This window comes from Mustela nigripes, chromosome 16, assembly GCF_022355385.1.
Source record: "Mustela nigripes isolate SB6536 chromosome 16, MUSNIG.SB6536, whole genome shotgun sequence".
Lineage (NCBI taxonomy): Eukaryota > Metazoa > Chordata > Mammalia > Carnivora > Mustelidae > Mustela > Mustela nigripes.
In genome coordinates this window covers 6,797,168-6,868,733 of record NC_081572.1, presented here as the reverse complement: position 1 = coordinate 6,868,733, position 71,566 = coordinate 6,797,168, and positions in this window count along the sequence as shown.

Below are 71,566 nucleotides of genomic sequence, written 5' to 3'. Positions count from 1 at the left end.
TCTCCATTTCTTTATTACAGAAATGACAAAAACATGTTGGGGAAATTATTGTTATGATTACGGGATGTGTCATTTCTCTCAGTGGTATGTTATAGCTTTATGACTAGAGGACTCACAGAAATTTTGATGTTAAGCCTTGTTATAGACTGAATTATGTCCCCCCAAAAACTTCAAATGCTGAAGCTCCTAACTCCATGTAAATATATCTGGAGATAGGGTTTTTAGGAGGTAATCAAGGTTAAGTGAGGTCAAAAGGGTGGGTTCACCAGTGAAATCTGATAGGATTTGTCTTATAAGAAGATAAAGAAAAAGTTCTCTCTCCTTCTTTCTCTCTACCTCCATGCACCAAGGAAAGGCCCTGTGAAGGCATATCAAGAAACTGGCCATTTACAAGCCAGGAAGAGAGCTCTCACTAGAACCCAACCTTCTGGCACCCCGATCTTAGACTCTTCACCTCCAAGACTAGTAGCAAATAAATGTGTGTTATAGAAGCTGCTCTTCCATCACACTTTGTCATGGTGGCCCAAGCAGACTAATAAAATTCCTGTTTTGTATGTTCCAATATACTTCAAATGACCATTTTCAAAGTAATTTTTAAATTGTTTTTGCTAATACCTAAAAATACAATTGACTTTCGTTTATTGACCTGGTGACCTGCAGTCCTGCTAAACTCAGTAGGTTGGATATCTCTGTGGTTAATCCTCAGAATTTTCTACAGAAACAAGTACATTATCTACAAATAAAAAGAATTTTACTTCTTCCTTTCCAACCATATGCCTTCTGTTTCTTTTGCTTGCCTTATTGCTTTGGCCATAATTTCTAGTACAATGTGAACTAGAATTAGTAAGAGCAAATATCCTTGCCTTGGTTCCAGTATTAAGGGGAAATTAACTCAGTGTCTCATCATTAAGCCTGATGATAGCTTTAGTTTTCCATCATGCCCTTCATCATACAGAGGAATTACCTTCCAGTTTTATTTGCTGAGAGTTTTAAATCCCCCACCCCCAGTTTTATTGAGATATAACTGACACAGAACATTGTATCAGTCTCAGGTGCACAACCCTAATGCTCTGATACATGTGTATATTGGGAAAGGATCACCATGATAAGTCTATAAGTCTGGTTAATACCAATCACCTTCATAGGCAGCCTTTTTTTTTTCCCCCTTGTGATGAGAACATTTAAGATCTACTCTCTTGGCTACTTTCCAATATACATACATACAAACTTAAAATTGTAAACGGCATTACACTTTTTCAAATGCTTTTTCAGTATTGAGCACCTTTTCTGAACCTCCTATATTCTGCTAATATGGTGGATTGCCATGAATTAATTTTGGAATGTGAAACCTTTGTTGCATTCCTGGAATGAACTCCCTTGGTTATGATGTATTAGTCTTTTTATTCATTGCTAGATTCAATTGGCTAATATATCATGAAGGATTTTTGCATCCACATCCACGAGGAACATCTGTCTGTGTTGTTCTTTTCCTATGCTATCTTTGTCAAGTTTTGGTAGCACTGTTATTCTGGCCTCACAAAATGAGTTGCAACATTTTCGTTCTCCCTCTATTATGAAAGACACATTTATCAGCTTCCTCTCTTTATAAAGAAAACAGGGTATGTGAAACTGGGATGGGTATTTGATAGAATTAGCCAGTGAAATCATCTGGGTCTGGTGTTCCCTTGTGTGAAGGTTTTTGATAACAAATTCAATTTCTCGGAAACTCAGATGTCTTATTTTACCTTGTAAACAGTTTGCATTCAGTTGTGTTTTTTCAAGGAATTGGATCATTTCATCCAATTTGTTAAATAGTTTAGAATAAAGTTGCTTACAATAGCCCTTAGTAACACTTACATGTCTGTTAATGCAATAGTGACTGGCCCTTTCTCATTCCTGATATGGGCGAAGTGTCTTTTCCCTTCTTTTTCTTTTTCTTTTTTTTTTCTTTCTAAGTCTTGCTAGAGGTTTCACAACTTTATTTATCTTTTCAAAGGACCAGCTTCTGACTTTATTTATTTTTTTAGCTTGTTTTCTCCTTCCGTGGTGTGACTGTCTCCCTCCTACTTACTGTGGGTTTAATTTGCTTGTCTTTTTCTAGCTGCTTCATGTGGAACTTTAAGACTCTTATTTTAAACTTTTCTCCCTTAGTAATATAACCACTTACGGCTACAAATTTTTCTATACACCTTGAGTTGGCTGCGCTTCTCAACTTTCGATATGTTGTATTTCTATCATCTTTCAGCTCAAATGGTTTCTAATTTTCTTGTGGTGTTGTTGCTATAACCCATGGGTTCCTTAGAAGGATTGTTTTATTTTCAAAATATGCTGGCTTTTTTTGTGTGTGTGTGCTTAACTTCTAATTTAATTCCATTGTGCAGAGAATAAATTCTGTAATACTTCAGTCTTTTAAAATGATTGAGAGCTGGTTTATGGCCTCCCATATGTCTTGCCACTGGTTTATGTACTTTGGGAAAGAATGTATTCCGCACTTGTTCAGCTCAGAGCTCTATAAATATCATTAGGGTGACGTAATTGATATTCTTTTCGATATCTTATTTTCTTACGGATTTATTTTTAATTAATTGTTTTATCAAGTGGTGAGACAAGGGTGCTAACATCTCCGACTGAGATTGTGGATTTATCTCATTCCCCCATAAGTTCTGACAGTTTTGCAGTGTGATTTTTGTGCCTTTCTTTCCAGGTTCATCCATATTTTAGGTTGTGGTATCTTCGTGTTTGGGCCCTTTTACCATTATGAAATGTCCTGCTTATCTCTAGTGATACGCTTTTATCAGAGAACCTGATCTGTCGGATGTGAATATGGTCTTTCCAGCTTTTCTACGTTAGCATTTTCAAGGTATTTCATTAAGCATTGTTTTCCTCCTCACCTAGTTATGTCCTTACATTTAAAATCCATCTCTTGGGGCACCTGGATAGCTTTCTGGGTTAAGCGTCTGACTCTTGATTTGAGCTCAGATCATGATCTCAGGCTTGTAGGATCAAGCCCCAGGTCAGGCTCCCCACTGAGCATGGAGTCTGCTTAAGATTCTCTCTCTCTCCCTCTGCTCCTCTCCTGGCTCATACATTAGCTCTAAATAAAATATGTACATACATACATACATACATACAATCTTTAAAATCCATCTCTTATAAATCTATAGTGTATCTTACCTTTTTGTCCAGTCTGGAAATCCATGCTTTTTAGAAGATTTTGTTTTAGTCTATTTCGTCTTAGTGAAGTTATTGGTATGATTGGATTTACTTTTATTCACTTTTACTTTCTATCAATCTCATCTGCTTTCATCCTTTTACCCTACCATCCTGTCTTTTTGTGTGTAATTATATTTTCGTATTCTGCTTTGATTCCAATGATGGCTTTTCCACATTACCTTCTATTACACTCACCTTCTGACTCAGCACGGTGTACTTAGATTCCATATTTTACCACATCACATCAATGATAGAAGCTTTGTGACTGTATAGTTCTGCTTCCTGCCCCTCTATCCTTTGCAGTATTCTTTCCTTTTATATTCCTTCTACCTATGTTTAAAATTACCCACAATGCGGTATTATAAATTTTATTTTAAACAGATATGTATATTTTTAATTAAGAGAATATATATATATATTCTCTTATATTTTACCTATATATTCACTAATTTATTCTTTTGTTCTTTCCTGTTGATTCAAGTGAGGATCTGGTGTCATTTCATTTCATCCCAAAGAATGTCTCTTAGTGTTTCTTATAGTCCAGGTCTGCTAGTAATTAATTCTTAGGTTTTGGTGCTTTTTTTGTTTGTTTGTTTTTAGTTAGTTTGTTTGTTTATTTTTAGTTTTTTGTTAATTTTCAAACATTTTTATTTTGTCTTTATTTTTTGAGAGATAATTTGGCTAGGTATAGAATTCTGAGTAATAGGTGTTTGTTTTGCTTTGTTTTGTTTTGTTTTTCCTCACAGCATTTTAAAGTATATTTCCTTACTGTTCAGTAATCTCTATGACCAATGTGGGGCTCAAACTCACAACCTCTAGATCAAGAGTCCCATGCTTTTCTGACTGAGCCAACTGGGCGCCCCTCCTTACAGCATTTTAAAGTCATTGCTTGCTGTCTTCTACCCTCCCGTGTCTTTGACAAGTCAGCCATCATTAGTATCTCTTAATAGAATATGTTGGTTTTCTCTACTTTCAAGATTTTCTTTTTATCTTTGGATTTCAACCATTTGATTGAGATGTGCCTAAGTATGGATCTCCTTGTGGGTATCCTATTCAGGATTCATTGAGCTTGTTGAATCTGTGAATTGATGTCTTTCACTACATTTGGGGAGTTTTCAGTCAATACTTCTAAAAATATGTCTCTGCCCCCATGTTACCTCCTCCCTTGCTACTACTCCAGTCACATATAAGTCTTCCTGACATCATCCCACATGTTTATGAGGCTCTGTTAATTTTGCTGCTTTATTTTTCTCTCTGTTCTTTTCACTGGATAATTTCTATCACCTATGTTAAAATTCACTGACTTTCTCCTTCCATCCCCAATCTACTACTGAGTGACTCAAGGAATTTTTTTTTGTTTCACTTATGTACCTTTTGTGCATAGAACTGCAAAGCCCAATAACAGTGGTCACTACGTGTTTTATTCGATCAACTTAAACTTTAAGAAAAGTTAAAATTCCCTTCCTCTGTCCATGTTTCTAGTGCTCAATAGCCTCATTTGACTAGTGGATACAGTGTTGGACTGTGCACATACAGAACATTTCCATCACTGAAAAAAATAGCTCTGTTGGACAGATCTGCTCTAGAATTCCCACTTGGCTCAATTTTATAGTTTATATTTCTATACTGGCATTGCCTTTCTTTCATAACATATATCTTTTCCTTCAAGTCCCTGAACATATTTATGACAAATGCTTTAAATTCCTTTGTACTAATTGCAATATCTGGTCATCTTGTGGTCACTTTCTATTGATTGTTTTTTTTTTTATGTGTGCAAATATGAGTAACATTTTCTTTTTTTCTTCACCTGTCTAGAGATTTTTTTGACTGGACACTGGACACTTTGAATGAAACATTGTAGTCTTTGGGGTCTGTTTTGTTCTCTATCATTTTATTCTAGCAGACAATTAAGTTGATTAGACTCGCTTTCCAAAGTTCATCACAGCAGCAACTTCTGTTGCTGAATCTCCACTCAGTTCCTTCAACTTCCAGATACTACTGTTTTTCTACTGGCCCCACTGGATATTCCCCGGATATACATATCTTAGAGGTGATGAGAATGTGGAGAGATCTTATATATAGATTTGAGGGCTCACCTCCTCTGTGGGCACCCTTCCTTTAAGGATTCTCTCCTTCCCTTTGGGACTTTCTTCCAGCCCCAAATTCTGGCACCTCAGGCCAGTACAGGTATGGTTTCCTAACACTTCAATTTATGGACAGATTTGGGAGTTCCAGGCAAAAAGCCTGAGATGTATAAGTACCACTCATGCAGTTCATCTTTCAAGGGTAGATTTCCCTTCCGGTGCCTGCCTACTTTTGATTGCCTTTTCTATGCCTTCTTATATTTTGAGTTGGTTTCATAATTACTATTTATGGAGGGGTCACTCTGATCAAGTTAATATCCTACAGCCAGAATCCAGGAGCTTCCATCACGCATTTTTTTTTTTTTTTATCAACAGTATAATGTTCACCCAGTTTGTGCTGCTAAGAACTATTAGCATTGGGGCATATGGCCTCAAGAGGAGACATTTCCATTCTTTGTTCCTGGAGGAAACTCGAAGGCTAGTCTCACACTATTAGCCATCAGGGTTCAAAGTGATCAATACCTCTGTGTTAGAGTTGTTAGTGTTCTCCGAAGAATGTAGAATATCCAAGAGGAAACCAGCACAATTCCATCAGAACCCAATCCTTCTGGAAACCCAAAACAAACTTTATTGTTTTCCTCTAAGAAAAGGAAGACAGTGCTTGAACATCTAATCAGCATTATTATCATCATCCACTTAAAAAAAATCCCCTAAACCATCTACATATACCTATAGGTTATACTTATACAGAAGCTGAACTGTCCAGGAACAATTGGACAACAGATGTACATGTGAATGTTGAGAAGTCATATTGCATAGTGGGGGAAGCATGAAATCAAAGTCCAGTCCCATCATTTATTTATTTATTTATTTTTACTATATGGCCTTGGGAAATTTTGTTGACCTCTCTAAGCCATAGTCTCCTCATCTGTAAAGCTGGGAAAATAATATCTATCTTCTAGGGTTGCTATGAAAGTTAAATGCTAAAGCATGAAAAGTACTTACCATTATGTCATGACAGAAGACTCTCCCCTTTTTTTAGATCTATTAATAGTGCATTTGAGGTATCTGCAATCAGCCACTTGAGATTCCAGTTGAGGAAAAGGTTTTACCAGAGATGAGAGCTTCCCCAAATTTATCCACAGCTAATCATGGATGATGTTCCTCTAAATGCTTGTAAGTTACCTAGAGACTGGAAGCATGGGCTTTCTGAGGGCTCCTTCAGCTCCCTACCATCTCACGGGAACTCTGCTTTCTACAACTCCCAGTGTGGGACCTTTCAGTGAATTCCTCCAATTTATGGGATCCCCTAAGGAGTAAGTCCCTTTGAATCCTCTGGTATCTAGATGAGAGAGGAAAACTATGATGTCATGATTTCTGATGCCACACCTTGGGCTGAAACATCAGGGCTGCTGGTATTCATCCTTCTTAAAATGAAATTCATGGAATCCTGCCTGCATTGCCCCCAAAACTAGACAAAAGCTTCTAACTTTCCTGGAGCTTATCATTCCTTTCAAGCATCTTTTCCATAAAAAGCAACCGTTGTTCAACCACTTGAGTGCCCACCGAGAAAAGGTCTTCCTTGGTGTTGGATCTACCAGTGAGCATTTTCTTCCCAGAATGTCAAGCAGTTATTGACTTCTTGGTTTGTGCTAGCACCTTGCAGTGTTCTGTTTCTTATACCAGCGCTTTGCCTGGCGTGTCAGAGCTGTGCTTATCCACTAAACGCGCAAGGTGGCCCTGAGGCTCCAATTACTCACCACTCGAGAACAATGTCATCGCAGGAAGGAACAATGCAGACTGACAAAGAGCCCTTGGTGTGTCTACACGAGAGTCAAGTTGTTCCAGAACTATCTGTGCCGGGCTGTCTCTACAAACCATACCTGCCAAAAGACTCCTGGGGGATTTATTTCTAATGATGAGCCACCCTCCCCCATGAAGGAGACTGGTGTTCAGTGTTCAACACTAAAAATCAAGTGTTTACCGAATGTGAGTATGTAGAGCCAAATCGTGCCCCGAACTACCTTTCTGCTCATTGCAGATCAGGTTGTGCCTGCCATGTTATCACCCGGATGCATTCCTTCACTCAATGTATATTTGAGTGTCTAGCTCTGGAAAGACAGCAGAGAAAAGCCTCGGGTGGCTTACATTTCAGCAGGGTGACACAAATGATAAATGAATGAATAAATATGTCATGGAGTAATAAATGCAAAGGAAGAAAATAAGAAAGCCAGATCAGAGGATGGAGAATGATGGCATCAAGGTTTTATTTATTACAGAGGGCTTGGAAAAGCCTTTTCCGATAAGATGGCATCTGAGGGGAGACCTGGAGGCCAGACAGATACCTGAGGGAAGGGTCGGGTGGATGTGGCAGCAGGAGCATGTGTCCGCAGCCTGGAATCCCTTAGAGGGTCTGAGTCTCTGTTGTCTCATTTGTAGGATAGCTATTATTTATAGTACCCGCGTCCTACACATGTAGGACTAGCAGAGCTACTGCATACAAAACACGTAGTCAGTGCATGTCAGCTCAGGCTGCTACAACAAAATACCACAAACCCGAGGCTTAAACAACAGACACGTATTTCTCACAGTTCTAGAGACCAGAAGTCCAAGATCAAGGTGCTAGCAAAGTCATGTTCAGGTGACAGCTGTCTTCTCCGCTTATAGATGGCCTCCTTCTCTCTCTGTGTCCTTCCACAGCAGAAAGAGGAGGTTCTATTCTCTTCCCTTTCTGGTAAGAACACAAATCCCATATTGATGGTCCCCCCCACCCCTGCCATGAGCTCACCTGAACTTAATTACCTGCCCAAGGCTCCATCTCTAAATACCACCACATTGGGAGTCAGAGTTTCAACATCTGAATTTTGGAGGGATACATATTCAACCTTCAACTGGGGCATATTAAGAGCTCCATAAATATTAGCTACGCTTGCAAGACATACCAAGGTTGTACGAAAGCCTTCTTCCAGTCCACCTTGCTGGTCCAAGACTACCACGCTGCAGGGCAAGACGTGAGCTGCATGGCGGAGGGCATGGTGGTCATTCTTTACCAGGATTTGCCTTTGTTTTGCATTTGCATGGAGAACTAGATTCTGGGAGGTTAGCCCCACCATGCTTTGCAGCCCTAGAGGATGTTTCTTTTAAGGAACTGCTCCTTCTTTCCTTACCTCTTTTCCTGCTGTTTATCTGGACGTTCAGCTCTTTAGCCGTTGCGGTCCTCTCTGGCCTGGCGCATTTCCTCTTCACCACGTACACCCCAAACCTCAGAGCCCTGGCTCCTCTGAGCCTGTCAGCAGCCCGGGTTGATTTTATCACCACCATAACTCTCTAGAATAGCTGCCGGTGCATTACAGCTACTCGTGCAAAGCCGGTACTTTTGTGTCGACTGCAGTGTATTCATAAATTTGTACAGGCATTTATTGAGCGCCTACTGTGTGTGTCCCATGGAATGCCTACTGAGCCTCCCACCCCCACCGCCACCACTGCCAACACGCCTCATTATCATCCTTTTCAATCTGGCCCCACAGTTTCAGAGGAGAGGGACCCCTCCTTCCCAGCCGAGCCCCCGCTGCCTCTCCAGCAGTCGTCCCCCAGCCCCTAAAGCATTATTAGCTCCCTGGTCCCAAGCCTTGGTTAGCAGACCTACCTCCATCCTCTTTGTCTTCAGGCCCCTGAAGCCCTGCAGCCACCATCAACACACCCTGCCTTATCCTCACTTTCAGTTTTGTAAACATTCAGCATGGTTATCCCCATCCCCGGGGGAGCAGGTATTCTGTATTTCTGAGCATTTTCTTTCTCCATCACCCACTTCCCTTCAGCCCTCCATCCATGCATCCATCCCTCCCTCCCTGCCACGGCCCATCCCTCAGTCTCCTGAACAAGTGTTCCCATACCCCAACTCCAGGTCTCCCTGGACCAGACAGATGGCCTTGAACCCCAGGTTCACAGGTACATCACCGATGGGTATCTGCTCCAGCCTGAGCCCTGGGACCTGCAAATGGAGAAGGAATTTCACATCAGGGCTCCACTATTGATTAGTATCGCATCTCCACTGTGGAAGCGGCCACGGGTCTGGTCTGGGCGCCCAGACAGTGAACCATGGTTCTCCAGCAATTTCCACCGAGCTGGTTTCAAGTGAATATACATTTTGTCTTCACTATTGCCAAGACACCATGGGGCTCAGGGCATACACAACTGGTGTGCAGGCGTGCTTCTGCACACGTGGGTGCCTGCAACAACCACCCCCGCCCCCACCATTTTTCCCAGACTTATTTTTCCCTGGTATTAAAGAACCACAAAGAATTTCTAAGTCAGTCATATTCTTTGTTGTTATCACTAGCTGTAGTGCATTGAAAGGGACAAACAATGCAGCTTATTCTTGGCCTCTCTATAACCAGAGATTTATTTTCTAGATTTTTTTTTCGGTCATTGTGTTGAAAGAACTCAAGAAAGACTAATTACTCTCCTTTCTTTTTCAAAAAAAAGGGAGAGCTGGATATGAGGGTAAGCCTGGGTGATCCACTCTGGGGTGGTGGTTTTGTGTTTCTCAGCTTGGAAATGAGTGTGTAATCTTCTGGGTCTTTGTGTCTGTCTTTGGAAAACTGTGAGTATCACCCCTAGCATTTGTGCCCAGGGTGGCCACCAAGACCCTCTTCATGCCCCCTGGGACGGAGACACTGCCGATGATTTGTCACAGTGATGCTGCGGTCCTGCCCTGCTCCCCGTGTTAGGGAAATAGACAGGCTTCTGCCACCCTCCCCACATCCCTTTGGCCCACAGATTATTCCTGTAAGCACAGAAATAGCACAATATATTCCTAATGCCTCTCGGAGTTCTGTATGAACCATTCTTTTCATTTCTGCTTCAGTCCCTCTGCCCCAGCACTGAGAGGTCAGGAGCCTTAGGGAGAAGCCTAGAAAACCAGCCTCCACATGCAGATGGCCCAGACCCCAACCCTGGTTCCCAACCCAGTCTCCTCCGCCCCTGTCCCTCCCAGGAGCCATCCAGCTAAGTGGTCTGTTCACTCAGTGGCTCCTCTCCTCGGCCGCCCATCATGTGACATACTCACCAGTGCCCCGGGGCCCTCAGCTTACAAGTACCCAATCCTTGTCTAAGAGTCCCTGGGAGAATTTCTGAGCAGGATGAATCCTTAAAGGTCAAGCCTGGAAAGTTCTTAGATGGAAGCACAGAGAATTCTTAGAGCCTTGATTGTGTTAGTGGTTTTACACAGTTTGATCTGATTTGAGCCCTGGAAGTATTCCCCAGGAGGAGGGCAGCCCCACCCACCCTTCCTGGATCCCTCCAGCCAGGCCTAGAACTGGAGCCCAGTGCTAGATGAAGAGGGGGTGGGGAGGAAAGGGGGGGCTGGGGGGTTAGGAGACCTAGCATTCCAGCCCCAGCTCTTTCCTGAGAAAGCTGTGCAAATGTGGGCCAGCTTATCCCTCTCTGAGCCTCAGTTTCCTCATTTGCAAAAGGAGGGGGTTGCACGGGATTCCCTTCATAGTCCCTTCCAGCTGCGTGATCTTATAAAGGTGTGAAAAAAATCCTTCACTTTGAAGAGCTCTGAGACATGACAAAAAGGCATTTCCAAGGGAAACAGTTGAGTTTCCTCTAGGAATGTTTTAGGAACAGGGAAAGAGTCCATCAGTAGGAAAGGAGCGGCAGGTGGCATCGTAAGGAGATGGGGGCAAGGGCATGACCTGAGGGTCAGTGTGCAACCTGGCCCCCCGCCAGATAATCTCCCTGCAACCTTGAACTAAGATCAGACATTTTCTACAAAAACAGGCCACTGAGTGGCATCTGGGGACCCAGGGAGTTGGTCACTGCTTGTGCTGATGCCCTGCGATGGGGACCCAAGGGCAGTCTCCCAGCTGGTGTTCTGCTGCTCTGGGAGTGGAAAGGCTATGCTCCACCCACCTCTGGGAAGAACCAGTAGATTAAAAACCACAGGATCCATCACCAGGGCCCAGCGGCCAAGTCTAGCCCACAAATATCGACGCTGGAACATGCAAAGAAGTCCATCCAGGAAGGCCAGGGAATGGGAAAGCGCACAGCCGGACCCCAGGGCTGCTCGGAGCCACAGGCATGGGACCAGCTCGGCTAATGCGGCTTTTTCTAATGGATGTGGGCTTCCAACCCCCCTTTCTGGGCCTCTCCCAGGCCCGTCTGCTAGCTAAACGGCTCAGGAAGAGGTCTTAAGTGTCAAAACCAGTTCTTCCATGGCTTTCCTGCCCTGAAAGCTTCGGAAATAAGAGGTGGGGAAGAGAACCAGCTGGCCCGGCACAGCACTCTTTTCCTCCGCTCAGGCTCTCAAGAGAGGGGTCAGCTGGCAGTCAGTGGAGGAGAGACACGACCACTTTCCCGCCTTCCTGCCTCCCTGCAGAGGCCAGAACCAATAGGGCACCTCCACTGCCCCAACCTGCCAGGTCAAATCCCGCCCCACACCCCAAGCTACAGGGTCCTAGGCTTTCCCAGGACGACCTCGGTCCATCTTGGCTACTGAAAACTAAGAGGGGTCTCAGGGATCAATCCAGCTCGTTTCTCTTATGGTAGGCAAATAAAGGGGTTCAGAAATGGTAAGAGGTGCCCCAAAGGCATATTGGGGGGAGGGGAGGAAGCAGCACGAAGCGGGATCTGCAGAGGCTAAAATGCGCAGAGCTTGCTCCCCAGAGACCCAGCGGGGTTGTTCTGCTAATGCATCTGCTAACTGGGGGTTACACCTGTTGGACAGAAGCAACAGTTTGGCTTCTCCCTAAGTCCTGTTCTCTCTGTGCTCTGGCTGTGCAGATGTGACCTTGGTTTTCTGCATCTGTGAAAGGACCTCGATTTCAAAGAGAAGGCATGATAATAAAGAAGTTAATTACAATGCAGGAAGGAAAGAAGGAAGGAAGCAAAGAAGGAAGGAGGGAAGGAAGGAAGGAAGGAAGGAAGGAAGGAAGGAAAAGTCTTTAGCTCGCAGGAAGGAAAATAAGCTGGCTGGGGGCCAGGCACACTCGGGAACAAACACCGCAGCTTGGCCTGACTGTCCCACTCTGATGTCAATACTCCAGGGGAGGCAGCTAATTACGGGCTCCTGGCTGCAGCGCCTTTTGAAACAGAAGGCTTCTTTTGAGATGTGACTAATTACCCCCTACCTGACTTTAAGACTAGGTTTTTCTGTCTGAGGCTTTCTCAAAATGAGCCTCACCAGTGCCGCTACGTGCCCAAGTGGACAAAGACAGCCGGGCGGTGGAGGAGGGAGGGAAGGGCAGGGGTCCAACAGGAAAACGGGACGCGGAAAATCCACCCACCTCTGAACCTCCGGCCCTCCAAACCTCCGGCCGGAATTGCTAAGGAGTAAAAGGAAAACAGAAACACCCTCTTCCTTCCGCACCAAGCTCTGGTGGAAGCTTTGAGGAGGGCCTGGTGGGATGGACCCATGGAAGGGAGCGGAGGACACAAGGGTGTCCAGGCCGGGGGGAATGAGAGGGAAATGTCACTGTCCCTGGGGCCGGAGGAAGACGGGGAGGATGGGGGAGGAGGAGAGAGAGCTAGGAAGGGGGCACATAGGGGACAAAATGCCATTGAGAAGCAGGTCGTCTCCCTGAGGGGCCTTCCGCTGAGAAGCAGAGAGCCCTTCTCCAGCAAGAGAGCCCTGGAAGGCACAGACCTGTGAATGAAGGGCGAGAGAGAGGAGAGAGAGAGAGAGATGGGGCGTGGAGAGGCAGTCGGAGGTGGGGAACCGCCGGGAGTGGGGAGAGAGGCCAGAGAGACATCAAGCCCTGAGGGGTCCCCAACAGGTGGGACCGATGGATGGATGGATGGATGGATGGATGGATGGATGGATGGATGGATGGGTGGATGGGTGGATGATCCAAATTTGGCCTGAGCCCTTCGGGAGCTGCCCAGGATTTCTTCCAGTTCCCCAGGGAGTGGGCATGGTTGGGCAGCCCCCAGTCTATCTGTTGGCAGATACCCACTCCTACCTACAGGCTCCTGCGAGAGGCTGGGTGGCATGTCCTCCTCCAGGAGGCCCATCTTCACCGTCCTGAGACAAAGGCCTGCTGGCAGGTATTCCTGGCTGGACAGATTCCTCCTGCCTCTTGGGTTGGGAAGTAGAAATTGGATGAGCCTCATTGGACTTGCTCCCTGGCCATGCTGGGAAATTGCAAAGCTATTTATTCTCCTCTCCCTGAACTCTGGATGCACAGCGATAAGCCCACTTTAAGAGACATCGCCAAAGTCAAGAGGCCTCCTCTATGACCCTAGTCACAAGGCTCGAGGACCAAACCAGGCTTCAGACAGGAGCCACAGCAGCTACAGGGCGGTCTGGGAATCACCCGTGGGGAACAGGTGACACCGTCCCTGATAAGACCCCAAGGGATGGCAGATCTCGTGGACCCTTCCTGCGTAAGGGGTGGGGGTGGCTCTCTGGGGGAGAAAAAGGGAGACAGACACAAAGGATGTTTGATGAGAAGGGAGAGACCCCTTCCCCTGCTTGGCAGCCTCTCTCTCACCATGGCAGAGCCCACGGACCAATCATTCCATCAAGTGAGATACTAGAGAATCCAACTTCATTAGAATCTGAAATGTGAATCATGGAAAGCCTGCTCTTCTGCGGGAGACTTTTTCTGGGAAGGAAAAAAAAAACACCACACTTTCATTTTCCTTTGAGGTTAATAGGAGGCTAATTTGAAAGCACTCGGTTAATGAGAAAGCTAAAAATACCTCTTGTAGGCTCCCATGCCTCTGTCCTGGCCTCGGCAATGCCAGCACCTCTGGAGCACGAAGCCCGCTTCGGGAGGGCAAAGTGGCTCCGCGCACAAAGGACCAGCATCCCTCACCCCACGCGGGTCCCCAGGTGGGGCAGGGGAGGTCTGTGCCATGGCGTATCAGTGCAGGGGACAGAAGGGTCAGGGAAGGAGAGCCCTTCACACCCAGCAGGTGCCACTGTGAGGAGATCTCATGGCTGCCAGGGCTTCAGGGAACTCGGTGGCTTCCATCACACCCAACCCTGCCCTGACATGCCCACCAGGGGCTTGCCTTGGTGGAGGACAGGGCTGTCCCCCAGCTTAAGGGCTTGGACAGTAACACTTGGAGGGAGTCTCAGCAGCTCCCCAGGTGACTCAAGACCAAGAGCAAGAAAGATGTGGCCGGGGTCAAATGAGGAGAGCGCCCGATTTGAGCCTTTTGGACTCTGAGTGTGTGTGTGTACGTGTGTGTGCATGTGCGTGAGGGCACGCTGGCACACACATGAGAGAGCTGTTTACAAGGGGAGAGGAAGGTCCTATGTGTCCAAGAATAGGATAGGGGTCCAGCAGGGAAGCCACTAGGCACTCCCTTCCAGCCTCCACATGCCAGGGGTCCAGGCTGAGGGGTGTGGGGTTTAAAGCTGGCAGGGTGGGGGTGGGGGCTCCCTCCCCCTGCAGCCCCAGAGCTGGGGCTGCAGACATTCTGTGGGCTCCAGAGCAGGCCTCGGTGTTCATGAGATGCTATGGTTCTCTCTTCTCTGTAGCTCAAGCTTTCCAGGAAACAGAAGAGAACGGAATAGGGAAAGAGCGGGGCAGCCAAAGGAGGGAGGGGCTTGTGTTCTGCCTCCCACCCCAGCCTCTGCACACATTGTGCCAGGAGCAGGCTGCGCTGAGGGCCTGGGCCTTGGGAGTGGGTGGCCCCCTTCCTCGCTGGTGCAGCCAGCACTCCCCCGGAGGCCCCCCCACCCCGTGCAGCTGCCACCCCGCTGCTGATAGACGCCTCCCCTCTGTCCCCTCCAGCCTTTGTCAGTGACACATATATTTCTGCCATTTCACGAACGCCAGCAGCAGCTGCTCTGCGTAGCAGAAACACATGCCAGACTCCTCCCCTGCTTCCATGTCCCCTGTTCGGGCCCCGGTGGAGAGAAAGAGAGGGCAAGTGTAGCCGCAGCAGGCGAAGGCGGACGTGGACAGCGGTCCTGTGATGTCCTCTCCTCTGGGCTCCAAGGTCAAGGAACCAAGACCCGTTCATTAATCCACGAGACCAGCCTTTATTAAAGGCCTGCCGTGCACCGACAAGGAATGTCACAGCCAGGAAGGAAAGCGCACGGGGGCTCATTCGCGTGGAAGATAAATATTAAACAAACAAATACACTGAGCCCACGTACTGAGGAGTCTCCACTTGTTAGAGACACTTGTGAAATGGCTTTATGCGTTCCTATAACTCCCTCTAACTGCCTTCTGTCGAGTCCCCCTCACCTGCTCCCTTAAAGACATTTGGCCAAATTATATACATTCTAGCCATGCCCAGTTATTAGAACTGTCTCATCCCAGCACTGACACGGAGCCATTGTCAAACTCCGGGCTCTGTGAAATGCAGAGCTCAGGTTGTCCTTTCCCATCACCGTCCTTAGCACCGCACACGTGGCCCTGGCGTGCGGGTCTGGAGCTGGGGCCCGAGGTCCGCTCGTCCCGTCCTCCCCCTCACTTCCCCTGCTAGAGGCTGCGGGGGACCTTCAAGTCTGACCTCCATCCCTGGTCCCTGCTGTTAGGGAGCGAGCACACAGACCCTCCCAGACCCTCATTCATCTATCTGGGAGGCCCAGCTCCTACTTCTTCCTGCCCCTGCCCCCATTCTCCCAATTCTCACCCAGTGGGAAACTTTCTTGGCTAGGGTATCTGCAAGAAGGCTGAAGCCCAGGTCTCTTCCATGGGGCTCCCTGGCTGTCCCTGGGGGACCCAGCTTCTTGAACGAGCCCTGTCCCCATCCTGCTCAGGAGCTGGAAGAGGCCACCAGAACTTCGGTGGGGTACACTAATGGCCGATTGGGGAGCCACTCACCCTGCTCCTCCGGGAAGGTAGGGAACAGCCTTCTCTTGCAAACTGTGCACTTGAGCAAGACCAGCTTTCTCCATTCTTCAGCCAGTTTGGGGTGGCTATGATGCTAATCGCTAACGGTGACAAGAGGCTAACTTGCTCCATGGAGCAACCATGGAGCCTATTTTCTGAGCTTGTGCACACACTCATCTAACTTCACATCGACCTGGGACATGGGTGTTACTGAGGTCTTTGTTTTAGAGGGGAGCGAACTGAGGCACAGAGAGATGATGCAGCACATCCAAGGTCACAGGAGGAGTGCCAGAGCCTGGATCCAGGACCTCCCAGGTGCATTGTGGGGGGTGGGGGTCGGCTCTCTGAATACAAAAGCAGGTGTATTGAGCGCCTTTCCACCTCTTTCAGGGGGCAGGTTCATCCTAGAAGCAAGGGGGCACTGCCAGGAAGGTTTTCAAGCAGAGTTAGGGCAGATCCTGCAGACTGGGTCTGAGGAGAAGTAGCTCGCCAGGTCACAGAGCCACTCACAGGCTCACAAGCTACCTGGGCTCTGCAGCCCACCCAAACTCACTTCTTTTAGGTAGTAGTGGGGGAGGCTGGAGGGGGCAGGCAGGACAGGTGGGCTTGCCTCAGTGTTTGGGGGACCCTCGTAGGCCGGCTGGGAATACCCATGCAGCAACCTCCAGCCCAGCAAAGGAAAGGCAGCCACGTGTCCCCGCCTCGTCCTGTCCTGCGGAATCCCATCCGTCTGGGGAATACATCGCGCTATGGAACATAACTCTGTAATGTGGGGCTAATGTTCTGTGGACAGTTACACAGCAGACTTCGCCACCGAGAGCCATCGCCACCCCCTCCTGCCGCCTGGCCCGCGCCCGCAGACACGGCGTCCTGCCCACTGTACTGGGACCTCCAGGGAAATGAGAAAGGGGGTTGGGGTGCCAGTCGTGGGGCAGCTGGGCAGAACCAGTCATCCCCAGGAGCCCAGGCCTGGAGACCAGCGGGTCTCAGATGAGGCAGCAAGCCCAGTGGTTGCTGCGGACTCCTGGGTGTAATCCTGAGCCCACTTCTAATACCTCCCATTTCCTAACTGCCTTGCAGATGTCACCCAGTTTAACCTTCAGAATAACCCAGTGGGGAAGGCGTTTGTCCCCCTAATATGACTGAAGGAACAGGCCCCTACCAGTGCTCCCACCTCAGAACCGGAATTCAAACTGCTCTGATGAATTCCCTCTGCGCCCAACCCCTCTGCCAGGATGCCGGGCAAATCACTCAGGCTCTCTGCTCCCCCATTTCCTCATCTGCAAAAAGGCGGCATTAACTCCCCCTTTCCCCAGCTCCGAGAAGGCTTAGTGTTGACAGAGGGCCTGGCACAAGGCTTGCATGTGATTGCATTAGTTTGGGGTTTTCCAGAAAAACAGAACCAACAGATGTGAATATATTTAGAGAGAGGGGGAGAGGGGGAGAGGGAAGGATGGAGGAAGAGAGGGAGAGAGAGAGAGAGAGATTTATTTTAAGGAATTGGTTCATGTGTTGTGGAGGCTTGGGGAGCCCATCTGATAGGGTAAGCCTGGCAGACTGGAGACTCGGGAAATAAATGAGTTTGAGTCCAATGGCCATCTGTTGGCAGAATTCCCTCTTTCTTGGGGGAGGTCAGTCTTTGTTCTTTTCAGGCCATCCACTGATTGGGTGAGGCCCACCCACACCAAGGAGAACCATTGGCTTTACCCAAAGTCCACCCATTTGAATGTTAATCTCATCCAAAAAAACACCTTCACGGACACATCCAGAGTGACTGACCAAATATCTGGGTACTGTGGACTCGCCAAGCAGACACGTAAAATCAAACGTCCCTGCACGGCAGCCGTTCCGGGCAGCGTTGATGCCCCCTGCTGTCAGCATCCACGGGTCTTTGCCGTGGAAGAATGTCACACCCGCGGCTGGTGTCTGTATGTACGTGGTGCACCCACGGGAATGCGGGGTGATCGTGAGTGAACACGTGGGCTGTAGAGGCATAGGATATCCCTGAGAGGCTGAGCTAAGTTGTGCCCAGACCTTGGGACCACAGGGGACACTTCACTGACCCATTAGGACCAGGGGGACAGCCGTAGGAAGAGGGAGGGAGCCAGCATGAGGTACAAATCCTGGCTCCTGGCCATGACCCTGGGTGGAGCAGTGCGCCTCCCTGCGATGCAGTTCAGCGTCAACCAAGCGAGGATAATGAAGCCAGAAGGATCCGGCTGCGGGGGGACGCAGTGTGCACTAATGGGTGTAAAGCACCTAGCCGGCCCGGCCAGCCACACGGTAAATGTAAGCTTCTTCCCTCCCCATCCTTGCCGAAGAGAAGAGCACGTCCAAGGCAGAGCAGAAACTTAATTAGGATTGGAAAAATGTGAATTCCAAGGCTTATTAAATTCATGATATTTTTACTTACCATGTACCCAGAAATATATTTAGCAAAGCAATTTACACCATCATTGGCTGATGGATGGTGGTTTTCCAAGCTGAGTTTGAGGATGTAAATGGGCTCCAATCAGGGCTTTGCCGGGAGACGAGTCTCCCCTCCAGACCGCCCCGGTCCTTTGGGCTCCAGCCTCACTGAGGGAGGCCTCCCAGGGGGGATTGATGGCCCTATGCCCCCCACCCTCCGCCGGAGGCTCTGGGGGGTCGCCTCTGCTGGCAGGGAGAGGAACAGGGCGGGGAGCAGAGAGGCAACCTGATTAACAGTGAGAACAGGCATTTATCAAGCACTCCCCAGCTGCCGGAGGTGGAGTGCTTACCCTGGTGACTCATTACCCCTCCCAGCAATCCTGCAAGATAAAGAGCACCCAGGCACCTCTTCTTCCCAGCTACGCGACCTTGGGCAAGTTGTTTAACCTGCCCCTGCCCATGCCTCAGTTTCCTCATCTGCAAAGCAGAGATAATAAAATCTATCCACGATGAGCCCTAAGAACACTGTCTGGACTTCATAAACACTCAAACCCGTTATCAGTGTGGCCATAAAAGGGTAGCTTACTTGCTCAAGGTCAAGTGGCTAGCCAGCAGTCTAGGCAAGACTCCAAATCGGGTGTGTAGACTCAGAACTCTTCACCGCAGGTGAGGATGGACCAGGCCTCCCTCCTCATCTGCCTTTTATGTCCAGGTGTAAGTGGCGGGGGGGGGGGGGGGGCGGTCAGGGAGGGGGTGACCGGCAAAGTTTGGCTGGGTCTTCCCCTTGACACTTGCATCCAGGAAGCCCAGGCAGGAATCAGGATTTTGTGACCTGCTGATGCCAAGAGAGAGGGAGGCTCTGTCCCCAAGGTCCAGGCGACCCAGGACAGACCAGCCACAGCATCCCAGCCCTACCTCTTGTGTCTCCAGTTTGTCACCTTCCTCCCTTCTGGACTGCCCTTGCCCCAAACAAAGGCTGGTTGGAGTAGGATAAGCCGCTGGCTTTGACATTTTATTTACCAAAATAATTTGCGTACGAAGCAGATTGCTAATGCAAAGCTGAATCTCACCCCTACTCAGATTAAATCCTCACCAGTTCCAAATGAATTGGTCTGATTGTGCACACAAAGCTGGACGGAGGAAGGCTGGCGATCCTCCTGCCTGGGTGGAGAGCTCTTTCCCAGGAGAGGAGCTGTGTGGAAATATCGCTGGGAAGCCGGATAGCCTGGCAGGTGGGAAACTGATGCCCTCCAGCAGGGGCTGCCTTGCCTTGCCCAAGAGAATCCTGTGAGCTCTCTCTCTTTCCGAGGGCTTGTTTCCAGAACTGTATGTGAATGCATCCAGTCTCCCTCTCTTACTTCCTTCTGTGCTGACCCCCGGGTGAGCTGGAAATCTTCCTTGTGCTTCAAAATGACCCTTCCACCCTGAAGCTCCCTTGCAGTTTTCCCAAGTCGAGTTGCCCCTTCCTTCCCAAAACTTCTGTTTATGTCCCCTCTGCATTTGTGGGTTTACGATAATGACAAACTTACCTGTGGCTCCTTGAGCCTGAAAACTGAAAGCTCGTTAAAGCCAGACCCCCTTATCTTTTATCATCTCCGAGAACTTGCCCCCAGATCTGCCCGGTGCTTAGCACATTTACTGTATATGGTGGCTACTGAAGAAATATCTGTTGACTCGAATTGAGACGTCTTCTAGAAAGATGTCTTTTAAATTATTTTGAGCAGAAAGAAACTCCCAATTAAAAATAGCCATATAAGTAGAATTAGTTTGTAGGAGGGAAGAACTCTGGCTAAGTGGGGGCAGTGCCCAAGGGCACAGCACACACAACTGGGCTTCCCCACCCTCCCCACCAGACCCCTTGGCACCCGTATAACCTCAGGCACCCACCACATAAAACCAGCGACCAGCAGTCCGACAGGGACCTAGAAAGCCATCTTTCTGGAGAGGGAAACCAGCTGAAGAAGCAATGTTCCTGCCTCACTCCTCCTCCCAAAGACCTCGATGCCGAGCCCAAAGCACCTGGTGGAGAAGGACTGAGCCCCTCGAACTGTCTCTGTATCTCTTCCCCTGCCCCTCCGAGAACCCCCTGGTGGTGTCCTTTGCTAACACTTCTGACAGTCAGTGGGGTCTCACTTAAAAAACCGAAGGACTCAGAAGTGCCCTAAAAATCTGACTTGCAAATCCACTCCAATAAGTGGAGTGTGTAACAGGTCACACCATTAAGAAGTGCATTCCCAACAGTGCAAACGGGCCATTACCCTCCCTTGATCTTGTGGGATTTGTCTCTAATGAGCATGGGCTCTTCTTCGGAGTAGCTGGCTTTTTCCACTGCAGGTGGCCACAGGGGAGTGGTGGAGACCTAGGGGGAGGGGAGGCAAGCAGCAGCCTTGTTGGGGGCTGGAGGCGTAGGGTGGGGCTGCCTCCCCAGATGTAGAGGCTGCACCCATTTACAAGGGTTTTAGAAGCCCCAGAGATGAGCAGAGACTGTGAGGGTGCAACAGGGGCCCCCTCTTGCTTCTGGGGGATCACAGGAACTCAAACCCCAGTGAGGGCTGGCTTTGCCTCATCCCATGCCAGGGTCAGCTGTCCCCATGTTGCCATGACCCTCCGCAGCATGACGTTGCTCCTCTTAGCCTTTTCATGCAGTAAATAATCATAGCAATAACACAAAATAAAGAACACTGAATATGGTTTTTTATTTTCCGTCTATGAGGATAATACATACGATTGCAGAAAACCTGAATGGTATACAGAGACATTGGAACAAAACTAAAATCCCGTAATCCACCAGGAGGGTATATATGGCTAATATTAGATACATTTGTATATTGATACATTTGTATCAATATGATACAAATATGATGCAACGATACATCTCTATTGATACATTTGTATTAAGATTGAGAAGTTCAGGGGCACCTGGGTGGCTCAGTGGATTAAAGCCCCTGCCTTCGGCTCAGGTCATGATCCCGGGGTCCTAGGATCGAGCCCCGCATCTGGCTCTCTGCTCTGAGCCTGCTTCCTCCTCTTTCTCTGCCTGCCTTTCTGCCTACATGTGATCTCTGTCTGCCAAATAAATAAAATCTTTAAAAAAAAAAAATGATTGAGAAGTTCATCTCACGAGACGGAAAGGCCTCTGGTCTCCCTCCGACGGCTGCTCTATCTCTTCTACTTCTGTGTCGGTCACCGACGGGGTGGGGAAGGTCTGGCTGCCCCCATCCCTGGCCAGGAAAGGACACCCAGCCCAGGAGGGATAGGAAGACAATGGCACACATTAGGCGCATTAGCTGATGGAGTCAACGACTTATAAAGTTAAACATTTAAAAGGCAAAGAGATTCAGAGTTAATCAAATAGTCGATTAGTCAGAAGGTTGAAGGAGATAAAAACAACAGCTTCCATGCTAGGCTTTAAATATTTAACAAGTGAAGTCACCTCCTGTGTCCTACGCACAAATCCCACCTCTCTCTAGAGTTAGACATCCTACAGTTTTGACTGTCACGCCGCCCCCCCCCCCGACCCTGCTTGGACTGCTCACCCCCATGCCAGGTCCCTTTACCCTTTACCACATAGTTTCGCCCATCAGCCCCTAACCAGGTCGTCAGGGTGGTCAGGTGGAAGGGGAGAGCCCAGAGGCTAATACGGAATGGAACAACGCAAGGTCAAGGGCTGGGGGCCAGTACACAGCTTTTGTAGCCTAGCCTTGAATTCAAAACAACAGCAACAAAACCACTTACCATTTCTGTTTTTCTTTTTCTCCGTTCTGAGCCAGGGTGATCTTGGCCCCTAAGGCTACGTTAGGAGAGGTGTGCAGGAGCAATGATATTTTGGCTGTGATGGTGAAGGAAGGATGGGCTACTGGGCTACTGGTGTCCGGTGAGGGGAGGCGAGGGATGCCATAAAACCATCATCCCGGGCACAGGACGACCTCCCGCCCACCGCGGCCACCCCGCCGCAGCCACAGGAGGAGCAACCTCCAAATGGCAACAATAAGGAGACTGAAGAACTTGCTTTCTTTTCTTTTGTCCCCGTAATGTGCACTTAGACATTCCAAATTCACAGAGGCAAATTCTCCCTGCATCCCAAAGGCAAACCTGTTTTGGGGACCGAAGTCCAAAAACATAAGTGGACAAAGACCCGAGGAGCCAGAACAGTGGATGTGGGTGGAACCGTGCAAACTCGGTGTAAAGGAATTCACAAATTCTCCCCAAGTTCCCAAGACCCTTGGATGGTCACCTTGGAAACTGCAAACATGGTCCTGCCCTTCTCGGGCTGAGCAAGACCTATTCTGCCTACAAAAGGGTAGGACATGGTCTGGGGAGCAAGTTGCACTTTGACAATTTTGTGGGTTGTAAAGAGGAGGGGACAGGTGGCAGGGTCTGGCAGGGTACAGTCTTTGAACATTAAAGAGATTTGTTCTTCCTGGGGTTCTCTGTCCGCCACCCCAAACTCTTGAGAGGAGGGATGCTTACAAAATGGCCACGTGCTCATGCACACCTCTTGAATGGATGTTGGGTTCATTGATGGTGTTTGGAGAGCTCTGCTGTCAAGGCCATACCCTGCATGAGGGACAAGATCACCATTGTCAACTGTCCCAGAAGACAGTGTGTCCTCAGACTAGACACTGGAGTTTTGAGATGAGCCACTGGCCTTCATCTCCTGGTTTAGCCCCAAGGAAGGTGGTTGTCTGGATGATGGCTCCTGAGACTAGACGCAGAGACGATGCCCATACGGCTCATCCTGGGAACAAGGAGAAAGAGATTAGAGAAGAAATTTCACCTTTTTCATGGATTAGCAGGATAGGATTTAGGAAGAAACAGCAAATCTGGGATCAACCTGCTGACCCCACTTACTGATAGAACATCCCTTTTATAGCAGAGATGCGGGATGGAACAGGAGAACAGGGAAATATGGATACCCCAAATATCTTTGTCATCCTCCCTCTTTTTTCAAGAGTTCTGGTATCTCCTAGAAGCTTCTGGAAAAGGCCTAGCATCAGTGTGAGTTTAATCAGCAGACATTCATCTATTTCATGAGCATTTCCCGAGCCCCTGCTGCATACAAACCACTGTGCCCCATGGCAAGCACAGTGCCTGGCAAAACAGTAGGCACTTAAAAATTGTTTGCTTGGGATATACTGGTGATTGAGAGATTGTCCCTGTGACCGAGGGGTTTATAATCCAGTGAGGAAGACAGACATGCCAGCTAGAATGAAATAAGTACATCACCTCCCCCTTTTTCTGCATCCACTCTCTTAGCTAAAAGCGAAGCGCAGCTGCTGGGGCCCAGAGGACTTAGAACATTTCTTCCTTGAGTGGACCCCCAAAATTAATTGGGAGATTTTTCCCAAAAGACACAGGTTCACCCTTCCCTTTTCCCTTCTTCAGAGCTGAGTCTGTGAGCGGCACAGTGACACCATCGATTTTCTGTTCTTTCGTTCATCGAGACAGCGCCCTCTGCTGGCAATGGGAGTAGTCTTGGCTTTGGGCCCCCCGTTGACTGTGGAGACCCCATACCAGAGGGGGTACACTGGTACTGAGCCTTGGTTCACTCACCTGGAAAGGGGGCTTTTTTTGTCTTCTATGGAGGGTGTTGTGAGAACTATGGGTGCAAAGCGGTGGTCCCCACGTGGTGCTGGGCACCCAGGACACACGGGTGTGTCTCCTTCCTGGGATGGGCTGTGATTTTCATAGATCACATGGGTTAAGGCTCCCAGGGCCCAGGGTCTTCATCTTCTACATCTGCCCGCATCTCCCCAGTGTGGGGTGCAGCGCTGGCCCAGGTAGGTGTTAAATAAGGGCCTATCCATTGAACATTTAACACCACGTGCCTGTTGTTGCAAAGACATTTTCAAAGCCAAAAACTGTGACATGCCTAACAATGACAAGCACATCCAAGGCAGGGACAGATCCAACACTTTCAAGAAGGCCAATCCTCAGAGGTCAGGCTCTCCAGGTCTCAGGATCGGCACCGACCTACCAGCGTGTCTGACTTCCCCATTACTTTCCAGAAGCGCTATTTTTCAGGGGGAGAATGATGAGGTCCCAAGAGAAATTAAGTGACTTGAGCGAGGTCACAAAAAATGTACTATCCCAAGAATCACTAGCTGCCAACTTTGTCCTTCAATACTTCCCTCTCTTCTTCTTAAAAAGTGCAAGTAAGGTAGGAGAAAATCTACTCAGAAGGGAAGGAACTTTCCCATGACATTCAGATTGCCCTGGGGACACGATGGGGCGTGGGGGCAGAGGGGTCATCTGGGCAGGAGAGCAGCATCAGCAAACATTCTCTGCCAAGGGCCAGATGGTCAATATTTTCCACTTTGCAGGCCCAACAGTCTTTGTACCAGTATTCCGGAATGTTCCACCCTGGTCATGGGAAAGTGGGCCTAAACACATAAAGGGGTGAGCACAGCTGTGTTTCTAATAAAACTTTATTTGTGGACACTGACACTTGAATTTGATTTCATTTTCACACACCATGGAATATTATTCTTTTGACTTTTTCAGGCATTTGAAAAAGTAAAAAATAATCATTCTTACGTTGCAGGACATCAGGCTGGATCTTTGCCAGAGTTCACTGACACTCGGTCTAGAGGCTTGGAGATGTCGGCAAAGAACTTTGCCTCCTCCACTTCGTACCCTCATCTTCCTCTTTGGAGGAAGGGAAATGTCTGTTTCCTTGGAAAAAAAGGCTTAGAGGTACAAATAAGGCACAGCCTTCTATACAAAGTGGCTAGATCAGGGTTCCTGGGTGGCTCAGTGGGTTAAAGCCTTTGCCTTTGGCTCGGGTCCTAATCCCAGGGTCCTGGGATCGAGCCCCGCATCAGGCTGTCTGCTCAGCAAGGAGCCTGCTTCCCTTCCCCTCTCTCTGCCTGCTTCTCTGTCTACTTGTGAGCTCTGTCAAATAAATAAAAAATTTTTTTAAAGGCGGCCAGATCGACTTACCACCTGCGAAGCTGAATATCTATTTGTTTTGCCACTAAAAGAGGGGGACAGCCAGATATCAAACTGGAAATTTGTGTTCTGGACACTCTAGCTACCTGTCCACAGGCACCAGGGTATGGTACCCCCCCCACCCCACACACACACACCCAGCTTGAGGATAACTTGTAAGAAATGGGTGAACTCCAACAGTCAAGCCGTGACTCTCTCTTCCCAGAGTCCAGGAGACCAGATGTTGGAGGGCTCCCTGCTAAACACAGTCTCAGGGATTCTGGTACATCGCTTTGAATTTGTCCTTTGTAAATTGAACTCAGGGGAGCCTTGAAGGTTTATCTGTCATACTGTGGCAGAAATAAATGAGGAGCAGGGACTCTAGGAACTAAGACCAAAAAAAAAAAAAAAGTCTTAAGTCCACTGCGGAGTATAAAAGAATGATAGGGAAGCCTAAGGCTTGTAAAAAGTAAAAATATCTGAAAAGTATGCATGGGCAGAGAACATCGTTATCTGCTCCCCTGACTGTTTTAATATGCTGGTTATAGAAGCCTGCGAAATCATCAGAGGCCTTAGGGCCTGGAGAAGATTTGGCTGGACTGAAAGAAGTCAGACCGTGGGGAAGACAACTTTAGAATAACCTGAAAACATAGAGACATGTGTTCACAGACAGACACTTTCATTCATTCATCAAATATTTATTCCCTGCTTATTATGTTTCAAGCGCTGAGCTAAGGTACTGCAAGAAGCAAGCTGAGTTAGACCGAGCACCTGCCTTCGAGGGGCCCGGGAGGGTGGGGTGGGGGAGGCTGGCAGCTCCAGGCTGGAAAGCCCCAAAGTGGTGGGGGCCCCAGCGCAGGGGAGCTCCGCGGGGGTGCAGCCCGCAGGGCAGTGCCCCCTTGCGGAAGCCCGGCTACCTGCAGCCTTCGGAGTCCGGAGCGGCACCTGGGCAGTAGGTCTGCGGAGCGATGCTCAGTGGGTCCCGTGGGACCGCCGCATCTCAGCACCACCTCGGCTCCGGGGGCGCGGCAGCCCCGAGCCAATCAGACGGAGGAGACAGCTCAAGTCCATCTACGGGACTGCCCTCCGCTTCTCTTCATGCTCAGAAAATCGGCCCGGCTCCGCTCTGCAAAGGGAGCTGCCCCCGGAAGCGGACGGCGCGGGGCGCGGGGAGGCAGCGTCTGCGGGCTGGTGCGCGGAGCAGGGCTGGTGCACGGAGCAGGCCGGCGGAAAGCAAATCAAAGGCTCTGCCTCCGCGCCCCGTCGTGCTTCCTCCCGCGCGGTCAGCACCCTGTCTCTGGCGTTGATGGTTTCATTTTTCCGAAGAGGAAAAGAACAAACGCAGTAGATAATTGTAGTGGAACGGCCGATAAGTAACGTTTGGTCTCCTTTTTACAACCATTCCCTAGGGCCCCATTATGGTAATTTTTCTTCTATAACTGGCAAATTGTATAACGAGTCAGATGATAAACCAGCAAGCAAGGCAGAAATTTGCATTTTAATACAACTGCCTGGATCCACCTCCCTTCCCCGATCCGGGAGGTCAAGGCATCTTGATCCCGGGTCCCTGCTCCCTGCCCTCCCTGCTCGCTTCTCGGCCTCCTGAGTGGGTGATTTTGGAGCCCGCAATAAACGCAGCGTTCTACTCTCTACAGACATGACTGTGGCGTAGAGATTAAGACCCAGGACCCGGGGACCGACTCCAGCTCCCCCACTTAGCAGATGGAAACAGAGGCCTACACTGTGCCTCAGCTTCCTTTTCTGTAAAATGGGATAATTACACCACCTACACGATCGGATTTTTTAGTGGATGCCAGATGCATCACAAATGCTCAATGAATGGTATTAGCGATGATGATGGGTTTTAGGAAAGCCCCTGGGTTCTTAGGACAAGACTGTAGTTATCGAGTCAGCCCTGATCCCTTTGCCCCTTATATGTGCTCTTCCACACCAATTTTGCTACCACCTTCTCGGGCCATGGCTCTGCCTTGATATTCAGAGTCCAGGAGTCCTTGAGAAGTTCTGCAGTGAAGGTGCCAAGAAACCAGGTCACAGGGTCTGGAAGATCTCCCTCTGTCTGTCTCTCTCTTTCTCCCTTACACATACACACACACACACACACACAGCATCACCACCAGGCTTCACCCACACCACACTGCCATACTGGTCACACCCTCGGTGAGCCTGATTTCAGGAATTCTGGAATCATCCCCCCTTACCGCCCCCCACCCCCCCACTCATCACCTCCAGCTGTGCTGCTCTGGAAAAGGAAGTCCCTTCCCCCATCTGTACAGCTCAGGCTACAACATTTCTTGATGGGGGGACTGCAGGGGTTAACAGATGGCCATGCCTGGCCCCCAACAAACACCAGTTGAATACACCAATTAGTTGACTCCAAAAGGCGCTAGCAACCTCGGCCAGCTTTTTGGCATGGTGGGTACATTTGGCAGGGACGGCCAGTCCTTTCATGCTCAAGCGAAGCCAAGCGGTATCCAGAAAATCCTGCCAAAACCCCGGGATTATTATTTTAGCTCCATAAGTGAGGCCTCTGGGGACTTGGCATGCCCTATTGTTTGAATTTATAGACATGGGCTCCTCTGGCAGCCAGGAAGGAGAAAAGGGTTGTGTGATGGCAGCAGATTTCTTGAAGGTTATTTTTAGAATCATAAACAACCTCTTGAGACCATTGGAGATTCCAGACCAGACCTGGACGCTGAGTCTATTCCTGTATCATGATGAGGCTTTCATCTACCCCACCTGGGTGTAGGTAGGGGGGCTGCTCTCTGTAGGCAAAATGAGTCCCAGACCAGGATAAAGACTTGGGCGACCGAGTCACCACTGAGAGCGTTCACTCACTCGCGTGCATTCCGCACATGTTCACGGACCTCCCGTCACGTTCCAGGTCAAGTCCAAGTGCTTGAGATCCATCCGGCAGCAACGCAGGCAGCGTGTCCTCCCTTCGTGGAGCGTACATTCTAGTGCAGGGAGACACACTCCGCCAGTAAACGTGGTATGTAGGTGATTAAACTGTCGTCTGTAAGAGGTAAGTGCTCCTGGAAGATCAAGTTGAATGTTTCACACAATGGGTACATGGAAGGAATTATAGGTCCCAGTGTTCCACTCCCGTCTTCTAGCAGAATCCTGAATCCTGGCTCTCTGCGGGTGACCCAGCCGTGCCCTACCACTGCCCAATCCAGGACAGGTGAGGACAGTTCCCTGCCCCCCCCCCCCCCCCCCCCCCCCCCCCCCCCCCCCCCCGCGCCCGGGGGGGGCCGCCCCCCCCCCCCCCCCCCCCCCCGCCACTGAGCTGACCTTGGCCATGGGACTGTTTTAGGCCATTCGCAGGTCAGCTGCCTCAGTGTTGCACAGGTGTTGCCTGTGCTCCCAAGCTCCGGTGTGGCCTCTGTGTTTCTGCCTGTGCTGTGAGAAGAACACGCCCCCAGGGAAAGGAAGATGCGAGAAGAAGACTTAGATTTTCAGGGAAGCCTGGGGGCCAGCCTGGCTCAGCCGCACCCAGGCTGGATGAACGCAATCACGGACCTACAGAACCCCCCCAACGTGAAAAGAAATGCTGTGGGCGAGGCTCTGCGTTTGCTTTCATTCGCAGCCACAGCGGACCGTGCCAGACTCAGCCGCTTAAGACAACGCACGTGCATGATCCCACGGTTCAGGAGTCCAGGCAGGCTCTGGTGCTTAGAAGGACAACATGTAGGTGTCAGCCAGCGGGGTTTGTCGTGGCAGGCTCCCGGAAGAATGAGCTGCCAAGCTCATTCCTAGCATTGGCCGAATTCAGTTTCTAGAAGGTTAGAAGACCAAGGCCTGTTTCCTTGCTGGACACCAGCTGGAGCTCTTGTTATCATCTAGAAGCTTCTCTCGGGTCCCCGCCTCTCAGAACCGGCAATGGCACGTAGAAGACTTCTCACCCCTGGACTCTCTGACTTCCTCTCTGCCACATCATCCTTCACCCTCTTCTGTTGCACTGCTCTGACTTTTCTGCCTTCTTTTTGATTTTAAGGACTCATGTAATGACATTGGGTCCACCCAGATAGTCCAGGATAACCTCCCCATCTGAAGATCATCTAATTAGTCACCTTCATTACATCGGCAAAGTCCCTTCACAGCAGTGCCCAGAGTCGTGTTCAATTGACTAGCCATGGGAGGGGAATCTTTTTTTTTTTTTTAAAGACTTATTTAGTTATTTATTTATTTGAGGCCGGGAAGAGGCAGAGGGAGAGAGAGAATCAGAGAATCTCAAGCAGACTCCTGCTGAGCGAGGAGCCTGACACGGGGCTCGATCTCATGACTCAGAGATCCAGAGTCAGACACTCAACCAACTGAGCCACCGAGGAGCCCCATGGCATCTCCATGGACCATCTTTAGAATGCCGTCTGCCATAGCCTGTAATTTCGGATCGTTGGGTACATAGTACCATCGCAGCAGAAACCCAACAATGAGAATGTTCAAGATGGGCCTCATTGAGGAGGTAACACACCCATGCAAAGACCATCTCCAAGCTGTCCTTCCTCGCCCTCCAGCTTGAGCCTACATCAAGCCATTGTTAGTCACGTCGGTGACAAAAATACCCAGGGATGGACAGAACCACGCCCAGGATGGCGGGTACCAGAGAAGTGTGCTTTCTTCCGTACCCACTTCGCTGTCAGATCTCCCACTTTGGCTTGACCATAGAAGTTCACAAGGACAACAGACACTGTGACGGGAAGCCATATGCAGAGGATGGACAGAGAGAGTGACAACTGAGTGACAGAGCAAAGAAACGAGTCACATTAAAGACACTCAAAGCCGAGAAGAAGAGCAGGTTGGGGAGAGTCTGAAAGTAGAGTTGGAGGAGATACCGTGAGAACCACAAAAGCTCTTCCAGGGGGCCATGGCTGGACTAACTGGGGTATCGGGGGGATGTGAGCTCCTAGAGGCTGGGTGGTAGACGGTGACAGCTACCTGCATCCCGTCATGTGCGTAGCCCTCGGCACCTGACGTGGTAATACAGTACACATAGTCCACATAGTAACGGCGTGGTGTGTAACCGGAAATGCCTGTTAATGGACTGACAGCTCAGAGGAAGGAGCCCGGCCCCACCACCTTCCTTACATCAGAAGAGAGCCCCAACTTCAGTCAAAGCAAGGTAGAGATGAATGACCTTCTTATGGGGCCATGTGTCCTCAGAATGTCACTCAGTTGAGTTTCTCATGCAATCAAGATTTGCGGGGCTGGGGACAGCGCGTCCATAAAGGAGGACGAGGTAGGACTCCTGTCACTAAGAAGCTTGCCAACTCGGAGATGATATAAGATAGGCAGGTAGATAACTCAGATAAAAAGGAGGAAGTGACGTGTACTGTGACCGAGTATAGAGAACGTGTTCCGAGAAATCCTAGGGGGAGGATTCCTTCCCGCTTGGGTGGGTGGGTGGGAGCGGGTGGAGACCGAGCCGGAGGGACGACACCAAGGCAGCCTGGAGGGGGCGATGTTTGAGCTGAAGCTTGTCTGAGATCCGAGGCGAGGTCCCCGGCGGTGGAGGGCCTGTGTGAGGGCGGTGAGGGCCCGTGGAGGGGCAGCGTGGCTGGGAGGGAGACGCTGGTGCAGATCAAGGCAGGCTGGGCCCAGGGCCAGACCCGGGAAGGTTAAGCAGATGGGACCCATTCTGTTTCTGTGTTTTCCGTTGCTGTTCAATTTCTCTGCACGGAGGGGCAAGTAACAGGTGTTGTTTGGAAGCTACCAAGGATGAGGACTAGGAGGCGCTCTCTATTTTTTCTTATTCTGAGAAACGTAGAAGCCCAAGCTTTCCGGAATGGGAGGGGTAGTGTCACCCTCATAAGCGGGATGCTGAGCCCCTGCCTGCTCTGCCCGCCGCTTCACCCCTGCACGCCCAGTAGACCCATCTTCCCATGCAGGCGTGGCTCGTACATCACACTGGTCTGGGGGTTCAGGGGCTAAGATGGGGCATCCCTGTTATTGCCCCCCAAACCACCACTCTCCTGATGACTTCCTGTGGTGGCCAGGTTCACACCCCCTACAGCTACATATGGTCTGGGGACAAAATGGAGGGAGGAAATAGCACGTTCCCATTCCCACGGAGGGATTCTCCCTCTGCCTTTTCCATCAAGTGCTTCCTTGAGCCTACGCAGAACAGCCCTTCCCTGGGGTGCTGGCCTCCCCACCTCCCTTCCCTGCCTCTCCGAGCCAACAGAACAGTGGCTGGAAGGCTAGAGAAAAATCCCGAGCCTTTCAGAACTAAACATCCAGGGTCTGGGGATGGGGCATGGTCCTAATGAGAGGTTCCAGAGCCTCTCCAAGGTTGGGAGCAGGTGGCTGTGCTGGAGGGAGGAGGGGCTGGGAACTCACTTTCTCCACATCCAGGGGAAGCTTATAAGGCTGGAGAGAAGGAGGGTGCCGAGCCAAACTCCGAACCCAGGAGTATCCAGTCCACACACTTCTTCCAAACTCTTGTCAAGATGAGATAAACTGTTCTTTCAGAAATCCAACCAGGGCGGTCTTGATAACCGCATCCGCTGAGAAATGGAAGGGGGACACAGGAAATAACTGAAGGTCTTGGAGAGCCGGGGTGGGAAGACGGTGTCCTCTGCCGTGTGTAGGGAAGGCGGCTGGGGACAGCAGCTGAGCACGGGCAGTGCGCACGCAGGGCCACTTCCCAGGAGCCCTGTGTTTTGGTTGTGCCCAGGGTCAGACACCTCGTGCCAGCTTTGTTCCTTCTGGTGCCTGTCCTTGTCTGGAGTCCCCAGAAGACACACAGGGACCCGAGGACACAGGGGGGACATCGGGGACCTTCTCCTTCAGAAGTCTGAGCAGTATCCCTCCCAAACCCCCTGCTCAGACCATAGAAGGGACGGTAGCCATCCTCCCTTTACTTTTTCTTAAAAGGAAGAAGTGGGAGGAACGGAGGGGACAGTCCTGAGCCCCGGGCTTCCTTCTAGGTACCTGATCCTCGTGATGAAACCATTGTGATAGAACGTTCCAGAGATGACCACTGCATCTTTTGTGGCTCCATCTCCCTTCACGATGAAGGATGCTGAGTCCCAGGACCCAGGACAGTCAGAGCAAACGGCAGCGCGGTCCATGTCTCCAGAGAGCTTGGGCATGCACAGGGGTGGATGCCTGGTAGCCCCGAGAGCCAGCGCTGGGGAAAGGAAGCCCTGCAATGAGCAAGGATTTTCCCAGGTGTGCCATTTTGCACCCAGAATCTGTGTTCCAGCTGACACAGTCCGAGCGCTGGCCTCAGCTTGCCCTAAGCCCAGAGCTGCCAGCACTTGGCAGCCCGAACCCCAGGACGTCTCTGGATGCTGCCGGAAGCTTTGATCTCCCCAGCAAGTGCCTGGCGGCAGCGGTTTACTATCTAAACACCGCATCCGGAATCTGACAGAGAAACAAGAGCTTGGGTGACACCCAAATACAGCGTCAACACAGACATGCTGACATATCCATCTGCCCCTCCGTCCCAAGAGCCCCTCTATGCAAGAGAAGCCACAGGCAAAAAAGTAGGTCACCCTCCTCTGGGTGGAACAAGGCAGATGTTTACCAGATGCTCAGCTACCTGTTTTTTGGCAGGGGCGGGGTAAGGAGGGAGCTGTAGCAGAGGTGCGGTTTAATAAGGGAGGGGCCATCCTTTGCCTAACTCCCGACAACCTGCAGCCGGGGAACGGGAAGGTACTTGGGTCTAGGCCAGCAGTTCTCAACTCTGTATTAGAACCTCTGGAGGAGAGTAACTTTAAAAACAACAACAACAACAACAACACTTATGTCTCGGCCCAGCGCACGACCACTTAATTCAGAATCTCCGGAGGAGAGGCCACGGCCTCAGGAATATTTGAAATCTCCCCAGATGCTCTAAGAACCTACAGTCATGGGTGAGCAGCCGCTGGTCTGGGCAGAGCGGGGAGGGCCCTTCCCTCTGTGGCCCTCATGCCGGAAGAGGGAAGGGCGAAGACCCTCGGGCGGGAGGAGAGGGGACTCTATTCCAGGCGTCCTTATATTCTGCTGCTTTGCAACCTTGCATACTTGATCACTGCATCCTGGCTGTCCACATTCCTGGCTCTGTCCCCTGGACACAAGCCCCTTCACATCGCCCAGCTGGTTGCCTTGCTTTCAAGGACCTGCCTCTGTGGAGGGACGGCCTGCATGGCCCAAGGTTGTCATCTAAGCCTGGCCGAGCCTCCAGCTCGCTGGTCCTCTCTCCTGCCATCTTGCTGTCCTTTTTGACGTTCCCCAGGCACGCTCTCTTTAAACGAGCTGGAGAGAGGTGGCATCAGACCTGAGTTCCAAGAGTGGGACTCGGCTGGCGGGACAGAAGTGTCTCCCAGGGATGTCGTGGGGTCCCCTGACTCACTGCCCGCGCTCCCTTCAACCCGTTCCAAAGAACCCTGAGTGCCCACTGTGTGCGTGGCGAGGTGCATTTCTTCTGTCCCTGCTTATCTGTCACATTAAAGGTCATTAAAAATTTATTCGACATGAGATTGATATTGAAATGCTGGCTTCTCCTGACAGGTTATAAATAGCTGCTTTGAGTCCAATTTGGGGTTTTGATTTAAAAAAAAAAAAAAAGGTAAGCTATCAGGCATCCATCTGTGATTGAATCAGACCCTCCTCCCTCCTCTCCCAGAACCCATCGTCAAATGCCATTACTACTTTCCCTGCTCAGAGAATATTGTGTATGGAGCTTTAATGTCCCCTGGGGAAGCGAGACCATTACAGAAAAAGAAAAAAAAAAAAGACGTATTTCCATCTCTATTCCAACACACACAACCTAATTAAGATTTTATAAACACTCACCCAACAGGAAAACACACACACACACACACATACACGCACACCTAAATTAGCAAGGCAAATATCGTCTAGATTAAGTGGTTTTCTTGCCTGTTTCTGTCCAGCTTTAATTAGGCATCTGTCATGGGAGGGTGTCATGCCATAGGATTGTCTCATTTTGATGCTTTAGGTTTGCTTTGTTGGGTGGCAGGGTCCTCTCGTTCGCCCCTTTCCCTGGGGGTCACTACTCTGTCTTCCTCGCCGGCTGTCGGGCCCCGGGAGGAACCAGAAGGGCTTTGCCTCTCAACGGCCACCTTTCAGTGGCCTCCCTGTGACACCAGCTCCCCAGGGCCAGGACTGTCGTGCATCTGACCTTGGCAGAACTACACCAGTGGGATTGCCTAGTGGCAGCAGGGTCCTGCCCGCACGCTCTGGAGCCCCGCTCTGGGGACAGGAAGCCTGGGCTCCCTGTGACCACCCCGCTTGACCTCCACTTCCCAAAGTGCCAACAGTGCCATCTCCCTGGTACCGTCTTGTCTTGGCCCTGCCGATGTCTGCCCCCTCCACCTCCGTCCCGGCTGCCATGCTCTCCCCAGTGGAAGAAAATTCAGAAGATAATTAGCTTTCTCTTCCTTTTCGTGTCCCTGGGGCTGTTTGGGAAAGTACATTTTTTTTCTTTCACACGTGTAGAAAATTAAATCTGTTGTGTTTTTGAGCAGCATGGCAGGGAGGCGATGTGTCCCTGGCTCCTTTGGGCAGAGTTGGGGGCGGGTAGGGGGCAGGGGAAACAACTCTTCTTCTTCTTCTTCTTTTTTTTTTTTTTAAGATTTTATTAATTTATTTGACGGGGGTGGGCAGGAGCAGAGAGAGAAGCAGACTTCCCGCTGAGTGGGGAGCCGGCCCCGTGATTCAATCTGAGGACGCTGGGATCATGCATGATCTGAGCTGAAGTCAGCCTCTGAGCCCACTGAGCCACCCAGGCGTCCCAGAAACCAGCTCTTCTGAGATGGACAGTGCCTGGGGACAGGGAGGGGCAGGGAGGGGCCCTCCCACCCAGACTGCCACCTCCCTTCCTGGGCAGCTTCTGCCTGGGAGCAATTCTTTGTTTCCTGGAACCAACCCACTGCTACAGCTGCACCTACCAGGTGGAACCCGGTCAAAGGGGTGGCAGGAGGCGTAGGAAGAGCAGACAGGAGCTGCGGAAGAGACGGGACCTGTGGGGACTTCTGCGCGTGCACCACGACAGCTGGGACTCCTGGCTGGACCAGCCTCGCCCCGCGCGGCACACTAGTGTGTGAACCATCCCGCTCATCCACCGGGGACCCGGGCCGGGAGGCCTCTGAAGGCAAACATAAAGGTGTGGCGGTGCTGATCTCATTTGAAAGATGGTAAAAGTGAGCCCCCCCACCTACCCCATTGCAGTGGTCCAGGGCTGGCGGCGGGGGGGGGGGGGGGGCGGATTATGCGAACTCACCCAGGATCTCAGTGTTCCATGCCAGAGAGACAAGGAGAACTCATTCTTAGCTTCCTGCACCCCAGAGGGAGGAAGATTGGGCTCTTCTCTCTGCCCAGCAAATGCAGAAATAGTGGCGATCTCTGCAAAGAAGAGCAGAAAGGCTTGCTGCACGGGCATGAAAGAGAAGCTGCCGGTAGGGATTTATTTTCATTCAATGATAGCTTCTCAAGTGCCAGTGGACTCCAGAAGCGGGCGAGTCGCACGGCCCGCCCTCGGGGTATTTAGAGACTGAATGGAGAATGATTAGCCACCAAGGCAATGCTGGCCAGAGAGCCACGTCTGGGGACACGTGGACACGTGAGGGCGGGGCAGGGTGTCCGAGCCTGGCTGCCCAGCCTCCCTCCCACCGCCCACCTGGGTGCCCTGCCATCCTCGGGGGCCGTCACTCCGCCTCCCGCCCTGGGGACAGCTGCTGCCACTGCCGAGGCGGCCGGAGCCTCGTGAATTAGCTAAAGTGACACTCACTTTGTATACACATGTTGACAATCAGGACCAGATGGTGGAGTGTTGGATGCGTTTCAATGCCACTCCAGCGCGCTTCGCGGGGCCAGGCTTTGCACGTGGTGCCACCACAGCACGGGGCGCGGGCCACCCCTCTCTCCGACACCAGCCCTGGATTCGCTCTTGATCTGAGAGGATGTTTATTAGCCCTCTCTTAAAAGCAGCCTTAGCTTGCCAGCTGTCAGAACTTTTTATCAAATCTCCTGAAATTCTACAGACAGAAGAAAGAAACAGAACCCACTCTGATATCTTCCAGAGTTTCTTTCCTTTTTTTTTTTTTTAAATAAATAAATAAGGCGCGCTTGATGGAAAGGAGCTTGCAAACCGTCACCGATGACAGTGTTTATGTTGCCAAATTATTTGTACTAACAGGAAGAGAGGGAGGACTGAACACGGATCAAACGGAATGATTGTTTACCAAACTATAAAGACACCCTTAAGTGACATGATAGGAGAAGGGTGGGGGGGGGACACCGGCAGAGCGCCAGAGACCGAGACAGACAAGTCTGTGTGTTGCCATCTGTTTCCCGGCAAAGGGTGGCAAAAGGCCCATCAAGGTCACCTGGCCTCTGGGGCCAGAAGGAAAGCCGGACTACAGGCCCCCGAGGCAGACAGGAGCCTAAATTTTCAGCTGGCCTTGAAAGGCAGTGATGACATGATGACCCTCCTGTACCCTCACGAAAAACATCCCCTTCCAACTAAACCCATGAAAACCGGACATGACACCAGAGAAGAAAAGAAAGAAAGACTGGAGGTAGACTCTTGGAATCTCCATAAGGTAGAAAGTAACCAAAGTTTTTGGAAAGAACATTCCAGAACTCCTCCAACAGAACGAAGGCATTTCCTTCAGATTGTCCCTCTGGGAGGTTGGACGTTTATTCCAGGGATGTGGCCGTTGTTAAAAAACATAGTATTTTGAAATTCACCTTTTGAGACTAACTTTAGAGTTGGTTCATGAGAAGTGTTTAACTTGAGCTGTGTCCATGGAGGGGAGAGGGTGGGGATGAAGGTAGGGGTGGTTGCTGGGAGCAGAATTCTGAATCACTTTGCACCAGAGCAGGTTCCAAATGGTGATTCACCGACCACTGCCCCCCACCCTCACCAACCAAAAAAGGATCTGGTCCCAAAGAAGCTGCTTTATTAACTTCGAGAATGTTAGAAAGAATCTGCCTGGGCTTCTTACTCAAGGTAATTCCAAAACGGAGTTCCAGACATAATTTCAGCAATAGCAGCCCATCTGACCATTTCAGAGCGGCAAGTATGAAAGAGGAAGAAGATTCCACGCTCTTGAAAGCATATGCATGCGCGAACACACAGACAATGTATACGTGCACACACACACAGCTGGGGACACACTCAGAGACCGGGCCCCAGCCACCTGAACTGGCCATGTCTTTAGCCCCAGAGACAAGGACAGGGCCAGCTGAGGTGTTTGCATCTGTTTCAATCACCGACGAATTCCCAGAGACCAGGCCAGCACCCAGCAGATGCCGCATAAATATTTACTAATCGTGGACCAAGGACACAATACTAGATGAGGGCTGGAGTAGTAAAAAGTGAAGGTGGTCACCAGGCTCTAGGATGTCCTCAATGCCCCCCGCCCCCCGGGATTCACATTTGTGTGTAGTCTCTTCCCACGCTGTGCCAGGATAGGTCTCTGGGACCAAGAGGATATGGTGGAGGCAACGGTGCGTCATGTCTGGGATTAGGTTAGGAAAGAGACAGCGGACTGGGGGAAGCCAGCTGCCATGTCAGAAGCCGCCCTAGGGAGAGGCCCACATGGAGGGGAGCCGAGGCCTCCCACAACCGCCATTTGAGTGCCCCGCATTGCGTGTGGAGCCCCAGACCACAGCCCAGGCTGATACCGCGACATCGCAGCCACAACCTCCTGAGAGACCCTGAAACACAACCCCCCAGCCCCGCTGCTTCTGGAGTCCTGACTCCCAAAATAAAGTGAGAGATAGTAAATAAGTGCTTTTTAAGCCACTGCCTTTTGGGGTGACTTGTTACGCAGCAGTAGTAACTCGTACAGTCAGAGGATGGCGGACGCCTGTGCTAGATCCGTGCCTCTGCTCTCACCCCCAACGCTGTGTCTTACCCAAACCCTGACCCTTTTCTTCCATATCAGTTGCGGGGATAAAGAGAAGGATGTGGCTGGTGATACCGATCTTTTAGTAATCGCAGGTTACCCGTGTTTCAGGAACCAGGCTCTGCTTCACACTCTTCCCCACACTCCAGACATTTCTTCCCCCTACCGGGAGAGGTAGCTCCATTTCTTTCATGACTTTTCCTTTGTCTTATTTTGCCATTTGACTTTCCAGGGTACTGCCTGGCCCCAGCTACAGCACTCAGCCTGTATTAGGTACCCACTAAATGTTTCCTGAATAAATGAAGGAATGAAAGAACAAATGAATGAACCAACAGATGAATGGTCAACAAATGGCCAAGTCCCCATTTATGCTACTGGTAACCGGGGCTGCCTGGGGCTGAGCCCTCCCCTGGGACCTGGGCCTGGACAGGGTGGGGGGCAGGAGGAAGAGAATAGATGGGCTCATTATTATTGCTTGGGCTAATGAGCTGGGACTGAGAAGTACAACAGCAAACAGCAGGATGGAGAGAGACCGAGACGTCTCTGGCCATGACGAGCTAGAAGACACCGCGGCAGATTGAGAATGAGCCGATTTTCATTACTGGGTAATGAACCCAAATGCTGGAATTAAAGGGCTGGTTGGCTGGAAGGAAGGAGTCCTTCTCGCTCCTCCGTCGGGCAAGAGCCAGGGGCATTCTGGGGCACCAGAGGAGAGGTGGGCTGGGGAGGCACCCAGGTAGGCATCTCTCCTTTTGTTCCAGAGAGAATGAGTCCATCCTCACCTGGAGCAAGGAATTCAACCTTGGGGCAGAGCCAGCTTCCTCTTCCGGCTGCCATCCCCTGGGCCCCTGCAGACAGCTTCCTGAAGTCTTGGGAATCTGTTCTGACAAAGAAGTCCAGAGCCTGAGCAGTGAGCGTGGGTGTTCTGGGCATGGGCACAGATGGGAGCCCCTATCACCCAGTGTGGAAGAAACATGACTTCCCTGAGCATCAGGACATGGGGAAGAGTGTCCAGGACCTTGGGCCTCCACTGTTTCGACCATATAAAACCTTTCGACCAGGTTTTATAAATAAAAATAAGGATACCCAGCACAATTTGAATTTTAGATAAATGGCGAATAATTCACTGAGTGTAAGTAGATCCCAACTAATGCTTGGTATATACTTCTACCAAAATTTATAGCAAATAGATTTCCAGAATTTACCTAGAATCCAAATTTAACTCATCATGGTGTATTCTATCTGGCAATTCTACCACTATTCCTCTCTGCAGCCTACACTTCCTACCCTCTCCTGGTTCCTACAGTGACAGGGGTGGTTTGAGATACTGAAGCTTATCTCTGGACCAGCCTTACGGCGACGCCAAGATGCATGGTGTGATTTAAGAAGAATGGCAGTAATGGTCCCACTTACTATTGCCGCATGGCAAACCACTCCAAAACTTAGTAGCTTAAAGCACCCTTTTATTATGCTCAAAGATACTACAAGAATTTGGACAGAGGATGGCAGGCATGACTTGCCTCTGCTCCATTATCCGGGGCTTCCGCTGGGCAGACCCCGTGGCAGGGGAGACTCACCTGCGGGAGGCTGGAGTCCCCTGGAGGGTGAGCCTCACCTGTCCGGAGGATGATGCTGAGGGTAGTTTGGCACCTCAGCTGCCCAGCAGGGGTCCCTGCACGGGGCTTCTCCACCTCCTGGTGGAGCGAACCTCTCCTGGTGGGTGAACCTCCAGGTAGCTCAGGGATCCAAAGGAGAGCATCCCAAGAGATGCTAGCGGAGGTTGTCTGGCGTTTTCTGACCCAGTGTTACTTGCCCCATAATCTCTTGGGGGGAACGGACACCATCAACCCAGATACAAGGGGAGGAGGACAGACCCATCCTCTCAGTGGCTGGAGGATCCAAGAGCCTCTGGAGTCTCTTAAGTCATGGCAGGTGGAGGGAAGGAGTCCTCGGAAGGAGCCTCAGGAGGCATGAGATGCAGGAAGTGGGGGAAGTTCTGGTGGCACCGAGGGGCTCCGAGGGCAGCTGTGGCAGGAGTGGTGGGAAGCTCCCAGGGGTCGGGGAGGGCCAGGAGCCGGGAAGCCCAGGTGCGAGGGGCAGCATGCAGGCCGGGCCCAAGTCCCATGGGATGGCGGGATGGGTTCCAGCGGAAACCATAGCCGAAGGGGCAGGGGTGGCGGGCGGTGGAAAGCCCCGGAAAAGCTCCTGTGCTGCGGCAGGTTTACACGGCGCTTCATCAAAATCGTCTGCCACCGAAACTGCGTTCGACTGACACCATCTGCACTGCTCCCGCTCACAGCCCCCCAGGCTCCCTCTCCACTCCTACCCATCTGCACACACAGCTCTGTGGCCCCGTCTCTGCTCAGAACAGAAACATCTGCCTGCAGCAAAGCATGCTCCTCCCACCTCGCCTAAGAAGGGTTTTGGCTGCCAGCATGCGGCCTGGGGACCAATTCTGCAAACCTGAGAGCGGCCTTTCTTTGAGGCCGGGCGGATGCACGAGGTGACTTACAGAGAGCCTAGAGTTTGGTGGGAACAAAGGGGCACGGGGGCGGGGGAGGGGGGCACCACCTGAGGCCGCACACCGTGCATTGCACATACCACCCCCAGCCCCTGTCCCTTTCCACTCCCCAGCGCTGCCCCCGGGAGGCAGGAGCCACGTTAACCTTGGGCCTTTTTGCCCGGAGAATCCGGCTGCTCACAGCAGCCCTCCTCCCCAGCGCACCTGCCTCTGGGAAGCCGGCAGCCCGCCTGACTGTTGTCTGTGGTGGAGGGAGCCGGCACCACATGGAGACCGCGCCTTTTGAAGCCTGAGTTAATTGGATTTTACAGCATCTTCTCTTGCCTGCCTCGTCCTTATTAAATGGCAGAGAGGAGAGAAGGAGAGGAGCAGCTGATCATCATAGGGGGAAGGAAAAGGTTAGGACAATGGCCTCTTTGTGGAAAGTAATCAATGCTCAGCCTCCCCCACCAAACCTCCCCACGTAGAAGCTCAAACAGCGCCTAGAACCTACGGAGAGCGCAAAAAAGGTTAGCTGTCTTTATTACTATTCTTATCATTACTGGCCTCGAAGAGAGTTGTCATCTCAGCCACATACCTACATAATGCGTGTGTGCACACACGCATGTGGACATCTCATGCATTCACGCCTCGCTAACCCATGCCCCGGGATGACCTGCCAAAGACCCAGGAGTGCAGTGCCCTAGATCCACTGTTTGGGAGGAGGAGGGCCTCCTCGTAGAGCCCAGAGCCGCAGCTGCTGAGTCACCTCGGTCTTCCCCTGCCCCGCTGTGTCCTGCCAGATCTGTGATAACAGGGTTCATGGAGCAAAGCAGAGTCACTCCTTCACCCTGAATCCCTGCGCCCATCATTGAATTTAAAAGGGTGGCTCGTTCACAAGGGCGCTGGCAAAATGGACTCGTGGGGTAAACTGGATTTCCAGCTGGGTGCCCACCGCCCTGTGGTAGAGTACACAGCCAGGCCTATGCCGTGGCCTCAAGGAAGGAGCTTTGACCTTACCCACCCTTGACATCCGGCCTGCCCATTGAACCTGCTTTGCCAGTGGGATACAAGCAGATGCAAAGGAAGCAAAACCTAGAAATGAGCTTGCATGACTAGCCTGCCTGCTCAGGCCTGTGCCACCCCCAAGAAAAGGACATGGGCTGCCCGCTTGTGGGTCTGAGGTGGACGGGAGGCTCATGGAGCCGACCTAGTTCCAGCCACAGCCTCAGTCTGGTTCCGCTGAGCCCCAGCAGAACTGGAGTGCCACCCGGCCAACCTGCAGAGAATAAATGAGCCCCAGAATGGAGGCTTACTGGCGCAGCCCACCGAGACTCTGTGTGTGGCTTTTCTATACATCTCTACCGTGGCCATGAGGAACTGAAACAGGGCACCTAACCTTATCTAGAAAAACACTTTCTAGATATACTGAAAACTAAATGAGGGGGAAAAAAATAAAAAAAAATACAAATTTACAAATCAAAGCATAAATAAATGTTTAAAGGACTCTCCAACCTAAATGCAATGGAAAGTTATGAAGAAAAAAAGACCAATGGATTAAGCCATGGGACAATTAGACGTCCCTGCATCATAAAGCATGATAAGCCTATTGGAAACACAATACCATGCCTGCTAAAAATTCAATTTAATTTTTGTCCCGTTTCTTTAAACCTTATCCAAAGAGTGGTGTGTAGGAATTTAGGGCAGCCTCCCTTGGCAGAGAGGTAGGAAGATATTTTAGGTAGCCATCAGGATGTCAGAGGGAAGAAGGAACAGCTTGTAGGGTCAAGAAGAGAGAGAGAACAGAGCCCCAAGGACACAAAGAAGGAAATAAGGTTCTGTGCAAGGTTTGGACACAGGAGCCCATCCTGACACACGATGTGATGTTCAGACCCAACCCAGAACTACGGCAAGGACATCGTTCGTGCATCCGAGAGCCGTTGGACACAGAACAGTTTCTAGCACTTTGGGTCATGTTCACTAACCTGGTGTGCATAGGAATACAGCTGTTCCTTGTGCCTCCGAACCAAACCAGCACATGCCCAGCCTGGCTATGAACGGATGCTGGCAATGCCAGGGTTCAGAGCCTTCACACCTTGAATTATCTGGCCTCTAGCAAGGAAACGCTTTCACGTCCCCAGTCCTATGTCCTACACATGCCCTAAGGAGACCACCAGGCACCCAGGGGGTTGACTGAGACAAAAGCTCTGCCCTAGAACTTTGGGATTGTCCCAGGCACCCCACAGCTCCTTGAACTGGAGATAAGGGTGAGCAGACATCCTTGTAACAAAGAAGCCAAACTGTGTTCCCAGGTCCTCATTATCCCAGAATAACTGGGGTTAGAATCCAAAGGCCACGAAGCAAGTCCCCTGAAAAGATGGAAAGAAATAAACATTTGAGACTTTATATTTGAAGAGAAACTACAAATTGTGGAACAGGTGGTCATAGCTTATATTTAACAAAGGTGAGCTGGAATGGCAACTCTTCATTTCTTCGAATGAACAAAGAGTAAGTCAAATGTTGATTTGGGCGGCATAATTTTTCTGACAAGATTGTGTGATAGCTTGATACAACCTCCTTGATTCCACATTTGACTTTCATAGCACAATCATAAAGAGGACATTTTTGCAAAAAATATTTGAAGGCGTCATCAATTTTCCCAATGGCCTGTCTTAATCCTCTAAAATTCAAATCTCTCTCTTTTGAAGTTCCTGTCATTTCATCAGCCTGGTAGGTTTCTTTGTCCTGTAATTGTTAACTGGCTGAATTCTGCTCTTTCCTCACTCGCCAGTAGCCCTGCATGGGATTCAATCACTCTCCAAAATGGCTTTGATCAACCTCAAGAAACGTTGCATCTTTGGCAAAATGTGAGATCGTTTCGCATGCTACTCAAGCATGTTTATAACATATGGCTAACAGGAGCACGCCAACCCCCAAGTCTGACGAAGGAGGGTGGGGGCAGACACGAGAGGTAAGGGGCAGGGGTGTGCAAGACAGACAGCCCACAAGTGGCTGTTGTTGTGCTCGGGGAAACTTTGTTTCCCTCCTTGACCTTATAAATTTAGGGAGTTGGGTCATGCAGATGCAGTAAACAAGGACCCCATCGGTGATCAAGGGACATCAATGATAATATATGAAGAACTCACGCAAAGCAACGAGGGGGAAAAGAATGGACAGAGACAGAAGCCTATTACGAAAAACAAGAAAGAAATGCGAGAGGTTAATAACCAGAGGAAATGATGCTCCTCTTCCCTGTAAACAAAGAAATGCACAACCAAGCAATATTTCGCCGTCAAATGAACATTTCTTTAAATTATAATTCTCACTGCTGCCGAGGTTATGAAGAACCCGGCCCTCCTCCGACACTGCTGGTGCCGTGTAAATTGGTACAGGCTTCCCAAAAAGCAAATGCAAAGCTGAATCCAGCCTTAAAATTATTTCAGCGGCCTCGTATTTTTTTTTATAAAGTCCCATGTTGCCTGTTCATATCCTCACATCGTTCTTAAAACGAACAAAGACCAAATCAAATGTTGATTTTGAGGGTGTCATTTTTCTGGGGGGAAGAATCATCTGATCGCACAAAACAATATCCTCCACTGTGAGTGAAGTTAATTGCTTTCTCAGCTCCTTCTAAAGTTTGATCTCTCACTCGGAAGCCAGGAGGCACAGGAAATAAAGACTTACCATCCGAGGGTCCCCACGGAAGGGGCACGGAGCCAGGCTGAGTGGCATCAAGGCACCAACGCTGAGTGAGAAAAGGATCCTGCCTCAGCCTTGGGGACCCTCACTCATCTGCCCTGGATTCCCTGATCAGCAAATCCAGTGTCCATTACTGGCCTGTGGTGCGCCCCCAGGCGGTGAGGAGCGGGGACGTGAAACTCTCGCTGTCCAGGAATCCCCCAATATGCAAACAGTAACATCTCAATGATTTCTCCAAAGAACATTTTATTCCCCACCCCTCACCCCGCAGCTCCCGCATTGTGTCTTCAGAGGCATTGCCTGGTCCCTCACTGCCTGCAGAGATAAACGCTCTTCTAAAAACAAACAAACCAACAAAAAATGCTCTTCTAATCCGGACAGCTCTGGACCCTTGCCATCTGATTCCACCCCCCCCCCCCCCCCCCCCGCTGTTAAAGCTTCTGGTCTATGAACTGTCCTCCGGTTTTCTCTGCACCCTTCCTCCCCACTTCTAATTCTGTATCTTTGTGCATGCCATTCCCATGTTTGTCTCCTTTTTTTTCGAAAATCTTTTTGTGATTGTAAATATGATGCTTGCTCATTGTAGAAACTGATAAATGCGCAGAAACTTTGAAGGAAGTCGAAAAACTCCGTAACCCCAAATTCCTTGTCCTGACGTTCAGTGTTCTTCATGACCACAGCCCAGCCCACCCACCCCCATGGGAATCCCCAACACACAGTCCCCCACTCCCCACTGCCCCCGGGGTGCTTCCTCTTGCCTCTGTACCCACAGCCGCCTGCCCATGAAGTCCCTGGTCTCTGCCTGTCCACATCTTGGGGAGAGGTTGAGGAGGTAGGGAGCTGGTTCTCAGCCTTACATCGATCATTCAATCTTCTGGGGCTCGGGTTTCTTGTCAGCTAGTGGAACAGCCTCTGCACCAGCCACACCAGAGGAATAGCCTGGGGGCACACCCACAGGCATGGGACAGGCTGTTGAGAGACACCTTACCCATGTGAGGGGCCCTCTCTTCCAAAGGGCCAAGACCAGGACATGTGCACCCCCAGGGCCCCTTCCTGCACCCCTCCCGGCCTGCTGTCCACACTGACACAAGATAGGAGGCAGTCTGAGTTAAAGAGACCGACAACCCACCAGAATGGCATCAAGCTGACTCTAAACTAGGACTTTAGCGATAAAGCAAATGCAGCAAGAGGCCTTTGCTGAGCTTCCTTTACCCGGCTAAAGCAGAGCTCCCTGAGCATCCCACTGCCACTAGATGTGTTCTGAGTGCATCTCCAGACAGTGAGACCACTGACCTTTAACACCATGACATTCCAAGACAGTTGTCTTCATCAGCTCAGGCTGCCATCACAATATACCACTGGGGGGCTTCAGTCACAGAAATTCATGTTCTCACAGCCCTGGAAACTGAAGTCCAAGACCATGGCGCCGCCCTGGTCTGGTTTTGGTGAGAACTCTCATCCTGGCTTGCTGATGGTCACCTTCTCCATGGACCTTCATGTAGCAGAGAGAGAGAGAGAGAGACCGTAGGCTCTCTGGAGCCCCTCTTCACAAGAGCACCAGGCCTATCGTGGGGACCCCACCCTCATGACATCATCTAACCCTCTGACCTCCCAGAAGCCTTATCTCAAATACCATCACATGGGGAGCTAGGACTTCAGTGTGTGGCTATGAAGGGCTGAGACATTCAGTCAATTACACAAGCTGTGTCAGAACCTCCCACCCCTTTCCTACTGAAGCCCTAAGTGCACCCCCTCCCGCCCCCACTGAAGCTGGTATTGAAATCCTTCCCCCTGGCTCTTTGGAGAGCGATTCCTCATAGAGCACTCCAGCATGCATGTGAAGTAAACCAAAGGACCTAAGTGGTTAGAGGAAAAATTTTCCTCCCAACAGAGTCAGGCACTATAAGATTGCAACAATGTGTCTCTCATTTCCTTTGTTAGGTTCCCGACAAGGCAGGAAACACGACTTATCCCTCTCTGTACCCACAGGTATCACGCCCCACCCCTTAGAACTTCTTCTTTGTAAAAAAGCTTAACCTTCATACCCCTCACCCCCCGACGCCCTCCCCATGATTGATTCTTCCAATAAGAGCTGGGTCTGTTCTGCCCCAGCTTCGTCTCTGTTGGGTTCTGCTCAGCCTCCCAGGTACCCCAGGGGAGTCTGGCGTCTGATGAAAACAAATTCAGACTCAGTAAGGAGGGACTTGACTCAAAAGGATTATTACTGCAAGGACCCCCGTTGCCATTGGGGCAGGGGTCGCCGCGGTCGAGAGAAGGCTTTGACCGTGAGATTCACAGGCGTCCCAAGAGCTCAGCAAAAGGAGTTTTCTTGTAAGGAGAAGAGAACACAAGGCCCTGAGGACCCCGGTGTGGGAAGTGAGATGAAAGGTGGCGGATAGAAGAGTAGATCAGAGAAGGTCTTGCCCTGAGGCCAGCTGGCTCCCAGGAGGGCTGTGTGCAGGCCAGGCAGAGGGCCGGCCAGCATTCAGGGGGCTTGGAGGAAGGAGAGAAACTTAACTTGGCCGGGAAGCATTTTGTTCTGATTGATCAGTGCGGACAAGCAGTTCAGCTAATCACTTACGAGGCAAACAATGGGAATTTGGAGGGTCTGAGATTGGCCTTGTCCTCAGTCTCTGAGCCTTAACTAAGTCACAAAGGGAAGGAGGATACTTTGCTGTGAGCCATTTTCAGGAACAAAAGTTTGAGAGAATCCCTTTCATCTTTGCTGTTTCTCAGGGATACAAGGCTCAGGTAAAATTCAACACACACACACACACACACACACGTGCACGGACACACACATGCACGGGTGCTCAGATCAACACAGACAAAAAGTCTTGTTAGTAAAGCTTCCTGAGGTCGTAGATGTTCTTTTTATCTAGAGACACACCTTGGAATCTCCCAATGAGAGCAGTCTGGCCCCTTGTTTGGGGGTGACCCTCTTAAGGGGCCTCGTGGTTTTGCAAAGCCAGCCCCCACTTCCAGAGCGAGAATGAACACAATGAGGAGCTAATCAGTTTGACGTGAAGAAGAACCAGTGCTTTGCATATCAATGAAAATGTCCTCTGAAATTATGATTGCTTTAAAGTAAAAATAAAATTTCCTCTCCCAGAGGTGCTTCGGAGAATCAGAGGCCCGAGTCGAAGGAGGGGAGGTGAGTGCTAAGTCAACCCCAACACAGGCCACGGTGGGGGCCTGAGGAGGTTGAGGTGAGGAGGGGACCCCTTGGGCCCTGAGGAAGCAGGACACTTGTGTTTTCTTTCCTGGATTATAACACCCTCTGTCTGCTCCAAGCCTCCAGGAAAAGGGTTCAGTCCATGCCCCGGTAATTAAGGGGGTGCCCAGTGGTGTGCTGCTGAATGTTAGCAAGTGGCTCTCTAAAAAGGAAGTGGGGGAGGACGCCTGGGGGGCTCTGCCTTCAGCTCTGGGTCATGATCCCAGGGTTAAGCCTCTGCCTTCAGTGGGTTAAGCCTCTGCCTTCAGCTCGGGTCATGATCCCAGGGTTAAGCCTCTGCCTTCAGTGGGTTAAGCCGCTGCCTTCGGCTCAGGTCATGATCCCAGGGTCCTGGGATCGAGCCCCGCATCAGGTTCTCTGCTCAGCAGGGAGCCTGTTTCCCCTCTCTCTCTGCCTGCCTCTCTGCCTATTTGTGATCTCTGTCTGTCAAATACATAAATAATCTCAAAAAAAAAAAATAAAATAAAATAAAATAAAAAGGAATTGGGAACCTCATTTGTAGTGCTTTCCAATTTCCTCATTGTAAACAAATATAGTTAGTTGACCCTGGGATTGGGGTGCTGACCCCCCACAGTCAAAAACCCACATATAACTTTGGACTACCCCCAAACTTAACTACTAATAGTCTACTGTTGACCAAAAGCTTTACTAATAACATAGCTGATTAACACTTGTTTTGGGGGGCGGTGCGCTTGGGTAAAGCGTCTGCTTCACTCGGCTGGAGTCATGATCCTGAGATCCAGGGATGGAGCCCCATGTCGGGCTCCCACCTCAGCGGGGAGTCTGCTTCTCCCTCCCTCTCAAATAAATAAATAAATAAATAAAATCTTTAAAAAGTGGGGTGAGGAGGAAACCAAGGAAGAACCTTGGAAACATAAACAAAAACAAAATGAAACAAAAACTACTTGTTTTAGATGTTTTAGAGAGACACAGCGAGAGAGGGAACACAGGCAGAGGGAGTGGAAGAGGGAGAAGCAGGCTCCCCGCCGAGCAGGGAGCCTGATTCGGGGCTTGATCCCAGGACCCTGGGATCATGACCTGAGCCAAAGGCAGATGCTTAACGACTGAGCCACCCAGGTGCCCGAGATGACACCTTTAGAGTGCTGTACTGAATTTATCAAAAACAAAAAAAATCCACCTATAAGTGGACCCGCCCAGTTCAAACCTATCTTCAAGGGTCCTCTGTGCTCCCACCATAGCTTAAAGATTCCTGAAATTCAACCCTCTGCATCCATCCTGAGGCATACAGCGGCTTCAGCACACACAAAGGTAGGTGTGTGTACTCTGGGCACGCCGCAGGGGGTGCCCTCTGTCCAGTAACCAAAAGCACAGATCAATCTCCAGAACCTGCTGCTGGAACCCAGAACCCAAGATGGAAACGTCTGAGAGCTCTTCGGACTTCCCAGTGAGCCTTGCGCTGGGGAACCCAGAACGGGCTGGACTTCCTGCTGTCCCGTGGGGGGTGCGGACTCTGGTGGTAACTGGGAAGCACGGGGACCAAATGCTAGAACCCATGTAGTTTACAATGGCTGTCGAAAGTCACCTTGCTTGACCCTGACCCTGAGGTCTCCCCAGTGCAAGTCTGCTGCCTGGATCATGGTATTTGGTGGAAAACATCCAAGGGCGTGCTTGTGTGAACACGCAGAGCTCTGGGGATAGCTCACCCAGCACCAGCTCCTCGGGGTAGCTCAGCATGGCTCCTCGATGGTGTCTCTGGGGTGAGCTCCTCCAGGCCATGTGTGTGTCAACACAGATGGCTAAACATTTTCAGGCAAGGCCAAACACTGGCACACTTGGGTCACTTCCGTCCACCATGGCCCTTCACCGGGCATGGTGGCAACAGATGGACCGAGCCGTGGAGAGTGAAGCCATTCGCTTAATGAAGTAATCTCGTCTCCTCCTTCCAGGGCGATGGAACGGAAGACATTTGCAATCTCCATCTCGAGGGGGCAAGAAATGGTGCATGACTTTATTTTCTAACTAACTAACTCCAAACCTGACTCCTTCGGGGATGGCAGGAAGCTCGGTGCTTGTTCAGCGCTGGGGCTCCTGCCCTGCAGCCTCTCTCCCCGGGATCATAGGGAGGAACCAGCCATCCTTGGAAGGCAGAGCATTCGGGGAGGCTGTGGTCTGCCCTGAGCCATTTGGAGGCCGGCAGCTCCACAGCATCCGTGCCAAGTCAGGCTCAGGTTCTGCAGACGAGGGGAGCCCTGACGTCCGACCAAGGGTCCCCACAGCCCACCCCCAGGGATCCTCAAGGGAGCAGAGCTCAAGGAGTCCCCATCTTCTCCTTCCTTCTCATGGGGAATCTCCCTCCGTTTGCTGATTTTGCCTCTGTCCTTGCAAAGGTTCACCCTCTCTCTTCTACTCCGAACCACCCGGCACAGTCTGCTGGGTGAGCCAAGGCTTTTCCAGGGGGTAGGAGGAGAGAGGGCGGTTTTTACAGCTTCTGCTTCCAGCCCCACAAGGGCCCCATGACAAGCAAGCAGAAAGGCACCCTGGAATGGGGGAAGCAGAAACAGAACCACGCCAAACCGTCCCAGGCCGTCTGCTTCCTCCACTGCAAAGAAAACAGCGTGCCGATTATCACCACGATGCTTGATCCTATCGCGGGTCGTTTGGGAGGTGTGTGTGTGGGGGGGTGGGACTCCATCTACAGAACGGCGGGGCCAGCTGCTGTTCAGGCCAGCGCTGTCTGTGAAATTTCCGTGGAGTCTGGAGAGGCAGTTAACAAAGGACCAGAGGCCCGGCCAAGTTAGCTGTTGTGGCGTCTTCTTATCTAAGACTTGCAGATTCTGCTTTCCAGAAGTTGACTGCCTCCCCCAAGTGCTGAGCCCCAGCTAAGCGTCTGGTCTGAACTGCCAGGATCACCTGTAGCACCGCTGTTTCTCCTCTCCTCTCTCACACCGCCCCCCACCCTACCTCTTCACGTCCTCGGGCCCCACCCTTGCCCCCATCCCCAGCTCCTGTTCTGGTAGTGCCTTCTTCTTCTTCTCCTTCTTCTTCTTCTTCTTTTTTTTTTTTTAAAGATTTTGTTTATTTAGGGGCGCCTGGGTGGCTCAGTGGGTTGAGCCTCTGCCTTCAGCTCGGGTCATGATCTCAGGGTCCTGGGATCGAGCCCCGCATCGGACTCTCTGCTCAGCAGGGAGCCTGCTTCCTCCTCTCTCTCTCTGTCTGCCTCTCTGCCTACTTGTGATCTCTCTCTCTCTCAAATAAATAGATAATATCTTTTAAAAAAAGATTTTACATATTTGAGAGAGAGAGAGCAAGAGCAGGAGCAGTGGAGGGGGGCAGAAGGAGAGGAAGAAGCTGATTAACCCGCTGAGCAGGGAGCCTGAGCGGGTCTCGATCCCAGGACCTTGTTTTTTTTTTTTTTTTTTTTTTTTTTAAAGATTTTATTTATTTATTTGACAGAGAGAGTTCATAGTAGACAGATAGGCAGGCAGAGAGAGAGAGAGAGGGAAGCAGGCTCCCTGCTGAGCAGAGATCCCGATGCGGGACTCGATCCCAGGATACTGAGATCATGACCTGAGCCGAAGGCAGCGGCTTAACCCACTGAGCCACCCAGGTGCCCAATCCCAGGACCTTGTGACCATGACCTGATCCCAAGGCAGCCGCCGTGGCTGCCACCCCCCTCCCACCACCCTGTGTGGTCAAGGTCGCTGCAGACGTCTGGCAGGACCACCTGCTGCGCACGTCCAGAGCTCCTGCTCAGGCAGGGTGATGGCCAAGATCAGGATCTCCCACCCACCACACGCTCGACCCCATCCTCCCAAGTGCTCGCGTGGCTAAGGTTGCTAAGAGATGGGGACAGAGTGTCTGGCACCATCTTGACCTTCAAGCCTGTTACTCAGGGCTCCTCAGTCCTGCTTCTCAGCCAGAGAAATTCACAGCTCTCTAAGCTTCCCCGGAGTAGCCTCCGCGACTAGGCCCACGGTCCCTACTTCTTCCTCGACGGGGCCGGCCACAGATGTGGGAAGGCAATCTGGCTTCCCTGGGCTTCCTGGGGTGTGCTCTGGGCTGGTCGGCTCCTGGCAATGCCGGGGCCACGCCGGGGACTGAAGAATCCGTCACCCTAATAACAGCAGTGAAGTGAGGGACGGAGGCCAGGGAGGTCACCGACTTTACACAGCCACTCTGGGAGGGTAGCGTCCCCTCTTGACCCCTGAGGACAGGTGACGCCCCGAGACATCACTTAATCCAAGTCTGCACACTTCATAAGCCTCAGAGGGAGAAAGCCTCGGGTGTCAATGCCCTTTTACCTTGCAACTCTGTTATGGGACCAGGGGCAGGGAAACATCACCCCCACACCCATGAGTAATTATTCTGGATTCGTGGACCAAATTACACACGCTCGGACAGGGGGGCACAGATCGAACTCTGCACAGACGAATTTTGAGGGCAGGAAAGCAATTGAAAAGGGCTCCACTGCAGGGAGCAGCCCGGGAAGCTGGTGAACGGTGATGGGCCAAGTGAACCTTTATTAGGATGCATTGCAAGTGCCACTTGAGGTTTCCAGAGCACTTTCATATACGTTACCCTGATGAATCCCGACCCCGCGAGACAGGGCAGAAATTAGCGCTCTGAGGACCCTAGCAAGAGGGCGGACGTGTGTGGCTCACGGATCAAACCCAGCAGCCCTGGGGGTCGGGGTTGGGGACCAGAAGGCAGGCCCCACGTGGCGTGGTGTGTCATGCCCGCTGCGGGATCTGTGCAGCACCCGGGAGACTCAGCTCAGACGAGCTCTGCCACCACCACCGCGCTCCGCCCCCGGTCCACCAGGCAGCACCTCTCATACCTGAACATGCCCCGGGAGGCCCTGGGGATGTTGTCAAAATGCAGATTCTGGTTCTGCAGATGTGCACGGGGCTGGGGGGTCTGCCTGTCTCATAAGCCTTCGGGTGGTGCTGATGCTGCTGGCCCAGGACCACGCGTGGAGCGGTCCTTTTGGAGGCTGCCTCAGGTCTGAGAAGGTTAACCTAACAAGTGGAGCAGAGCCCCCTCCTGGGCTCTCCGGATGGGGCTGCACACCCCCCAGGACCTGAGTGGCCTCTGACGGGGTCTTGGATCCCCCCCATTGAGGATGCCCGTGAGCCGTGGGTCCTCACCATGCCTGGTACTGCAGCGGCTGGCACCAGAGCAGCGGAGGGTACCAGAGGGACCGAGGAAAGTAATATCCTTACAGCCTGGGGGGTGTAAATAATGAAAGTCGGATCCATAAGTAATTACTTTTTAATTAATTAGGAATGATGAATAGCGAAGACCCAGCGACTCCGGGCGGAGTGGTGTTAACTGTAATAGCCTTGTTCCTTTCCCTGCTGAAATTGATTTGCTGGGGGAGGAGGTGGCGGGGAGGGGACCCTCCAGGTCTGGGGGACAGAGGAGCGTACTGCAAGGAGGGAGGGACTGTCTCCTCCTAGGGCCGAGCCCCAGGAATTCTCCCCACCCCCACTGAAGTGTTTCCTCCCTGGGGAAGGCACCTGGAGAAGAAAGGGCCACATGTCTCACTTTCAAGCCCTTTACAGACTTGCCTAATTAATCTTCACACACTTCCTGGGGCGAGAGCCCAGTGCTCCTTCCTCTCCGCTCAGCGAGAGCAAAGCTGCCATCCAGAGAGGGACAGGCTCAGGCCCTCAGCTCCCACTGGTTCCCCAGCAGTTGGGAAGAACCTTCCCGAAGGCAGCGCCCAGGTCAGGGGAGCAATCTGCAGGCTGGGGTTAGGAGCAAGGCCAGTGACCCTCCTCAATGGGGCAGGTCCACACCCAGGAGGGCAGAGGGGTCCAGGCAGACCATGTCATCCTGCATGCCTTCCCTTTGCCCAGTGCCCTGAGCCTACTCGCCCCCCCCCGGGGCCCCTGCCACCCCCTGTCTAGGATAAACCAGAAAGCAGGCCCACTCTGGATCTCCCCCTGCCCCCTCCCTATACTTGGGAAGGCATCCCACGTCATTCAAAGGTGTGGAAGCCCAGACCATTAAGCGTTCTGGATCCTCAGTTTGGAGAGGAGACAGCGTGGGGTTGTGGCAACATGAATTCTGCTTGTGACTGCAAGTGACCCCGACTCCCCTCCAGATCCTCCCCTAACTCTGCGGTGGGGAGGACTCCCCTTTCCTGTGGCACAACCTAGGTGAGCCCAACTAGGGAGGTAGGTGGGAGGTGGGGGAGACAAGGGGTTAAGATTTTTCTTAAGCATCTGATGAAGGGATGAGGTGAACCTTGACCCCCAAATTCAAGGGGACCCCCCAAAACCCCAGTACGTTTGCTGCCCTGTCTCCCCTAGAGATGAGACGGCCGATGGTATCACCGTCCAACGTGTGAACAATCGTGGCACGTGTGGGATGCTGGAGGACCCGCTGCCTCCCAGGCGTGGAGCAACCAAGTTTTAAGCAGCGTTGAGGAAGGGGGAAAAAAAGCAATTGGGATGGGGCACCTGGGTGGCTCTATTGGTTATGTGTCTGCCTTTGGCTCAGGTCATGATCCGGCATCATGGGGTCGAGACCCGCATCGGGCTCCCTGCTCCGCTGGGAGTTTGCTTCTCCCTCTCTCTCTGCCCCTCCCCTCTGCTCATGCTCTCGCTCTCAAATAAATAAGTAAAATCTTAAAAAAAAAAAAAAAAAGCAGTCCAGACAAGAAGGGAAGTCAGAAGGGAAAGATAGGAAGCTCATATTTCTTTAGTGCCTTTGCATGCCTCAGAGCAAAGCACTTCTATCCCATCTCTAGGTACCAGGAGGGGGGCACATGTCCCCCCCATGTAGAGTAGCCCTGAGCTGGAAATCCACGAAGAAATCCAGATGTTAAAGAAAGACCAGATCCTGTCCTGCCCTCGGACTCACCCTCCTCCCCTAAACCTCGCCCTCCCAGACGCTGTCTTCATTTGGGATCTGGGTCGTTTTCTCATTGTGGGTATTTTGGACTAATTTTTTTAAATATTGCATTAAAATACTGTCCATCTTGGGGCGCCTGGGTGGCTCAGTCAGTTAAGCGTCTGCCTTCGGCTCGGGTCATGATCCCGGGGTCCTAGGATTGAGCCCCGCATCGGGCTCCTTGCTCAGCGGGGAGCCCGCTTCTCCCTCTGCCCACTGCTCCCCCTGCTTGTGCCCTCTCTCCTTCTTGCACTTTCTGGCAAATAAATGGATGAAATCTTTAAAAAAAAAAATACTATCCATCTTGATTGCTATGATGTCGTCTACTCCCTTAAATCTGGCACCAAAGGGAGGCCTCCCTTTCCTCTCCCTGGTCTTTGTCCTGTGTGGGGACAGTGGACAGGGAGCACTGACTTTATCATCAGACCCAAAGCCAAGTCCAGCGCTGCTCCTACATCCAGCCCAGCCTCCTCCTCCATCAAAACGGGGGAGAAAGGCCTCTGCAGGGAGAGGGTGAGCGAGGCAGCCGTGTCACCCCAGCCCCGTGGCGGGCTTCATACACAAGAGATGCCAGCTTCCTCTGACGCCACCCCTCCCCCCAGCCACCGGACAGCAGGGACCTGGGAGCCACAGGCCCCTAGAGCCACCCACCTTTCAAAAGCCCCTTCCAGCTCTCTTCTTCGGCAAGTCGAGAAAGGAACGGCAGATTCAGGGTGAGAAGGAAAAACTGGTGTCAAACCAATTTGTTTGTGTTAATTACAGCCAATTAAACTTTCCTTTTTTTAAGTTACCCAGGGTCAGGCTATTTTAGAGAAGTTGATTTCTGCCAGATGGTAAGAAATGCGTCTCTCTACCCTCACGTGAGGTGGAGGGAGAAATATGAATTTCAAAGGCCCTCCAAAATGATGAACAGATGGACAGAGGGCTAGGGCGAACAGGCCAGATGGAAATGGATGGCCAGGACAGGCCGATGGCCCAGCCCCCCGAGGGGCACATGAACACGGGGGACGGAGGGCCCAGGCTGGCCACTCGCCATGGGGTCCTCAGACCAGCTGCATGGGCATCACCTGCGAGCTTGTTAGAAGTACAGGGTCTTGGGCAGCTCCTCCCACCCCCAGGCCTGCAGAGGCAGAATCGGCATGGGGGGGGGGGGGGTGTTCTGTGTATACAGCACAGCTCCAGCAGTGCTGGCCTAATCCACCCTGGGATCCGCCCATCCTGGGTCTGTCTGCCCAGGCACCAAACCCAGGCTCCTTAGAGTTTGAAGACTTCTCTGAACTGCCCACCCCCATCTCCTTCCAGAGCACCCGCCTGTTCCCCAAGAAAGGTCCTCAGAATGGTCCCAAGTCCCTCCAGATCGCTTTGCCACCTCCCTCTGCCCTGCTGGTGGGCTGGGAGCTGTCCACAGGTGTCTGCTTGGATTCATTCACACAGGCGGAGGCTGTGGCTGGACATGGGGGTTGGGAAGAGAGAAAAGCGAGGGGTGTTTATTCCCCGCCCTCTCCCTTGCAGAACTTCGGTTTGGCAATGACACCTCTCCTCTCCCTACGGCCGCACGCAGCCGGCACCCACTCCCCGAGCTATGGCTTGTGCTGGCGTCTGTAACTGATGCCCCCTCCTCTTCCCCCTTCCACCTACCGGTGGTGACGCTTTCTGGCTCCTCCCTGGAGGGCTCATTGTTCCTTGTTGTTTCCTTTAACGTGATCTGATCGTTTGAGTTGTTTTTTGGGTTTTTTGTTTTGTTTTGCCTACAGATCAGGAAATGACTGCCATTAAGAAGTTTATTATACTCAGGGCACTTGAGTGGCTCACTGGGTTAAGCATCTAGACTCTTGATTACGGCTCAGGTCATGATCTCAGGGTCGTGAGATCGAGCCCCGCATCAGGCTCCGTGCTGGGCATGGAGCCTGCTCAAGATTCTCTTTCCAAAAGACAAATACCATATGATTTCACTCATATGTGGAATTTAAGAAACAAAACAGATGAACGTAGGGAAAGGGAAGGAAAAATAAAATAAAATGAAAACAGAGAGGGAGGCAAACCGTAAGAGACTCTTAACTTTAGAAAACAAACTGAGGGTTGTTGGGGTGGGGGATGGGCAGGGGGGATGGGGTGACTGGGGGGCGGGCATTAAGGAGGGCACGTGACTGAATGAGCACTGGGTGTTGTACGCAACAGATGAATCACTAAATTCTACTTCTGAAACTAGTAACGCACTATATGTTAACTAAATTGAATTTAAATTTTAAAAAATTATTTCTCTCTCCCTCTGCCCCTCCCCTTCCCGCTTGCATGCACACATTCTCTCTCTCTCTCTCTCTCTTTCTCAAAAAAATATTAAAAAAATTATTATTCTCACAGATCCCAAGAGACACAGCATGCCACGGGGGGCCACGTGGAGAAACACTAGAGTTGGTCACAAGGCAGAGAAGAGAGGGAACTGTGGACAAGAGGGGCTCGTTTGAAAAATTTCAGAGGGCTCTGGGGGTGCCCCGAGTTGCACCTGCGCTGGTGGGTTAGAGCAGGTGCACAGTGGCCTGGAGAGCCCCATGAGAGAGTTAGGCTGGGCTCTGCACTGGTTGGTTGGTATTTTGAGAAGAGGAGGACTCTTCCTTCGGGGTGGGGAGGAGGGGGAGACAGGGGTTGATGGGGGCAAGGCCAGGTGACTCAGGCCTGTGGCCGAGCCCAGAGCATGCGGTGTTGGGCCTGTGCAGGACAGTGTCCGGAGGGCAGATATTAAAGCATCGGCTTTAGGGAAGCTGGAAACACAGTTAATACACCCACCTCTGCCTCTAAAGGACTCCTTTGTGAAACTCTCTTCAGTTAACCTTCTGAATAAACCAGCCACTTCCCCCAGGGCCCCAACTAAGAAACTAAGTCGAACAGCTCATCTTCTTTGCCTCTGCTGTCTGCAGACCCAACACCAGCGTTGTCTTCACCCGGACCCTGGGTCCCTAATGCACCTGTCACAGAAGTGAGGTCTCCTTGGAACCCATTCCAGATCTGTGGCCCTGTCCACGCATCAATTCTCCGGGTGACTCCTGCTCTCAACCCCAGCGGAGAAGCCGGAAAGCTTGTGCACAGGTATGTGTGGCAAAGCAGGAGGGAGGGCTTCTCGCCAGCCTGGGACGAGAGGTACGCGGTGAGTAGACATTCAGTCCTCCCCTATCTTTTGGGACAGCAGGGTCAGCGACCCTCCCTCTGCCCTGCTGGAACTCGATGGTGGGGTCAGGAGCTGGGCAGGTGTTATCGTGCTGCCTGCAGCTGGAAAGCTGAGGGTGATCGGATTGGATAATTATTAGCAATCTGCACATTTTCTGCCGCAGATTAAATAATTGTAGAGGAGGGCTGGTGGAAAGAAGAAAACCATAAATGCCTTTTTCTTTTCAGCCTTAAACTGCAAAGTTACAGAGCTTGCCACAATTAATTAGCACTCTGTCTTATTAGCACCTTTGTCCGCTCATCCCCGTTCAACGCAAGTGTAACGTAGCATCAGACAGCTCACAGCCTTGTCCGCTGCCGGTTCCCCGAGAGGAGCTCAGGCCCGGACAGAACTGGGGAAGGGCCTTTCTGGGCATCGAGCTGTGGCCTGGGGAAACTCTGTGTGTGTGTGTGCGTGTTGTTGTTGTTGTTGGGAGAGTGTTGCCTAGAGACAGCTGTACCTCCAAGGAGCAGAAGACCGACTCTCCTGGGCACCGAGCCAGAGATAGTTACCCAAGGAATCCTGCCCGCGCACATAAATGCCATCTGCCAGCAAGTGGCCAGGGAGAAAGGGTGACGTGATGGCATTTCTAGGAGCACACAAGCTCAAGACGGGCTGTCAAGACCGGCTTCGTGAGCACGTGACCACCGCAATCACACAGGGCTCCGTGCTCCGAGGTCCCTTCTTAAAAGTCTTAACACTTTTATCTTTGAACTCAACATTTATAGGTGAAGTCTGACGGGACAATGTTGTACGCTCTGGGGACCTCCTTCCTTCCCCAACTCCCTGGGGGTGATTCTCAGCCGCCCACTCTCCTACCCCTCCAGCAACTGCTGCTGCCTCCCATCCCTCGTGGGGGCCTGAGTATCAGGGGGGCTGAGGCTCAGCGTGTGCACCCCACACACTGTGGGGTCCCCGTGCATCTGAACTCAGTCGTAACTGTTCCCGTAGGGAAGGCTTGCACCATTCAAGAGCAAATGAACACATTCCGACCCATTGAGAGAGACAGAGACAGAGAGAGAGAGAGACTCATGAAAGAAAGGAACAAGGTTTTTTCTGCTTTTTGAACAAGGAGCTCTGCATCTTTACTTTGAACTGGGCTCTGTCAGGTATGTAGCTGGCCTTCCTGCTGCTTCTGGGGCAGGAGTGGGGGCGCCTCAGGGGGCTCACCCAGCCATCCACAAGACGGCTCTGTGCCATTCTTTCACGCACACATGGAGATCCTGCGATGTGCAAGGCTCTGCGTGGCTGGTGGAAGATAGTCGTCACAGCTCCTTAAAGAAATGCCAACCCTGAACTCAGCCACCCCCTCCATGCCGCTGAGCATCCATAACAGAAAATTCAAAACTTCTTGGAAATTATTAAATGTGGAGGTCAAGGCACCTGGGTGGCTCAGCTGGTTGCTTGTCTGTCTGTCTTCAGCTCAGGTCACACTCCCAGAGTCCTGGGATCAAGCCCCACATGGTGGGGGGGGGTCCCTGCTCAGCGGGAAGCCTGCTTCTCTCTCTCCCTCTGCCTGCTTATGTTCCCCCCTCCCTGTCAAATGAATAAGTAAAATCTTATAAATAAATAAATAAATAAATAAATAAAGTGGAAGTCAAGAGATCCCCAGTTTTTAAAGCCCTGAACCCTGGCTAGGATGCGCTCAGCTGGGGGGTGATGGGGGGCAAAGACAGCATGGAGCAGGTGTAGGAGTGGCTCAAACCTGATAGGAGGGTAGCTCGGAGGTCCTGTCGGTAGCGGGGAAATAGGGGGTAACTGGAATCAGAGCTGGTTCAGTACCTGCTTCTGCACCTACAACGTGATTTTTATAAGTCCTTTAAAATCTTGGGGGCTCACTCTCTTCACCTGTTGGGTGCCCCTCACTCAAACGAATGGTGGATTAGGCAACATGGGACGCATAGCACACAGTGGACGTCCACTCACTGTCCCAGTCTGTCCGGGCTGCAGTCACAGAGCACCACAGCCTGGGGGGTTTACAAACAGCCTAAATTCACTTCTCGCAGCGCTGGAGGCTGAAAGTCTGCGATCAGGCGTCAGCAGGGTCGGGGGCCGGTGAGAAACCTCCTCCGAGTTGCAGACTCCTGGCTTCTTGCCGTAGCCACCCGTGGTGGAAGGAAGGCAAGCCAGCTCTCTGGGGTTCCTCTTACAAGGACTTTGTAAGGACCCCACCCCTGGTCACCTCCTGAGTAATGGAAAACGTTAAGTAACTCGCCCAAGGTTGGCATCCGACGGCTGACGGCTGGGCTCCAGAGCCCCATCTGAAGCAAAGGCACATTCTTCCCCTCTGTGAAATGGGCCCAGCGACCTCCAACCTGGCAGGCACAGGACTTGGGCCTTTAGGTGAAATCCACAAGCACGGAAGTGACGTAAAGGAGAAAGCAGGAGCTCATTGCCAGCACAGAGAACTCGGGCAGGTGCTGATGAGACATGCTTGCTGGAACAGAGCGGGGGACAAGAAGCAAAGGAGCAGAAGACAGACCTCAGCAGACTCTCAGGCATCCTTCCTCCACCATCAGCGGCTGTCACATCCTTGGTCTAGGAGCCGTCACCCCACACCATTGCTGGGAAGGCAGAAGAGGTAAGCACAGCTAGTGGACAAGGACACTGATGTTGGGGGCTGCTTGTGACAGTCAAATAATCCCCTGGGACTCATCCAAGAGCTACATGTCCCGGTCCTTCAGAGCCAAGGTACAGCAGAGGTTAAAGAAGGTGCCATCTACATAGACAGCCGTGACATAGACAGCCGTGACAACGATGCTGCAGACATCCCCGGCCCTCCTTCCCGCCCAGCCCAGGAACCGGTCTCAGTGGAGAGCTGGCTCATTTGCAGTGAATGTGTGCCCCTGGAAGGTACACCTTCCTCCACCTGTCCCCGCCTGGGGCAGAGGGACCAAAATCCCCTGACAGAGTTCCTGGGCCTGGCCGCATCCAGTCCCAGCCAAAGCCTCGAGGCCGCCCAGGACCACTTTTTAATTCTTTTGCAATCAGCATTTTCCTTTCTTCATTTGCTGGTTGAATAATGCAGCCTGTAAGAAAAGGGCCCTCAGCACAATTCTGGTACTCGTTTACAATGGAAATTGGGAAACCGGCAAAACGCATACTGCAAAATGCATTTAAAAGAAGATGATTCAATTGGATTTGGCAGCTCTGATATTCAGGACCAGAAGGAGAAAATCTGTCTATGATTTGAACATGTATAATTAAGATGAAAGCCTTAAGTACTGGGTGCATTTCTTAAGATGTCACCAGCTCTGTTGACTCCGGGCGTTCTGATCAGTGGTGCAGAGCATTTATTTCTGAAATCCGAATACCATGAGTGAGATACCTTTTTAAATCCGGCACTAGGATCCAAGTCAAACCCTGACACTGCACAGCTCAAGAGAGTGAGGAGTGTCTTGGGCCCAGCTTTGATCTTTCCCTGGCCGGGGGGGGGGGGGGGGGGGTGCCCCGAAACCCGGCAGGCTGAGGTTCAGGCAAAATTGGATCTATTTGGCACGTCCTGTTTCTGTGCTTCTGGTGCCAGCCGAAGCACCGGTGTTCTGGGAACTCTTCCATCCCGAATGCAGAGCCCGCTGTGGATGCCGGAACCGTGGGCTTCCAAAGAGGACACCGGGAGCCTTAGGAAAAGCCAGGCCATCGCACGAAGCCAGGAGACGGGGCTCACACCCCGACATCACTCCTCACTCACTGTGTGATCTCGGGCAGCTTCCTTGGGCTCTCTGTGCCTCAGCTTCCTCATCTCGGAAATGGGGCTCAACATCAGAACCTCCCTCTTAAGAGTTAGGACAACTAAGAGAGGTTATCAGGTAAATCCCAGCACCCAGCTGCTACGTGGCCCTCGATCTATTGTTTCTAATCTCTTCGGGCCTCTCCCTCAGGCCACTCAGGGTGATCGCCCACGATCCCAGCCCAACCGGCCCACTGGGACCTCCGGGCTGCTGATCTCCGCGGAAACTGGGGTGTCATGGCAAAGTCACTTGCCGTTCAAGATGACTCGAGATGGAATTTTGGCAGCTAGACAGCCTTCTCCGTGGAGGGCTGGGAGGCTTCCCGAAGATGACTCACACACAGAACCCTGGGGCTCAGGCAAGCCACGTGACCACGTCTGCCACATGACTTGGGAGCTCAGCCGCCTGAGCCGGGCTGGAACCCTTCGGGCTGGAACCCTTCGGGGGCTCCCAGGGTCTCCTCTGTTCTTTCCAGCTGGGAGAGGAAGGAGGAGGCCTGGTCTGAGCCCTGGCCGTTCTACTTAAAGGAACGTCCGCACTGTGAGCTCACAGGGCGCTCTCTCCACCCTCTCCACCCAGCAGCCTGCCCTTTCCTGGGGGTGAGAGGCGTGGAGGAGGGGAGAGTGCATCGGGCGTTCAGGGAAAGAAAAGGCAGAAGCCCTAACGCAGAGAGTAGCTGCAGAGGCCGTGTCCACAGAAAGCTTTTCAGGCTGTCGCAAGGCCCCCAGAGCGGCCGCGCTTCCTAGAGCACCAGCCGGCACTTTCCTCGGCCCTGCCCTGTGCCCTGCCCTGTGGGTGCAGCCCAGCCCTGGTCCCCAAGGCTGCCCAGTCCTGCATCCTGTGACCAGAGGATTCCAGCCTCCCTGTTCCAGTGGGAAGCCACAGCCCGTGGGGTCTTCGTAGAGCAGGGACATACCCCCTTCCCACCAAGAGTGGCAGCTGGAAACAAGCTCAGGCCAGTTCTGCACAAGTGGGGAAGCGGAGGCTCCAGGCACAGCCTCGTGCTCGCCTGGGTTCCAGGACATGGGGGCGGTAGGCGGGGGGCTTCAGATCCTCCAGCTCTGCCTCTTCCCAGCTGTGAGCACTGGAAAGTTCCTGAACCTCCCTTGGCTTCCTTGTATTACCTGTAAATGGGGGCGGGGGGCGGGGGTAGGGAGTGCTTTTCTCCGAGGTGCAAAGCAGGCACTAAATAAACGTGAGCTCCCTTGTCCTTTTCCTTTCTTGACTTTCCTTCCTGTCCCATATGCTTTTCTTCCTTTCCTCCAAGCCATTGAAGTCTCAGTAACAGCCTGTCCCTGTGACTGCTCATCCTTCAGCATCCCACACGCACGGAGACGCCCCCGCATCAGACAGTGAGCCCCACAGCTGCTGCATCCGACGGGGAGGCAGGGGCTGGAAACACGGGAGGAAAAGCCCTCAGAATCTTCAGGAAAGCTCCAGACTTCATTCCCTAGGAGAAGCGAGAGGGGACCCACAGCCCCCGGTCCAGAGCCTCTGATGTTGTAGAGTGTGAAAAATTAATGTTTCTGGTTCCTAAGTTTTGTTTCTTGCTTTTTACCTTCCAAATCAGGCAGCGCTTATAGGAACCAAAGCAATTCCGACGAGCAAGGAGGAAGGAAGGAAGGCATCAAAGAACACGCTAACCAGAATTGTACAGAGCCCGGGGCCCCCTTAGGGAAGGGACACACTGCAGTGGCGTTCGAGGGCATGCCTGCTGCGACACTAAGAAGGTGATGTTCACTGCTCCTAAGCTGTCCAGAGGTGAGGGCTGGCCTGGCTGCTGTGGTCCCATAATGCTGGCGATGATGGCCAGCCAACGGGTGGACTAAGCGGGAGGGCCTGCCGTGGGTACCAGCCAGAGGCGACATCCCGGCAGCTCAGGGGCCTGGCTGAGAGGTGGATGGCACTGGGACAGTCCCAGAGCCGAGGGCTGCTGTCTGGGGCAGACCTTACCACCAGAAGTGTGGATGGAGGGTCACCTTGCCTTCAGCGATTTTGTCTGTCAGGGAAGCCAGACCAGAAAACACAAGAGGAAGTGCCCCCTGGATGCTGAGGACAGTCCCCCGGGACGTTATACTTTAGAACCTGACCACCTTAGAGAGGAGAGAGGAGATACTCGCCCCCCGGTCCAGAGCTCCCTGACGCAGTGGAGAGCAGGAAAAACAGAACGTCTCTGGTTTCACATCTGTTGGGTTTGGTCTTGTTTGTTTTAAAACTTCCAAATCAATGGGCTGAGCAGGACAAGGGGCCCTTTAGAAGGACAGAAACTGAGCAGAAGGAACAAGGAAACACAGTTTAGAAATATTTCATTCCAAAGGAGTTAAACGTGAGGCATTTTCCCACTGAGAGGAGAAAGCCCCTGATAGTAGAAACCTTCTCTCGTCCAGAGCACCTGATCCCCTGATCACAGTGATAAAGAAGATATTTGAACTTCTGCGGTGGTGGTGGCGGGGGGAGGTCCAGGAGGCTGGGCTTCCTGGGAACATTGTTTTGTAGGGGTGCTGAGGGGTCCTGTGTGAGCTTTTTCCCACCAAATGCACCTTATATCCTCCCGCCGGAGCTTTTTGGCCTCCGAAGGGGGAGGCAGATTCTGGCTTTCCTTACTACCCCCTGCCTAGGGAGGACTCTGCAGTTTGGCTCAAGAGTCCAGAGAATGGGGGCACCTGGGTGGCTCAGTGGGTTAAAGCCTCTGCCTTCGGCTCAGGTCATGATCCGAGGGTCCTGGGATCGAGCCCCGCATCGGGCTCTCTACTCAGCAGGGAGCCTGCTTCCTCCTCTCTCTCTGTCTGCCTCTCTGCCTGCTTGTGATCTCTATCAAATAAATAAATAAAATCTTAAAAAAAGAGAGAGACTTTGGCATCTCTATAGCATTAAAAAAAAAAAAAAAAAAAAGAGTCCAGAGAATGTGCTCTGGGGGCAAACACAGACCCCAACCGGGCACGGCTTGGGTGCTGGTCACGGGCCCGTCTGGACCTCTTCGTGGTCCTGCCCATCGCTTGCCCCTGCCCCCATCCTTCCACATCTTCTTGCAAAGCCCATCTCGTGCCCCGGGAGCTAAAATCACCAGGGCTCCCTTCCCCAGTCCCTTGTCGCTAGGACTGGAACATGGGGGCCGTCCTGGTCAAGGATGCCCAAGGGAACCCGCCGGGGCCTCTAGGAAAGAGTGCCTTGATTTATTTTGTAAGAGAGAAAAGGAGGAGGGGGAGGAAGAGGGCGCGAGAGGGAGAGGGGACGGAAGCGTTTGCCTCTGCTGCTCCTTGCTGCCTTTGAACACAGATGAGTGAGGAGGTGCTGCTGCCTCTGTCTTGTAATAAAATGGAAAATCTGAGGAAACTTCAAGAGGCTGCCTGCCCCGAGCACGGGCATCACTGTGCTAATACCCACTGCCCAGGAAGACGCACCTCCAGATTCCCGTGTGAGAAAGAAAACCCTCTGGTTTCGGTCTCTTATAGCCAGGTACAGACGCACACCTTTCCCAAGCCCTCATGTGCACAACCATGGAGTGGAGAGGAGCCGTCCAAGGCCCGGGACGGTCCTGCTCACTAGAAGCCTGCAGAAGGCGGTCCCTCTTCCCATCAGCCCACCCTCAGCCTGGGCCTCCAGACCCCGCCCCTTCTGTGCACCTGCAGACACGGCAGCTCCCCGAAGCCCAGCCCCGGTTCCCAAGGTGGCCACGTGAGGGCCAGGATGCAGACGGAGGCTCACCGGTCCTGAACAGCATCCCAGGAGAGCACCTGCCCAGCGACCCAGGGAGGCAGTCGAACAAAGCGCGAGGTCTTGGGGCGGGAGAGAAAATGTCAGGGAAGCGAGCCAGAGGTCTGCGAACATCTGACCCGTCCAGAAAGTGCTGCTGAGGCGAAATGCCAGCCCGACTTCGTTTTCAGGCCCTGATTGCATTAATAAGATAATGATGAGTCATTTAACTCTGCATCGAGAGAGTGAAGCAAATTACCTGTGTCTATATTGCTTAATGACGGAGGCACTAACAGGACCTTTGCGGCCGGCTGGAACCGGAACTGACCTATCACAGGAGGCAAGCTCACGCCCGTGGGTTTGCGGCTGGACCGAAGCCATCCATCAGGCGGGACGCGCCCCACCAGGCCCGCCACATTAGCTCATGTCCTCCACCTACCTCCCTAACAGGCTCCCGCTTTCTTAACCCAATGATCCCGATACCATTAGTTATTTCCAGGACATGAACCATTGGGCCCCCATTAGCCAAAGCTCAGGCACGCAGGGGTGAAGTTTCACTTTGGCTCCATGACCCCAGGGACGCATTCCCCTGAGCCAGTGTCTCGGCCTCCTCCTCTCCACCTGCGGGAAATGATAACGCCTCCCCAGGCCCACTAAGCAGAAAGGGGGGAGGAAGGGCATCAGGACGCAGCCGACCCCCATGAGTCTTCCGAAGGCCAGAGAGGCTCTTTCGGGTTTTTGAATCATTGCAGGGTTCATAGACTTTTTTGTTTCATTTCCCTTAATTAAGATATTATTTCCATACAGTAAGGTTGACCCTTTTAAAAGGGGGAACACTCTGGGAGTTTCAACACACGCCTGACTTCACAGCACCCTCACACGCAAGATGCAGAGGGGTTCCATCACAAAGCTCCTTCTGTGGTCAGCTTGTTCTCCCTCTCCCAAGCCCCGGCCACTGCTGACCGGTCTTTTTTTCCCCAGGGCTTGGTCTTTTTCAGCGGGTCACCCACAGGGTAGCCTTGAGGTCAGTTTCCCTTGCTTAGTAAATTGCATCCCAGATGCATCTATCTGGTTACGGGCACAATAGCTAACTCTTTTGTAGGGGCCCAATAGCTTCTGAGGTGTGGATGTAGTACAGCTGTTTTGTAGGATTCCTGGGTGGTTTATAGGATCCATGGGTGGTTTATAGGATCCATGGGTGGTTTGTAGGATCCATGGTTTGTAGGATCCACGTACCTACCCTAAGACAAACACTTGATCCTATGTTATGTCACTTAATCCTCAGGAAAAACCCAAAGGCGGGCCCCATGATCTCCATTTAGACCACAGGGCTAAAAAGAGATGAGGGCAGCCCAGGGAACCGCATACAGGGCTGTCCAGTCCATCTTCTGTTCATTTCTGGAATGAGCCACTCTGGAGGCCCTCCTGGGGGCCGGGCAGGGTACAGTGTGCTAGGATGCAAAGGAGAACTCCCCCAGGGACCCGGGGACTTAGGGTCCAGGATGGTAGGGTGAGCGCTCTGGGCTCTCTTGCACCGGGAGCTGAAAACCCTCTCCCCCATTCCATCGGTGTGTAGGCTTGAAAGAACGGCCTTCCTAGGATGTGCCGGGAGAAAAGCCTCAGCCTTCAGACCTTAGGGAACCGAGAGTGGGAAGCAGAAGGAAGAAGCAATCGGAGATGTGTTTTCCTGACACGTCTGTGCTCTTGAGACGATGAAATTGCGGGTTTCACTAGACAGGCATGCCAGCCGGTGCCTGTGAGTAAATACAGTTATCCCCACGGCTTGCTGCCCTCCCGTGCCCACTTGCCATCCTTTGTACTAGAGCCATAAAAACGGAGAGAGGGAGGGAGTGGCAGGGCGGGGTGGGGGCAGGAGACAGCTGTGTGGGACTTGCTGCCACCCCCCGCACCCCCTCACCCCTCCACCCCCTCACTCCCACTCCAGGCAGCATTGCCTGACGCCGCTGCCCCCCTTATCAGCCCTGGAGAAGTCCTAGGGCGACAAAGTACACGCAACTGTCTGCCAATTTCTTTGTCCCCAGGGGTCCAAGCGAGAGTGGCCCAAGGTCCTGAGGCTCTGCTTAGGGGCTTGGGTTCCTGGGGTTTGCTTAGCTTTCTCTGGACACCGACTACACTCTCCACACTCCTCTTCTTGGCCCGAGCCATCAGAGCATACCCCAGAATGGAGGATTCGGGGCTGAGGGTGGGTGTCTCCGGATCCTCTTCTCCTGGGGTCCCAGGCAGCACGTCCACTGACCCTCCCTCCGCAGGAAGGTGCCCCAGACATATCCGTTCTTGCCACCTCTAGCGGAGACCTAGTTGCGTAAGACATATCAGAGCAATATTTAAGGACAGAAGTGGGGAAGGGGAAGGGAAGCAGAGAGGGTTTCAGGGAGGGCGGGCAAGAAGATTCTGGAAATGCAATCTCAGTTTCTTATTCACCCGAGAAGAACATGCGTCTCTCCAATAAGGTGCAGAGTGGAAATATTGGCTTTGAACACCAGGTAGGAGCCCCCTAGCTTTCCGAGCTATTTGACTTTCCCGAGACCTGGTTTCCTTGTCTATAAAACACCGCTGTGTATCTCTCAAGATCTGGACGAGGATGGCATGAGATCATTTAAGGGAAGACAGCCAGCGTGTGGCTCACTGAGAAGTGGCAATTTGCTGCTGTCCTTCCGGGTTTCGAGAAAGCCTCTCTGCGCGGGCCTGGGGGCTGGCCGGCTGGGACATGGCACGCACCTGCGGGACACCTGTCCCGGCCACCGGCTCTGGAGCGTGTGTTCCCAAGACTCCTCCTGGAATCAGGTCCTGTGTGTCTGTATTCAGCGCCCGGCCTGCCCGCGGCCGGGAGGCTGGGATGGATGGGGATGTGTGGGCTCTGCTGCAGCCTGTGGTCCCTCGGCCCGCACTTGAGGAGGGTAGAGAAGGACTTTATTAAAATGGATCTCAGAGCTCCGGTCAGCCCTCATCCGGCAGCTCACGCTAAATTATTAAACACCGGCAAGGACGCCAGGGGCTTTCCCGCTTGCTAACAGATGGCTCCCCCCGCCCCCCCGCCGAATCTCTGTGCATCTTCTTGATGTCGTACCAACAGGGGATTGATCACAGCCCCGGGGGATGCAGCACTAGAGAGGCGAGCCCACGGCAGACCCCCACATTCGCAGACACCTCTCCGAGGGGGAGACTGCCTGCCTCAACCCTTCAGGCTCCTGTCCTGATCTGTCCGCCCACCCCAATCAGAGCTGGCATTGCCCCCTTGCCTGGGGGTGCTCTGAGTCCATGGGGACCCCCCAGAGCTGCCCACAGCAGCCATCATAATAATTAATGTTGCACACGGGCCTCCTTGACGCTCAGCATTTTACATGCATTGTTTGCTCTCATCTTCACGGTGAGCCTCAGCAAGGGAGATGCCATTAATATCCTTTTATAAATGAGCAAATGAGACTCAGAGCCGTGAACTGCCCAGGGTCGCACTCTTGCTATGTGACAGAGTCAGGGCTGACGTCTTGTCCTTAGACATCAGCAAGCCTGCTCCCAGCCTCCTGGACCGCTGCCCACAGGCGCTGGAGGACCACCCCGGCCTACCCCCCACCCCCAGCCCTACTTCCCAGAATTTCAGGCTCATTAGCAGGCAGGTGCTCCCCCATGGGGACTTAGGACCCCAATGTCCTCCCTGGAGACCCAGGAAAAGGAGACAGAGGAGGGAAAGAAAACTAGCCCTCCTGTCTGGACAGCCCCTCTTTGGGAGTGTGGGACCCCAAGAATGGAAATGGTCTGTGGCCAGAACCCAAGATGTGTGCCCCTTGCCCGGTCCCCTGGTCTCCCGAAGTGATATCCAATCTGTCCCCTGTCCCTCTCTGGCGGACTTTAGGAAAAAGTGTTCTTTAAGTCATTTCTCAAAGATTTGTCCTGAGGAAAGTAGGGCCAAGGAAGCGATCTGAATATGGCAAATATTTAGGCCTCTCAGACTCAGGGGCCTTTACACGCCATGATTTTATTTACTTGGTAATCAAATGGAACCATCTCGGGATGGAAATCCCACCCTCCGAGAGCCCCCAGCACCAGTATAAAGGGTTGGAGGGCGCACATCCTTTGTCCCCAGCCTGACGGGACCCCCGGGAGAAGGCGCGTGCCGTGGGCCCTCCCGCGGTCTCAGGAGGGTCCTCGCACCGACTGCACCGACCCTCCCCCTGCCCCAAGGCCCTGGTGAGCGAGGTGAAGGCCACCCATTGCGTATCTGCCCGACGTCGCTGTGCTCACCCCGGCCAGGCTTCCCCCAGGCCCGCTCGACACTTCACTCAGCGAAAATCTGTTTTTGCCTGGAACTTTCCACCCCCTGGCCTGGGATTCTCGGCCGCTTGTCTGTCCTCTGCCACCTGCAGGGGCTCCCTCCACCTGGTCCTTCTCGCAGGACACTCACATCCCCCCTGAGCAGAACGAATCTGTGCCAGGCCAGTACCTGGGGGTGGGGGTGGGGGTGGGGGGGAGACTTTCTAGAAGCTGCCTCTGCCAGCTGCTCCCTTTCCTCTTCTCACGCCTGCTCACCGCCGCTCCCGGAAGGAATTATTTTTAACAGGTGCCCCGCTGCCCTTCCAAACCCCCAAGGGGGAGAAAATCCTAAGGCCGTTGTTTATTAACGGCACCCGGTGTCATTAACAGCCAGGCATGTGGTAAAATATAGATTAAAGCGGGGAAGGCAGGAATCACGCTGCCATTCGTCCTGTTCCGAATGTCATTATGCGTTCCATCGCGGCATATTACCGAGATGATTAGTGGCATCAAATGACTTCTGAAAAATGATTATGTCCCATTAAAAGCATTAGTCTGTCTGAAACCAGCACAAACAAATGGCCGTGCAAGGATGAGTCATTAGCCAGGGAGGCTGGGTGATGGGACAGGGAGCTGTTGGGGGCCAGGCAATTAGCACTGCCAACAGGTTGGGGGCCCCGGGGCCCCAGGGAGGGAGGGCGGGGGGCCCTCTGGGAGCCAAAAGTTTCCAGGGAAACCCCAGGATCTGGGCTGGCTGCAGTGGCGGACGGTGGCACGGCCGTGCCCGGGGTGACAGCAAAGTGTGGCTGGCGCTCCCGCAAGCTATGGGAGCCAGGAGCTGGGGTGAGACCAGGAGGCAAGAGTGAGCCAGTCCCAGGCAGGTCAGGGTGCAGGGGGAGCTCCCAGGGGGAAGGGCTGGTGCGATCACTGTGTCCTCCACAACGATAAGAACATAGAAGCTGTAATTTGAGAGATTAAAAAGCATCCCTTGAACATATACCAATACTATGGGTTTGATAGGACAGCAAAAGAAAGAAAAAACAAGTGGAAAGGGTTGTCTTTATCTGCTTGTTGGAGGAACCCAGCCCCAACCCCTGTCCTTAGGGGGCGAATGGCATTCCTGTTGAAGTGCGCTCATGGGGGGGAGGGGCAGAGACTTGGTTTTGAGGAGTCATCAGGAGTGAATTCCCCTGTCTCCGCCCCCCTCCATCAGGACAAGTGCCCAGGCCTCTTCTGTGAGATTCTTCTCCCTGGAGGGGTTTTCTTAAAGCATGCTGGGCGTATTCTGTTACGGGTCAGGTTCAAAAGGTAATCAATTTTCTCTTCCTCTTTCTGTCTTTTTCTTTCTTTCCCTTTCTCCCTTTTTCCCTTCCGTGTATACACCCACCAACATGTGTGCACAGCCAGCCCCACACCTGGCCTTTGGCTGGTTGCCAAGTGTGCCAAACTCAACCCAGGATGGGCTGGCCCTGCCTTCCTGGAGTGCGGTCCCATCAGGGAGCCACTGACCATGACCATGGGCCAGTCGTGGCTCTGGGTCCTGTTCCATCTCACCTGCCCCTCACCTGTGAGACAGCCGTGCTAACTGCCTGTGCCTCACAGAGGAGAAAGTCAGTCTAGAGAAGTCACACCGCTGGGAAGCCAAGCAAGCAGGCTGACACCACCAAGCTCAGCTCACCTGGGTTCCCACGGCCACCTCGTGATCCCATGCAGCCCTCCCTCCCCCAGGACTGTCAAGGGGCCCTGGTGTGACCCTAGTTACGGGGCTCGAGGTGTCCTCAGCTCTTCCTGGAGAGGTCTGGGAGCAGGCCAGGGTGCTGCCCAGTGGACTTGCATCGTCTCATTTAAAGTCCTTAGAGACCGTCAAGGGCCGACACCCACTGTGTAGACTCTGGGATGGTGGGTCCCCACTCAGCTGGTGAGAATCTCCTGGGAAGCTTCTAGGAACCGGTGATGCCTGGGCCCTGCCCCTGCAGGGTGGAGAAACACTGGTCTAGCCCACCCCCTGCCTATTACAGATGAAGAAACAGAGGCTCATTGAAGGGCAGCGCCCAGCGCCG